General features: G+C 37.8%; 1 protein-coding gene across 1 annotated transcript; it reads left to right on the top strand.

Moving 5' to 3' along the window:
* Nucleotides 1-39,592: 39,592 nt before the first annotated feature.
* LOC309831803 (FUN14 domain-containing protein 2-like) lies at nt 39,593-40,162 on the top strand (the record flags this gene model as incomplete). Its single annotated transcript, XM_082669149.1, has 1 exon — nt 39,593-40,162. The coding sequence occupies one exon, from the start codon at nt 39,593-39,595 to the stop codon at nt 40,160-40,162; it is 570 nt and encodes a 189-aa protein (XP_082525275.1).
* Nucleotides 40,163-72,089: the final 31,927 nt, after the last annotated feature.

The raw sequence follows: 72,089 nt of genomic DNA, 5'->3' as shown, positions 1-72,089 counted from the left end.
AAACAAATAGAAAACAGTAACATATATGGCAGATATTAATCCAACTATATCAATTATCACTTTGAACATCAATGGTCTAAATGTACCAGTTAAAAGACAGAGATGGTTAGAGTGGATCACAAAACAAGACCCAAATATATGTTGTCTAAAAAGTCCATTTTAAGTATAAAGACACATATAAATTAAAAGGAAATGGACGAAGAAAGACATACCATGGGAACACTAATCAAAAATAATTTACTTTGTTATACAGCAGCAACTAACACAACAATGCAAAGCAATTATACTCCAACAAAGATGTTAAAAAAAATAATTAGGAATTGCTTCATTCATTTCAGACAAAGCAGGCTATACAGCAAGAAAAGTTTTCAGGGATAAAGAGGAGCATTAAATAATGATAAGGGGATCAATTCTCCAAGACTGTATAACAGTCCTTAACATGTATGCATCTAACAGCAATGTCAAGAGATGTGAGGCAAATACTGATAGAACTGCAAGGAGAAACAGATGAGTCCACTCTTACAGTTGGAAACTTGAACTCATCTGTATCAGAAATGGACAGATCCAGTAAGAACATAGTTGAACTCAATAACACCATTAATCAACTGTATATAATGGACATATATAGACTACTTCAACCAAGAACAGTAGAATACACATTCTTGTCAGATTCATCTGGAACATACACCAAGAAAGACCACATTCTGGACCATAAAACATACCTTAACAAGTTTAAAAGAATAGAAACCATATGATGTCTGCTCTCAAACTATAAGGAAATTAAACTAGAAATCAATAACAAAAAGAGAGCTGGAAAACCCAAAAATACTTGGAGAATAAACAACATATTTCTAAATAACACATGGGTCAAAGAAGATATCTCAAGAGAAATTTTTAAATGTTTTTAACTAAATGATAATGAAAACAAAACATCAAAATTTGGGAGGTACAGTGAAAGCACTGCATAGGGAGAAATTTATAGCATTGAATGAATACATTAGAAATGAAGAAAGCTCTAAAATCAATTATCGAAGCTTCCAACTTAGGAAACTAGAACAATGAAGAGCAAATTAAATCCAAAGTAAGCAGAATAAGAGAAATAGAGACTAGGGCAGAAATCAATGAAATTGAAAGCAGAAAATCAATAGAGAAAATCAAAGAAATCAAAAGCTGGTTCTTTGAAAAGATCGATAAAACTGGTAAGCCTCTAGCCAGACTGAGAAAAAAAAGAGAGAGGACACAAATTACTAATATCACAAATGAAAGAGGGTATATCACCACAGATCCCATGGTCATTAAAAGCATAACAAAGGAATACTACGAATAACTCCATGTCTACAAATTTTATAACCTAGATGAAATGGACCCTGTTGAAATTAAATAACCTAGATGAAATGGACCCTGATGAAATGCTGGTAAGAACAATTCTGTGAAAGACACAATCTGCTAAAACTCACACAAGAATGAAACAATCTGAATAGGATTACATCTATTAACATAATTTAATCAATAGTTAATAACTTTCCAAAACAGAAACCACCAGGCTCAGATGGTTTCACTGGTGAATTCTACCAAACATTTAAGGTAAAAATTATACCAATTCTCTACAATTTCTTTCAGAAGATAGAAGCAAAGGGAATACTTCACAACTCATTCTACAAAGCTAGCATTACCCTAGTATTGAAATCAGACAAAGACATTATAAGAAAAGGAAACTACAGACCAATATGTCTGATGAAAACAGATGTAAAAATCCTCAACAAAGTATTAGCAAATCAAATTCAGTTATGTACAAAAAGAATTATACACCATGACCAGGTAGAATTTATCCCAGGTATGCAAGGCTGGGTCAACATTTGAAAATCAATTAATGTAATTCATCATATCAGCAGACTAAAGAAGAAAAATCACACAGTTATATGAATAGATGCAGAAAAAGCATCTGACAAAATCCAATACCCATCCAAAAAAAATTCTCATTAAACTAGGAATAGAGTGGAACTTCCTCAACTTGATAAAAAAAAATATCTGCCAAAACACTACAACTAGTATCACACTTAATGATGAGAAACTCAGGAATTCCCTGGTGGTCCAGTGGTTAGGACTCCATGCTTCCTCTTCAGGGGGCATGGGTTCGACCTTTGGTTGAGGAACTAAGATCCTGCATGATGTGTGGTGTAGCCAAAAAAAAAAAAGTGATGAGAAACTCAAAGCTTTCCCACTAAGATCAGAAGCAAGGCAAAGACATCCCTTCTCACCTCTGATTTTCAATATTGTACTAGAAGTCTTAGCTGATATAAAAAGACAAGAAAAGAAATTTATACAGATTGGGAAGGAAGAAATAAAACTCCTTTTTTCCACAGATGACATGATCATCTATGTAGAAAATCCAAAAGAATTGACAAAAAAAAAAAACCTTCTTGAACTAACAAACAACTATAGCAAGACTGCGAGATACAAGGTATAACATAGAAAAGGGAATTCCTTTCCTACATACCAGCCATGAACAAGTGGAATTTGAAATTTAAGACACAATACCATTTATATTAGCACCCCCAAAATAAATTATTTAAGTATAAATCTAACATTTACAAGATCCATATGAGAAAAACTACAAAACTCTGATGAAAGAACTAAATAAATGAGAGATACCTGCTGTTAATGGATGAGATAACTCAATATTGTCAATATGTCAGTTTGTCCCACTTTGGTCTATAGAGTCAATGCAATTTTCGATCAAAATTCTGGTAAGTCATTTTGTAGATATTGACAAACTGATTCTAAAGTTTATATGGCGAGGCTAAAGATCCAAAATAGCCAACATAATATTTAAAGAGAAGAACAAGGCTGGAGGACTAGCTCTAACCAACTTCAAAACTTACTACAAAGCTATAGTAATCAAAAGAGTATAGTACTGGCAAAAGAATAGACAGATAGGTCAATGGAACAGAATAGAGAACCCAGAAACAGAACCGCATATGCATAGTAACTGATCTTTGACAAAGGAGCAAAGGCAATATAACAAAGAAAAGATAGTCTTTTCAACACATGGTGCTGGAACACTGGACACCTACATGCAAAAAAAAAAAAAGAAGAATTCTGACACAAACCTTACATCTTCCCCTAAAATTAACTCAAAATGGATCACAGACCTAACTGTAAAATACAAAACTATAAAACTCCCAGAAGATATAAAAGGAGAAATTTAGATGACCTTGCGTTTGGTAATGACTTTTTAGATACAACACCAAAGGCACAATACATGAAGGAAAGAGCTAAGAAGTAGACTTCATTAAAATTAGAAATTTCTGTTCTGTAAAAGAAAGTCACTGTCAAGAGAAAAAAAAAAAATGACAAATCACGGACTGGAAAAAAAACCTTTTGTAAAAAACATATCTGATAAAGGACTATTATCAAAAATACACAAAGAATACTTAAAACTCAACAGTAAGAAAACAAACAAGACAATTAAAAAATGAGCCAAAGACCTGAACAAACACCACACGAAAAAAGATACATGGATGACTGATAAGCATGTGAAAAGATGCTCCATCTCATATGTCATCAGGGAAATGCAAATTACAACGAGATTCCATCACACACCTATTAGAATGGCCAACACTGAGCACACCAAATGCTGGTGAGGAGGTAGAGCAATTAGAACTCTCATTCATTGTAGGAATACAGAATGGCACAGACACTTGGAGCACAATTTACCCAAAGGAGTTGAAAACTTATGTATATAAAAAAGCCTGCACATGTATGCTTATACAGGTAGTAGTTTTATTCATAATTGGCAAAACTTGTAGGTAACTAAGATGTCCTTTGGTAGGTGTATGGATAAATAAAGTGTGATACATCTAGACAATGGAATATCATTCAGCACTAAAAGGAAATGAGATATCAAGCCATGGAGAGAATTTAAATGCATATTATTAAGTGAAAGAAGCCAACCTTAAAAGGCTACATACTGTATGATCCCAACTGTATTACACTCTTTGAAAAAGCAAACCATGGAGACAGTTAAAAGATCAGTGGTTGCCAGGGGTTAGGGGAGAGGGCAGGATGAATAGGCAAATACAGAAGATTTTTAGAACAGTGAAATTATTCTGTATGATTGTATAATGGTGCGTACATGTTATTATAAATTTGTCTAAACATACAGAATATACACCACCAAGAATGAACCTTGGGACTTCCCTGGTGGTCCAATGGTTAAGAATCCACCTTCCAATGCAGGGGACGTGGGTTCAATCCCTGGTCGGGGAACTAAGATCCCACATGCCCCAGGGCAACTAAGCCTGCATGCTCTAGAACCCATGCACACCACAACTAGAGAGCCCGTGTGCTGCAACTACAGAGCCCTCACACTGCAACTACTGAGCCCACGTGCTCTAGAGCCCACGTGTCACAACTAGAGAAAAGCCTGTGTGCCGCAACAAAAGATCCTGCATGCCGCAACAAAGATCCCGCATGCCACAACTAAGACCCAATGCAGCCAAATTAATAAATAAATAAAAACAGTGAACCTTAAACTGTGGACTTTGGGTGATAACACTGTGTGAACCAATAGTGGCAGGAACCTTCCTCTCAATTTTGCTGTGAACCTCAAACTGCTCTAAAAAGTAAAGTCTATTCTTAAAAATTGCCACATATTGGCTACTATATTGAAGAGTACATTTCTAGAGCTTTTTAGCATGACAGGGTAGAAAGCAGGTCGGAGATGAAGGAGTCAGAACATTTTAGGCAGTCAAAGATGACTGCCCTCCAATCTTCCTCTTTATTCAAGTTTATGTGTTGGCCGTTTTAGTTTTAGAGCTCCAGGGCTCCAGAGCACTCAGCGCTCAGGAAACTTGTTTTTATTCCCACTCATCATCCTATAAGAGCTCTACCTAGTACATCTTTATTAAATATATATGTTTAAAATCCCAACCCAGTTAACAAAGCTGTGGTATACCCTTATTTTAAACTAAGGTACTCTGAAACTAAAAGAAGTCCAAAATGAATGGAGAAAGTAAATAGTTAAACAATTTCATAGAAAGATTATTTATTTTACAAACTGATGGGTTACTCACATGAGTTATTAGAAAAATAATTCGACTGGTAGCAGTGGAAAATCATTTTTTAATGATGGAAATGGAAAAAACAATACAGATTTTTTAATGAGAGTTTATTTGATTTTCCTTTTGCATAAATGGATTTTATGTACTGAAAAAGTAGCTAATTTTGATAGAGATGACGGGAATTGGTTTTACTACTGATGGCTATTGGAGCCAGCTTTCTCATTCCAATTTCTTTTCTGAAACTTCCAATTGAAAATGACATCAATATTTATGATGAACTGGGAAAAAGAACCAAGGCACAAGGTACATAAAACTGATTAATGTAAACGGGCAAGGAAACCCCTAAAATCAAATCTAATGATCCATCAAACAGTCACTCTTCTTAACACTGTGAATGCTGTCAATTTAACAACTTAAATCAAGTAAGGTACCAGAGGATAGCAAATACGTTGCTCTCAAGAATTAAAGTATAAAAGCTTATTAAAATCAAAAAGCCAACTCTTAGAACAAAACTGGCATCATTCTCCAATTACCTGAATACCTTACAGAGGATTGTGTGCCTGTGTGTCATATTTAAATTAGCTTTCCTTATAAAATTGCTGCATATCACAGTTCAAAATACAGCTGAGAAATCACCCTGTTTGACGTACAGATGATAACCTAATTCCGACTATTTTTATCTACTTTGTAATTCAAGTGATGCATGCTGTGTATTATTTCCCTAAGTGTCGAAATTATATTTAGAATTAAAATTGGTTTTATGTGGTTCAAGTTATTGCACCCGAAAGCAATGAGTCATGCACCAGAAGTACACAGATTTGGGAGGCAAATACGGAACCATTCACTGCTCAGCAAGAGCTTGCTCAGCCCCTTAGCTCTAAGAATAAGCTTTAGAAATGCTGGATAGTTAATGTGGGTTGTAACAACAAGGTCATCTCTGTTCTTTTTCAAAGGTGCCGTGAGCTCTTTGTCTTCTACCTTTAGGTCATGGGACAGAATCAGGCTTGAAGAAAGTTTCAAACAGCCTGGTATTATGTCCTATACTACACGTCACATGTGAGGGTTAACGGTACTGACCCAACACCCAGGCAGTTTTAAGTTATTTTTCCTTCCGGGGAGGTGGCTGTGCAATGTTTTTTGCCCACATTTTCTCTCTGTTACCTCATAACCATGATGTAGAGTTCATTTCGTAAAACAGAGACAGAGGCAGAGAGAAACAGACAGAGAGTGAGACTCTTTGGCTCAAGCAGACTTTTAACCCATGACCCAGGTCTCACTATCACTTAGTTCTAACTAACTGGACTAACCAAACAGACATCAAACAGCCTGCAGTGATACATGGACCTTCCACTATCACGGTTACATTTACGGAATGAAAGGGGAGAATTCAAGTACCTACTCTGTTATACATTGTGCTCGTTTCCTTTTATAGTCTCCCATTTAATCCTCACAAAAGTCTTTTGAGGATGGCACTTCACAAATGTGAAAATAGAAGCCTGAGCAGCTAAGCATTTTTTCCAAGATCACATAACTATTAGGAAAAGAGGCCACGACTGGAATACAGGTCAGTGATAAAGCCCTACTCCCCTGCTCTCTCATCCACAGCTTATGGTGTATGTCCTGACCTCTCCCACTTGTTTTGCTCTCTGCATCACTTGGGAAAGAAGAAAAATATTTACCAACAGTGAGATTTCTGTTGTTCTTTTTTGGACACAACCTCCTGTGAAAATTATACCAAGAGCTTTGAAAACCAAAAGGGTTCCAAAAATCACATGTTATTTGAGGAATTCCAAAAACAAAACAAAACCAAAAAACCTAATTTCTTACCCTAGTTCCAAAATGTCTTTACACCCAGATATGCCACAACCCTAGATAAGATGTCCCAATGTTTTCTCTCTTAGCACTTAAAAATACAAAGCTGTATGAGAGCCAGAGAAGCCAAGCAGAAATCCATAAGAGGTTAAAAAGCTAATCAGAGATTTGTGTAACAGTATCATGCTAGAGAATCAAAAATTAAAGAGTAGTGCAAGCCAAGGAAAAGAAGAGACCTTGGAAATTTTCAGTTGAGACTGACAAAGAAATAGATCCAGTAGTGAGGGCAAATCAGAAATAGACCTGGAATCATCTCAATTGTTGACTGAATCAAAATAATCTTCCATTCTTCTAACTACCTGGCAAAAGTAAAGCCAATTCTCTCTGGAAGAAAATAATATAGACACAGAGTGTCTGGCATTCAATCCAAAATTACCAGGCATACCAGAAGACAGGTCCAAACAGCCAAAATCTAAAATAAAAACATAGATAATAGAAACAATCACACTGCAAGTAAACATAAAATTGGAGTTAATCAGACACTGATTTTAAAATAGTTGTGATTACTGTATTTAAGAAAATATATAAGGTGGGGAATGCACTAACGAACTGGAATCCATAAAAGTGAATCATACTGAAATTTTAGAAGTAAACAACAAAATAACTGAAAATAATATTCCATGTAATATTAGATACAACAGAAATGAAAAATAGTATACCAAAAGATAAACCAGTAAAATATATCTGGTATGAAAAAGGATGGAAAATACAAAAAAGAGTAAATGGAACATGATGAAATGGTCTAACATATCTATAATTGGAACCCCAGAGGAGACTACAGAGAGAATGGAGCAAAAACACCATTTAAAGAAATAGTTGCCGCAATTACATAATAAGTGTATCACTAAGTCACAGATTCATGAAGCCCCAAGTGGGACATAGGCAGAGAAAACTGGTAACTAGGAACATAATATTTGAACTACTAAACACTGAGAACAAAGAATATCATAAAAGCAGCCAGAGAAAAAGGCACATTACTTCAAAGGAGCAATAAAAAAACCTGACAGTTGACTTTTCAACAGAAACTAAATGAATTAGAGGAAAAAAAGAATTTGCAACTTTAAAATGTTGAAAGAAGATAACTGTCAACTTAGAATTCTATACCAGCAAAAATGAAGGCCATATTTTTAGACCAAAAAGAAAAAAAACTAAGAAAATTCATCTCCAGGAGACCCACGTGGAAAGAACATTTTCTTGGCCAAAGAAAAATAATCTCAGAGGTAGGAAAATGCAGGCAGAAATAAAGACCAATGAGAAAAGTAAATAAGCATGTAGAATAAATAAATATTGGTTGTATAAAACAATATTAATGCTTTGTGGAGTTTAAAATATATAGTTACATTCTTGAAAAAACTAACACATAGGTAGGAGGAAGTAAATAGCATGAAAATAATTTAAAGACCTCATATTTTCTGTGAAGTGGCAAAAGTACTAAATTATAGTACGTAAGCTATAATAAATAAAGCAAGCATGGTGTACTCTCCAAAACCACTAAAATAATTGTTTACAAAGCACAAAATATGTATAACTAACTAATAGACAGGAAAGTGTAATTATAAAAAAATTTTTTAATTAATACAAAAGAAGACGAGAAAAGTTGAAAAACAAGAACAAACACGAATGGGGCAAATGAATATGAAACAGTAAGATGGTCAATTTAAACCCAATTATATCAAATTAATGAAGTATAAATAAAATAAAAACTCCAATTAAAATACAAAGATTTTTGGGCTTCCCTGGTGGCGCAGTGGTTGAGAGTCCATCTGCCGGTGCAGGGGACGCGGGTTCATGCCCCGATCCAGGAGGATCCCACATGCCGCGGAGCGGCTGGGCCCGTGAGTCATGGCCGCTGAGCCTGCGCATCCGGAGCCTGTGCTCTGCGACGGGAGAGGCCACAGCAGTGAGAGACCCGAATACCGCAAGAAAAAAAATACAAAGATTTTCAAAATAGACTTTCCTTAAAAACCCAAATTTACGCTATTTACAAGAGACACTTTTAAATGTAAGGAGTATAAATATTGACTACAAAGAGAGGAAAAAAGATCTACCATTAACACATTGACCAAAATAAAATTAACGTAACTTTACTGTTACCAGGCAAAGTATGCTTTAAGGCAAGAATTGTTAGAGATAGAGAAACATGTCATGAAAATAAAAGATTAAATCCACCAAAAAGGTATAGCAATTCTAAAAATATATGCACAGAGTCAAAATATACAAAATAAATGATAATAGTATAAAGAGAAAAAAATAGAAAAATTCACCAAAATATTTGGACAATTAGTATGTATCATTCCCAAGAAGGCCAAAAAAAAAAAAAACAGAGATATAGAGGATCTGAAAAACAAACTTGGCCTAATTGACCTATATAGGACGTCATACCCAGCAACTCTAGAATACACATTTTTTTTCAAATCCACATGAAACATTTGCCAAAGTGACCATATGCTGGAAAATTTTTTTAAATTCTCCAAATGTCTCAAAAGATATAAATTATACAGAGTATGTTTACTGACAAGAGTAAATTGAAGCTAGAAATCAATACAAAAAAGAATTAAAACATTCCCAGAAGTGTGGAAATTCACCAATACTTCTGTAAAATAATTTAAAATAATGAAAAAATGTAAAAGGAAATTAGAAAGTACTTTGGATATGATAATTATCAAGAAAGCAACATATCAAAACGTGTCTAATGCAGCTAAAGCAGTGCTTAGAGGGAGATTTCTAATAACAAATGTGTATATTGGAAAAGAAAAAAGGCAAAAATATCAATGATCCATGTGCCCACTTGAAGAACTAAGAAAAGAACAGGAAATTAATTCTGAAAAAAGTACAAGCAAATAAATAATAAAGATAATACAAATTAATAGAAAACAAATGTGCAATAGAGAAAAATCAATAAAACAAAAAGTTGCTTTTTTGAAAAGTTAAACCTTAACAAGATGGAACAAGAAAGAAAAAGAGATGATGCAAATTACCAAATTACAGGAGAGGAAAACATCACTACATACCTTAAAGACATTAAAAACAGTAAGAAGGATATTATAAACAATCTAATGCCAATACATTTGAATAATCAGGTAAAATGAAAAGAAAACCCTTTAGAAAACACAATTTACCAAATCTAACCCAGAAAAGAGAGAGAAATATCTGAATTAAATAAAATAAATTTAAAATAAATTTATTTAAATAAATCCATAATAAAAAAAAACTTTCCTGCAAAGAAAAGTCAAGGTGCATGTATTCTCCCTACTGAATTATTTCAACATTTAAAAAAAAAAAAAACTACCAGTATTAAACAAACTCATGAAGGGCACAGAACAAGGGAGAACATTTCCCAACTTGTTTTATCAGGCTGGCATGACCTTGACATCAACACCTGGCAAAGACACTTAAAGAAAGGAAAATTATAGGCCAATTTCCCTCATGAATGTGGGTATAAAGGTCTTGAACAAAATATCAGCAAAACAAATCCAGCTATATATAAAAATAATTATAAATTAGGGGTCTTTTTTATTCCAGAATGCAATTTTTTAACCTTCAAAAATTAATGTTTAAAAAGATTATATGAAAATCAATGAAAAAAGAAAAAAAATTAATGTTTTTCACATATTAACAGACTAAAGGAGGAAAAAAATATGATCATCTCAATTGATACAATTCAACTGACAAAATTCAACATGTCCATGGCAAAAATGTATACCAAATCAGGAACAGAAGGAAAATCTCTTAACCGGACAAAACACAGCTCCAAAACTTCTACTGTAAAATCATACTTAGCTAAATATTGAAAGCTTTATTTTTTTTCCATTCAGGTACAAAAATAAAAATGCTTGCTACCAACTTCTGTAAATTATGTTACTGTGGTTCTTAACCAAAATAATAAGGTGAGAAAAAGAAAATATATATAAAGAGGGAAAAGGAAGGAATAAAACTATTGCTATTCATGATGATACGATTGTGTTTAGAAAACCAAAAAAAATCTATTGTAAACTATTAGAATTGCTATGTGAATTTAGCAAGGTTACTGGATGTTAAAAACATACATAAATATCATATGTATACAAATAACATATACAAAAATAATAATAAAATAAAATTTTAAATTGATACTACTTAAAATAGCATTAAAAATATCAAATACTTAGAAATTAATCTATTGAAATATGTGAACGTCTTTACATTACAAATAACAAAACATTACTGAGGGGTAGTAAGAAGTCTTAAATAAATATACCATGCTTGGGATATACCATGTTTGGGATACCATTCAATATTGTAACAATGTCAATTTTCTACAAGTTAAGTTATACATTTAAGAAAAATTCAACCAAAATCCCCGTAGGATTATTTTGTGTGTGGAAATCAATTCTAAAATTTATATAAAAAAAAAACTCTAAGCTACTAGATATCAAGACTTATTCTAAACCTCTTGTAATTAAGACAAAAAACAGGATCATATCAGGACAAAGATAGATATTAGACCCATTGATCAAAATAAAGATTCTAAAACTAGACTTGCTGAATTAAAGTGTGGAGAACAGATAATCTTTTTCAAAAATTGATGCAGGGGCTTTCCTGGTGGTGCAGTGGTTAAGAATCTGCCTGCCAATGCAGGGGACACGGGTTCGAGCCCTGGTCTGGGAAGATCCCACATGCCACGCAGCAACTAAGCCCGTGCGCCACAACTACTGAGCCTGCACTCTAGAACCCACAAGCCACAACTACTGAGCCCACATGCCACAACAACTGAAGCCCATGCGCCTAGAGTCCACGCTCTGCAACAAGAGAAGCCACCACAATGAGAAGCCCACACCTCAATGAAGAGCAGCCCCCACTCACCGCAACTAGAGAAAGTTCGCACGCAGCAACGAAGACACACCGCAGCCAAAAATAAATAAATAAATAAATAAAATTGATGCAGGGTTAAGTGTCTATCCATATGGGACAAGAGTAATAACTGCTATGACTGTCTATAAACAAAAATCAATTCCAGAGGATTATATACCTAAATTTCACCTTTTCGGGCAAAACAGTGTCTTTTAGAAGAAAACAAAAGAATATCTTGATAATCTTAGGCTAGACAAAGATTTCTTATACATGACACAAATAGCATTAACTATAAAGAAAAAGACTGAAAAATAGGATTGTAGTAAAATTAAGAACTTCTATTCATCAAAAGTGATCACTTGATTAATAAAAAGGTAAGCCACAGAGAGGGGAAAGACATTTGTAACTAGAGATTCTTGTCCAGATATATACATACATACTCAGATATATGTACATACAGAGAACATGTGTGTGTTTTTTCCTTCAGAATATCAAGGAAAAAACAGAAAACTGTCTTACTCTATAACTTAGAAATTCCTCTCCTATATGTATATCCAATAAATGCATACATACGTGTGTCAAAAATAAGTACAAGAGGGCTTCCCTGGTGGCGCAGTGGTTGAGAGTCGATGCAGGGGACACATCGTGCCCCGGTCCGGGAAGATCCTACATGCCGCGGAGCAGCTAGGCCCATGAGCGATGGCTGCTGAGCCTGTGCGTCCGGAGCCTGTGCTCCACAACGGGAGAGGCCACAACAGTGAGAGGCCCGCGTACCGCAAAAAAATTAAAAAATAAGTACAAGAATGTTGATAACTGCATTATTCATAGTATTAAAAAACTAGGAACAACCCAAATATCAAAAAAGTGGAATGTATAAATAATAAAATACTATACAACAATTAAAATAAATGAAATACTGTTGTATGAACCAACATGGATGAATCTCAGGAATGTTAATATTGAACAACAAAAAAAGGCAAGCACGAAAGAGTGTATAGTATATGACTCCATGTATATAAGAAACAAGCAAAAAAAATATGCATTGGTAGACATCAAAAGAAAAGATACCCTTGATGAAGTATGACTGGTAGGAGGACACGAGAACCTTCTGAAATGCAGAAGTTTCTTTTCTTGATCTACGTGGTATTAGTATAAGTATGTTCGCCGTAAAAATTCACTGAGTTGCTCATTTATGATTTGTGTATTTTGCTCAATACATATTATACTTCACTAAAAAGTATACTTTTATAAAATCACTTATATATCAGCACATATGTGCATACCTATATACACAAATAAAGCTTATGAGGCTATCTTGCAATAATTTAACTGTTTATCCCCATTAATATTTGGTTGATTAATGGTTGAGTATTGACAATGAAGTCAACAGCTCTTGTAAGAATAGTAATATCTTTTATATGGAGAGGGCTTTTCTGTTCAATCCCATTACATCTCATTATCAAAGAACTTTATTTCATTTTTGACCCTTATACCAAATCTCTTATTGTATTCTCCGCATCAGAGATGAATAACAATAAACAGAAGTATGGAGAGTTTAAGTAAATTGCCCAAGATCTCACAGTCATGAAATGATGGAACTGGATTCAAGTAGCAATGAAAAATCAGTCAACTTTTATGAAGCAAGCCCCTTGTCTTGTACAAAGAATTTCTTGCTGAAAAGTGTCTCTAGATCAATACTCCATAATACCCAGTAACTGAGGGTTATAGTTGTTGACCTTTAGATAAGTTAAAAGCAACAATTATTTACAGGGTTTATATTAAGTACTAAGGCTTGTCTGAAGTCCCAAAAGCTCAAAACTAAATAAGACACCATCTTTATCCTCAAATAGCTTACAGATCCAGAAGAGAATATATACAAAAATCAAAGTTCAAATCAGTGTGGCAGTTTTAAAACACGACCTCCAATTTTTTGGACACTTCTCCCATTGAGAGGTGGGGTCTCTGCCCCTACACCTTAAATCTGGGTGGACTTGCAACTGCCTGGGAAAGTGAAGCTGGGTCATAAAAGGCCATGCATCTTCTGCCTAGTTCTCTTGGAATGCTTGCTGTCTTGGAAGTCTCCCTCTCAGAACCCAGCTGCTATGTTGTGATAAGGCCAAGCCACACATAATGTGCTCTTATTGACAGTCTCAAACTGAACCTTTGAGTCATCTGGGCCTGGGAGCCAGGCATGTGAGTGAGAAAACCCCAGTGCAAGAGATCCTACACCCTATCTATTCCAGCCCTCAGCCACTCAAGTCACCCCTAGACATCTGCGTCTTCCTTGCTGAGATCCCAGAGATTGTGAGCAGACTAAGTTATTCCTTCCGTGCCTTATACAAATTCTTGACCTTCAGAATCCATGTGCATAAAAAAAACAGTTGTTTTTTATGATTCTAAGTTGTTTATGCCACCAAAGGTAGGTAATTATTCAACAACAGATAACTGGAAGAGAGTTTCCTCTGAGTTTGATCCTTATGCACCTGTATCAAAATTGCCTGCAGTGCCTGTAGAAATGGAAGATTTCTGGATCTCTCCTCTTTACTTTTGTATCAGGAATTTGATTCCCTTTTGGGTTCCAGGAAATTGAACATTATCTAACACCTCGGCAATTCTTCCATTCAATAAGTGTGAGCACCACCGCCCTAAACCAATTTTGTGATCAGCCACAATAAGAGCCGCACAGACATGGACTGATCTGCAAGACTGTCAGTGATTCTCAAACATCACTGCAGATAAAAAGAAAAGATACCTGATTCACACATTAAATATTAAATCTGTAGAGTCTCTACAGACTTGTAAACAACTTTTACCATAATTAGTATTCAGGACGCATAAAAGATGTATGCACAAGGAGACAAAGAAGAGAGTCATTCTGCCTTCCTGTGGGGTCAGAAAATCTTCAGAGAGCATGTGACATTATACTGAGTCCTAAAAGATGTGTTTCTATTTTTCCTTTAATAGAGTGAAGCCAGAAAATCTCTAGGTGGAGGAAGCAGATTCAGTGGAAGCAAATGTCTGATGAAACTACAAAAGTGACATTATGGTGGACCTTCTTGGCCAGGGAATTTGTACTTTTGCCTGAGAGCAATAAAAAACCTCTGAAGGGTTTTTAATTGGAGGAAACTATGATCAAATTTGCATTTTTCAAAAGCTTTGTGGTGATTGTATAAATGAAAGAATTAGGCAAAACAATTAGAATTCTCTTGTAAGAGCCCAGTCAAGAAAAAACTAAGAGACTAGGAGTGGAGGTAGAGAGGAGATTGTTAAATGGTACAGGTCAAAGAGGAAATTCCATAACCCTTGGTCTCAGATGGAATGAGGAAGGCCAGACTAGGGTCTATGATGATTTCTAGGTTTGTCTTTTTTTTTTTTAAGAGAGGATATACCACTCTCCTTCTAGGGACCATAAGCCCATAAGTAAAGGAAGCAGTTTAACTCAGGCCTCTTCCAAAAATATGAAGATGTGGGAACTTAATACCAGAGGAAGTTGTAATTTCAACAATCTACCTGTAGATACATTTTTTGGAATATTTTCAACATAAATGAAAGTGAGGTGTGGGTTTTCAGAAATCCTTTACCACTAAGTCTAAGGGAGCTCATTTATTCCACAGAAAGAAGGTGAAATTTGAAAAAAAGAAGTAAATCTTCTAACTTTGGATGACTCCATTTAAACATTCATCCAGCTGCTGCACTGCATTCTTGTTGTGCAACGTGGGTTGCTACTGGAACTGTTATTAAAACCGCACAACAACAAGGAAGAGATGATGAAATACATATCGTCCTTGATTGGGCTGTCCACTCAGATAGCTAAAGACAGAATACGTGTGATAATAAATCTTAAATCTTTGAAAATAATTGCTTCTGACATCTCCAACTAGGCAGCAGACTGCCCGGACAATGCTGTTCAGTCACAAATTCTAAGCCTAATGAAGTCAGAAGAACACAGTGTAGATACAAATTAAAATCTACTTACCAATAACAGTATTTTTTTGTATACTTCCTTGTTTTATGTGAAGAAGAAAATATCTGTTAGGAATAATCACGCTTTTATCTTTTAAGTCAACACAAGAAATGGCTAGCCAGTAGTTCTAATCTGTTACTGAAACCTTTGGCTCCAATACAAATATTTTAAAAATTCTTTTAATGATTATTGTTAAGTAGGTGAAATACAGGTGTGAGAGAAAAAAGACCTGCTTAAAATAATGGTTAACAATTTATCTTGATTTTTTTTGACCTTTGTTTGCAGCACATCAACATTTTTGACAGTGCAATTTTCCTATCAACCACATTGCAACTAATATTGTGCATCTAAGAGAAGCTGAAACTCTAGAATGGGGATTTTGTATAAATGAATTGCAATGAAGTATTATGTAAATAACTACAGATTGTGAACAGTCCCATCAATTCACCTTCCATTGATCATGTGTTTTGTTTCTGATGTGAACTGTTTGTGAGTAACCTTGTTAGTTTAGAAAAGAAAAAACAGAAAACCTCCTACACTACTATGACTCAACCCAAAACCTTGCTCACATTCTTTTATATCACTTCTGAGTAAAATAGAAGTCAAAATGCATCTTCTGTGACATAGAACCTTCAAGAAAGAAACAAGGCATTATTAAACATATTATAGCAATAAGTCATCTATCATTCAAAGACCAATTATACTTTGGCAGCTTTAACTTAGACTTCTGTGGCTCAAATAAGTCTCTCTGGTTTTGAGGAATCATATGAAAATTCATACAAACAATTCTACTTTTTTTAGCGTAAGGGAGTTCTTTTATAACTATTTTCCAAAATGTGGATGCAATACTATACGTGCAGTACATTTTTGAAATATAAATGTGATTACTGTATTGCAAGTGAGAAAGACAGGAAGATATGAGAAGGAAAAAAACGGAACTGAGGCCAGAAGGCTTGGGTCTGAATCAGGGCTTTAGTACCTCCTTAGTTACTCTGAGAAAGTCAATGACACTCTGTATCAGTTGTCTCATCCTTACAATAAGACCATACAGCTGACCCTTGAAAGACTTGGGGTTTAGAGGCCTCAACCTTCTTCGGAGTCAAAAATCCTAGTATAACTAGGATTTTTAGTCTGCCCTCCATCATATCCTTGGTTTCTCTGTATCCACAGTTCCTCCATATTCAAGGTTCTGCATGCACGGATTCTACCAACCAAGGATCATGCAGTACTGATGCCAAAAATCTTGGCTCTCTGTGCACCGATGCCAAACTGAAATATGGAGACAGCATCTTGGAGGAAGAGAAAGAATAGCCTCATTCTTGGCCAGGCAAAGAGGGAACACAGTAGGCTAGCGCCTCAAGAACTGTGCCCCTCTTCCAGAGGATAGTGAGAAGTATTATAGATATGGTTCAAAGACAGTGTGATCAGCTCATGGACATTTTTCTGATTGGTTGATGGTGAGGTAAGTGGGGGTCAGCATCATCAACCTTCTGGTTCCAACTGGTCTGGAGTCTACGTGCTTGTGGGCAGCATACCATCATTGATCGTTAACTTCTCCCACCTGGAGGGGGGTTTTAGCATTTGCAAAACAGCTCAAAGATGTTGTGTGTATCCATTGATGTAGAACCAGGACCTTGCCCCAAGCCATAGTTTTTCTTGACTTTGTTTCTCCCTTGTCTTATATCCCTTCCCTTCCCTAATTAACAACCATTTGAATCTGCACGTTGGAACTCAGGGAAGGTCATGAAGGCTATTTCCTGTAATCAAAGAAATGGGAGACACAGAAAGGCTCTGTGCCCAGGAGCCCCACAGGGCCCTGCTCAGTATCAGTATTATAGCATTTACTACTGAAAAAAATCCACCTACATAAGTGGACTCACACAGTTCAAACCCATGTTGTTCAAGGGTCAACTGTAATGCCTACCTAAATACTATGTATGAAACATAAATGAAATAATGACCTGAATGCATCTGGTACTGAATTGGCTCTTTAAAAATACTAGTATCAATGTAACAGCCTGAATGGGATCCTGGAACAAAAAGCAGAAATTAGGTAAAATCTAAGGATATTTGATTAAAGTATGGACTTTAGTTAGTAATAATGTACCAGTATTGGTTCATTAATTATGACAAATGTACATACTAATGTAAGATGTTATTAATGGGGAAACTGGGTGCAGGGTTTATTTTTCTGTAAATCTAAGTGTACTCTAAAATTAAAAGTTTATTTAAAAAGTAACAAACGGGCTTCCCTGGTGGCGCAGTGGTTGAGAGTCCGCCTGCCGATGCAGGGGACATGGGTTCGTGCCCCGGTCCATGAAGATCCCACATGCCGCGGAGCGGCTGGGCCTGTGAGCCATGGCCACTGAGCCAGAGGCCACAACAGTGGGAGGCCCGCATACCAGAAAAAAAAAAAGTAACAAACAAACAACCTAGTATGCACGCCCTTTCCTCTCCTTTTCAACGTTAACCCCTTAAAGGCTTGATTTTCTTCACTGGCAGTGTTATATATGTACACTTAGTTCAATTTTACAGAATAAAATATGTCACACATTGCCCTTCCCTTCAAGACTGAGGGCCTCTGCCATTTCTCCTAATGTAGTAAGAAACTTAAGGTACTTGAAAAAATAACCAGTCATAACCATCTATCTAATTAAGGAGGCTTCTTTTGTTCCTTCAAACAGACCAAAATTGAACCTAGAATCTCCTACAGTCTTTCCTATTGAGTTAGTGATGACAGAAAGAAACACCTGCTTTGTGGCGACCACACTGCTACTGTAGATCATGTGCCCTGGGGTTACCATCTCCTCAAACCTCTTCCTTGCTTCCTCTCCACACCATAAATATTGTTACCAAAATGTGGATTGTGTAGACGCATGGCTCCATTTCAGGCAGGACTTTATTGATAACTATGGAATTACAAAGACAGAGGCAGCCTAGAAGTGCACAGTGTCCCTCAGGCAAGTTATTAAGATATACAAAGTGATCCTCTTAACTAGGAAGGCACAAAGGATGCCGGTTAAAGAACTCTGCTTGCGTGCATTTGACTACTTTTCTTTTTATAGTGACTACTGTCAAAAGTTCTTATGATATATACAATCTAATTTTTAAGATGACCTACCAGATGCAGAGACTTAAAAAAAAGACTTCTAGTATTATTTTACATTCTATGACATTCCCATCAAAACTAAAGAGAAGGGAGGCCTTCAAATAAGAGTAGCCACTGTAACTGGGCTGACAGCTGGATGATTCTAAAGAAAGCAGGAGTTAACAAGTATTCACTGACTACCTGCTATGTCTTCGGCATTCTTCTTGCATGAGAAATGTAAAGCAAGATGAGCTAGGATTTCTACTTGCAATAATTCTGTATGACATTGCTTACATGTGGAATCTAAAAAATACAACAATAGTGAATATAACAAAAAAGAAGCAGACTCACAGATATAGAGAACAAACTTGTGGTTACCAGTGGGGAGAGAGAAGGGGGGAGGGGCAACAAAGGAGTAGGGGATTAAGAGGTACCAATTATTATGTAAAAAATAAGCTGCAAGGATATACTGTAGGGACCTTCAAGATGACGGAGGAGTAAGACGTGGAGATCACCTTCTTCCCCACAAATACATCAAAAATACAACTACATGTAGAACAATTCCTACAGAACACCTACTGAATGCTGGCAGAAGACCTCAGACTTCCCCAAAGGCAAGGAACTCCCCACGTGCCTGGGTAGGGCAAAAGAAAAAAGAAAAAACAGAGACAAAAGAATAGGGGTGGGACCTGCACCTCTGGGAAGGAGCTGTAAAGGAGGAAAAGTTTCCACACACTAGGAAGCCCCTTCACTGGCGGTGATTGGGGGTGGGCGGGGGGGGAAGCTTCGGAGCCATGAAGGAGAGCACAGCACAGGGGTGCAGAGGGCAAAACAGAGAGATTCCTGCACAGAGGACTGGTACCAACCAGCACTCACCAGCCTGAGAGGCTTGTCTGCTCACCTGCCAGGACGGGTGGCGGCTGGGAGCTGAGGCTTGGGCTTTAGAGGTCAGACCCCAGGGAGAGGACTGCGGTTGACTGTGTGAAGACAGCCTGAGGGGGCTAGTGCACCACAGCTAGCTGAGAGGGAGTCCGGGGAAAAGTCTGGAACTGCCGAAGAGGCAAGAGACCATTGTTTCAGGGTGCCCAAGGAGAGGGGACTCCTTCCCCATGTGCCCACAGAAGGCAGAGCACCGCCTAAGAGCACAGAAGGCAGAGCTCCAGAGTCAGGTGTGAGCTGTAGCTATCAGCTCAGACCCCAGAGACGGGCATGAAACGCTAACACTCATGCTGCAGCCACCAAGAAGCCTGTGTGCAAGCACAGGTCACTATCCACACCTCCCCTCCCGGGAGCCTGTGCAGCCCTCCACTGCCAGGGTCCCACGATCCAGGGACAACTTCCCCGGGAGAACACACAGTGCACCTCATGCTGTTGCAACAACACACTGGCCTCTGCCACCGCAGGCTCGCCCCGCATTCCAATTATGACTACCGTACCCCTCCCTCCCCTCAGCCTGAGTGAGCCAGAGAGCCCAAATCAACTGCTGCTTTAACCCCCTCCTGTCTGGGTGGGGAACAGATGCCTGAGGGCGACCTACGTGCAGAACTGGGGCCAATACCAAAGCTGAACCCCAGGAACTGTGCAAACAAAGAAGAGAAAGGGAAATCTCTCTCTGCAGCCTAAGGAGCACTGGATTAAATCCCTGCAAACTGGCTTGGTAAACCCTGCGTGTGTGGAATACCTGAATAGATGAGTGTTCCCAAAATTGAGGTGAACTTTGGGGGCAACAGTGGACTTGGGGTTTGCTCTCTGGAATGATTTGTTTCAGATTTTTACATTTATCTTAGTTCAGTTTTTAGTGCTTGTTATCATTGGTGCATTTGTTTATTGGTTTCATTGCTCTCTGCTTATTTTTTTCTTCCTTTCTTTCTTTTTTTCTCCCTTTTCTTCTGAGCCATGTGGCCGACAGGGTCTTGGTGCTTCGGCCTGGTGTCAGGCCTGAGCCTCCACGGTGGGAGAGCTGAGTTCAGGACATTGGACCAACAGAGACCTCCCGGCCCCAGGTAATATCAATCAGCAAGAGCTCTCCCAGAGATCTCCGTCTCAACGCCAAGACCCAGCTCCACCCAACGACCAGCAAGCTCCAGTGCTGGACGCCCCATGCTAAACAAGCAAGACAGGAACACAACCCTACCCATTAGCTGAGAGGCTGCCTAAAATCATACTAAGTTAACAGACACCCCAAAACACACCACTGGACACGTACCTGCCAACCAGAAAGAAAAGATCCAGCCCCACCCAGCAGAACACAGGCACCAGTCCCCTCCACCAGGAAGCTACACAATCCACTGAATCAACCTTACCCATGGGGGGCAGACACCAGAAACAACAGGAACTATGAACCTGCAGGCTGCGAAAAGGAGACCCCAAACACAGTAAGTTAAACAAAATGAGAAGACAGAGAAATATGCAGCAGATGAAGGAGCAAGGTAAAAATCCACCAGACCAAACAAATGAAGAGGAAATAGGCAGTCTACCTGAAAAAGAATTCAGAGTAATGATAGTACAGGTGATCCAAAATCTTAGAAATAGAATGGAGAAAATACAAGAAACATTTAACAAGGACCTAGAAGAACTAAAGAGCAAACAAACAATGATGAACAACACAATAAATGAAATTTAAAATTCTCTAGAAGGAATCAATAGCAGAATAACTGAGACAGAAGACCGGATAAGTGACCTGGAAGAGAAAATAGTGGAAATAACTACTGCAGAGCAGGATAAAGAAAAAAGAATGAAAAGAATTGAGGACAGTCTCAGAGACCTCTGGGACAACATTCAACGCACCTACTGAATGCTGGCAGAAGACCTCAGACTTCCCCAAAGGCAAGGAACTCCCCACGTGCCTGGGTAGGGCAAAAGAAAAAAGAAAAAACAGAGACAAAAGAATAGGGGTGGGACCTGCACCTCTGGGAAGGAGCTGTAAAGGAGGAAAAGAGATTCAAATTATAGGAGTCCCAGAGGAAGAAGAGAAAAAGAAAATGTCTGAGAAAATATCTGATGAGATTATAGTTGAAAACTTACCTAACATGGGAAAGGAAACAGTCAATCAAGTCCAGGAAGTGCAGAGAGTCCCATACAGGATAAATCCAAGGATTAAAATGCCAAGACATATATTAAGCAAACTATCAAAATTTAAATACAAACAAAAAATATTAAAAGCAGCGAGGGAAAAACAACAATTAGCATACAAGGGAATCCCCATAAGGTTAACAGCTGATCTTTCAGCAGAAACTCTGCAAGCCAGAAGGGAATGGCAGGGCATATTTAAAGTGATGAAAGGGAAAAACCTACAACCAAGATTATTCTACACAGCAAGGATCTCATTCAGATTCAACGGAGAAATTAAAACTTTTACAGAAAAGCAAAAGTTAAGAGAATTCAGCACCACCAAACCAGCTCTACAACAAATGCTACAGGAACTTCTCTAGGCAGGAAACATAAGAGACAGAAAAGACCTACAATAACAAACCCAAAACAATTAAGAAAATGGTAACAGGAACACACATATCGATAATTACCTTAAATGTAAATGGCTTAAATGCTCCAACCAAAAGGCACAGACTGGCTGAATGAAAACAAAAACAAGACTGGCATATATGCTGTCTACAAGAGACCCACTTAAGATCTAGGGACACAAACAGACTGAAAGTGAGAGGATGGAAAAAGATATTCCATGCAAATGGAAATCAAAAGAAAGCTGGAGTAGCAATTCTTATATCAGACAAAATAGACTTTAAAATAAAGACTATTACAAGAGACAAAGAAGGACACGACAAAATGATCAAGGGATCAATCCAAGAAGAAGATATAACAATCGTAAATATTTATGCACCCAACATAGGAGCACCTCAATTCATAAGGCAAATGCTAACAGCCATAAAAGGGGAAATTGACAGTAACACAATAATAGTAGGGAACTTTAACACCCCACTTTCACCAATGGACAGATCATCCAAAATGAAAATAAATAAGGAAACACAACCTTTAAATGACACATTACACAAGATGGACTTAATTGATATTTATAGGACATTCCATCCAAAAACAACAGAATACACTTTCTTCTCAAGTGCTCATGGAACATTCTCCAGGACTGATCACATCTTGGGTCACAAATCAAGCCTTGATAAATTTACAAAAATTGAAATTGTATCAAGTATCTTTTCCAACCACAATGCTATAAGACTAGATATCAATTCCAGGAAAAAACACTGTAAAAAATACAGACACATGGAGGCTAAACAATATGCTACTAAATAACCAAGAGATCACTGAAGAAATCGAAGAGGAAATCAAAAAATACCTAGAAACAAATGACAACGAAAACACGATGACCCAAAACATATGGGATGCAGCAAAAGCAGTTCTAAGAGGGAAGTTTATAGCGATAAAATCCTATCTTAAGAAACAAGAAACATCTCAAATAAACAACTAACCTTACACATAAAGCAATTACAGAAACAAACAAACAAAAAAAACCCAAAGGAGAGAAATCATAACGATCAGATCAGAAATAACTGAAAAAGAAATGAAGGAAACAAGAGCAAAGATCAATAAAACTAAAAGCTGGTTCTTTGAGAAGATAAACAAAATTGATAAACCATTAGCCAGAATCGTCAAGAAAAAAAGGGAGAAGACTCAAATCAACAGAATTAGAAAAGTAACAACTGATACTGCAGAAATACAAAGGATCATGAGAGATTACCACAAGCAACCATATGCAAATGAAATGGACAACCTGGAAGAAATGGCCAAATTCTTAGAGAAGCACAACCTTCTGTGACTGAACAAGGAAGAAACCGAAAATATAAACAGACCAATCACAAGCATTGAAATTGAAACTGTGATTAAAAATCTTCCAACAAACAAAAGCCCAGGACCAGATGGCTTCACAGGCGAATTCTATCAAACATTTAGAGAAGAGCTAACACCTATCCTCAAACTCTTCCAAAATTTAGCAGAGGGAGGAACACTCCCAAACTCATTCTACGAGGCCGCCATCACCCTGATACCAAAACCAGACAAAGATGTCACAAAAAAAGAAAACTACAGGCCAATATCACTGATGAACACAGATGCAAAAATCCTCAACCAAATAGTAGCCAACAAATCCAGCAGCACATTAAAAGGATCATACACCATGATCAAGTGGGGGTTATCCCAGGAATGCAAGGATTCTTCAATATATGCAAATCAATCAATGTGATACACCATATTAACAAATTGAAGGAGAAAAACCATATGATCACATCAATAGATGCATAAAAAGCTTTCGGCAAAATTCAACACCCACTTTTGATAAAAACTCTCCAGAAAGTAGGAATAGAGGGAAACTACCTCAACATAGTAAAGGCCATACATGACAAACACACAGCCAACATAGTTCTCAATGGTGAAAAACTGAAACCATTTCCATTAAGATCAGGAACAAGACAAAGTTGCCCACTCTCACCACTATTATTCAACATAGCCTTGGAAATTTTAGCCACGGCAATCAGAGAAGAAAAAGAAATAAAAGGAATCCAAATCGGAAAAGAAGAAGTAAAACTGTCACTGTTTGCAGATGACAGGATACTATACATAGAGAATCCTAAAGATGCTACCAGAAAACTACTAGAGCTAATCAATTAATTTGGTAAAGTAGCAGGATACAAAATTAATGCACAGAAATCTCTTGCATTCTTATACACTAATGATGAAAAATCTGAAAGAAATTAAGGAGACACTCTGACTGCAACAAAAAGAATAAAATACCTCGGAATAAACCTACCTAAGGAGACAAAAGGCCTGTATGCAGAAAACTATAAGACACTGAACAAAGAAATTAAAAAGACGATACAAACAGATGGAGAGATATACTATGTTCTTGGATTGGCAGAATCAATATTGTGAAAATGACTATACTACCCAAAGCAATCTACAGATTCAATGAAATCCCTATCAAACTACCAATGGCATTTTTCACAGAACTAGAACAAAAAAATTTCACAATTCGTATGGAAACACAAATACCCCGAATAGCCAAAGCAATCTTGAGAAAGAGAAACAGAGCTGGAGGAATCAGGCTCCCTGACTTCAGACTATACTATAAAGTTACAGTAATCAAGACAGTATGGTACTGGCACAAAAACAGAAATATAGATCAACAGAACAGGATAGAAAGCCCAGAGATAAGACCATGCACATATGGTCACCTTATCTTTGATAAAGGAGGCAAGAATATACAATTGAGAAAAGACAGCCTCTTCAATAAGTGGTGCTGGGATAACTGGAGAGCTACACGTAAAAGAATGAAATTAGACACTTTCTAACACCATACACAATAATAAACTCAAAATGGATTAAAGACCTAAATGTAACACCAGACTCTATAAAATTCTTAGAGGAAAACCTAGGCAGAACACTGTGACATAAGTCACAGCAAGATCCTTTGTGACCCACCTCCTAGAGAAACGGAAATAAAAATAAACAAATGGGACCTAATGAAACTTAAAAGCTTTTGCACAGCAAAGGAAACCATAAACAAGATGAAAAGAGAACCCTCAGAATGGGAGAAGATATTTGCTAATGAAGCAACTGACAAAAGATTAATCACCAAAATATACAAGCAGCTCATGCAGCTCAATATCAAAAAAACAAACCACCCAAATTCAAAAATGGGCAGAAGACCTAAAAAGACATTTCTCCAAAGAAGGTATACAGATTGCCAACAAACACATGAAAGGATTCTCAACATCACTAATCATTAGAGAAATGCAAATCAAAACTACAATGAGGTATCACCTCACACCAGTCAGAATGGCCATCATCAAATCTGATGAACCTAGGGGCAGGACAGGAATAAAATTGCAGATGTAGAGAATGGACTTGAGGACACGGGGAGGGGGAAAGGTAAGCTAGGATGAAGTGAGAGAGTGGCATTGACACATATACACTACCAAATGTAAAACAGATAGCTAGTGGGAAGCAGCCGCATCGCACAGGGAGACCAGCTCGGTGCTGTGTGACCACCTAGAGGGGTGGGACAGGGAGGGTGGGAGGGAGGGAGACGCAAGAGGGAAGAGATATGGGAACATATGTATATGTATAACTGATTCACTTTGTTATAAAGCAGAAACTAACACACTATTGTAAAGCAATTATACTCCAATAAAGATGTAAAAAAAATAAAATAAAATACCCTTTAGCCACCACCAAAAAAAAAAAAAAAAAACTTGCAGTCCTATTGGACAGATAGAACAAACAGGGTGAACAATATCATAGAATAGTTATTGACTTTTTCCTGCTTCTTAGTGCACTAAGAGCATGGCATACATTATCTCTTTTAACATAATATGCGACTGTCTAGAAAGGTAAGTAACATTATTCTACCCCTCTTACACATTAGAAAACTGAGGCTCAGACAGATAATTACTTCAGGTTCACACAGCTAGTGAGTGACAGGCCTGGATTCAAACCCAGGACTTTGACACCAAAGTTCGTTGTCCCCTTAATGGGTTGCAATACAGCAACCCATTTTTAACATTCAAATTCAAGCATTTCTTTACAAACAAATTGTAATAGCTTTCCTGAGACCAAAATAAGAAATAGGCATTTTCTGTGGCATATCTCACTAGCAATGACAGAATATACTCCAAAAGGAAAGTATCGGCCAAGCACAGCCTTGTCAGCCAACACTTTGAACTGCCCTTGAAAGCGACTTGGTCATGAACGTCAGTTCTCCTTCAGCATACGCAGTGTAACAGTCTTCCAGCAACTGATCCAGTGAGCTGGTTACAAGAGTCCAGCAAACTTGAAACTGCCCTGGCATTCAAGCTCCTCAACCATTCTGCACATTCCTGACGCGTTACCATGATAAAGTGTGCACTGATGCACGGATAACGTCAAAGCCGGCAAGGGGGAAACATGACTTTTAGAACAACATTTCAAGGTCGAATGTTACCCGAATGTGCAGGACTACGTTCAACTCTTGGATTATAAAAACGCAGATCCAGTTTCTCAAGGTCTCTGGGATAAAGTTCAAATTAGGTTGTTGAAGAGAGGGCTCTTATCAGTTTTATGAGCAGCTTTCTCCAGAAGTTAGCCAGCTCGCTTGGTAACACTGGACAAGAGGAATTTTCCAGCAATAGACCCAGGGATGAAACAAGTGACAAGTAAAGAGCTGTATTCTGCTCTAATGCAGATTTAACATTTATCCGAGGAAGCTCTTCTCTGAGGAGGTTAGAGTATACGACTGCCTCTTCAAGACTCACTCCAAACCCACTGGGGAGTGCCCTGAAGTGCCAGCAATCCTTATTCTCCCTGACTCTTGATATACAGTAAAGACAGCACTAGTAGGTCCTCCCTAAAGGAACTTTGCCCAGAGTAAGGGGTGTGGCCAAGTCGTATTTATGAAGAATTTATACCTGCTCTTTAACAACTGAACTTCCACTGGACCAGAGCCAATATGAATATAGCGTGGCTGGTGAGCTGTTACTCATCTGGCATTTCCCTACCCGGAATCTTTACTCTTACAGTGAGGCGTTAATACACTGAGATACTGAGTTTTGTTTACCCCTGCTTTTTGCTTGCTTCCCCTTGTTCCAAAAAGGGAACCAGGCCTTCTGTGCTACTGGCCTCAGAGGAGATTTTTGTTTCAGAAGTTGCCTGAAAGCATCCCAGCCCCCTGCCTGACTTTCACACTCAGAAAACCTGAATTCCTTAAAGAGATTAAGCTAAGGGTTGTGGAAGGGGCAGAAAAGAGGTGAGTGCTTTTGGTGGGAAAGGTGTGGAAGCAGCATTGGAAGCTGGACATTGCTCTGGGGAGGGAATAGAGTGGAAGGTCCCATTGGTAGTGAGGGTACGTGCCTCACTTTGACAGTACTTTGAAAGGTATCAAAACTTTCCACCAGAAATGGCTGCCTGGTGGATCTGGAAGACTGGATCCTAGGAAGTAGGGCTCCCAGCTCAGGCAAACACCATCATAGCCAGCTTGGCATTAGGACGGACAACAAGGAGCCCAGGAACAGCCGTGAGGCTCTCTCCCAATTTTTTAGGCATCATTTTAGCCTTCTGATGACTCTAAAGTCTCAAGATGACTGAGACAGAATCTCCTGCCAAACTGGAGAGAGATTTAATTTGATTTAGAGATAGGTCACTATTCTTTCCCAGGTGAGTTTCTTCCAATGGTAACAATGCTATTCTGGCTCTACTCTGGGCCCCTTCCCTTCCTGACCCCCTCTCCACCCCTCCACCTCCCTACCCTCCACACACAGTTATGCATAGATACACCTATATCATTTTTTTTTTTTTTTTTTTTTTGTGGTACGCGGGCCTCTCACTGTTGTGGCCTCTCCCATTGCGGAGCAACAGGCTCCAGATGCGCAGGCCCAGCGGCCATGGCTCACGGGCCCAGCCGCTCCGCGGCATGTGGGATCCTCCCGGACCGGGGCACGAACCCACGTCCCCTGCATCGGCAGGCGGACTCTCAACCACTGCGCCACCAGGGAAGCCCACCTATACCATTTTTGCTTGTGGATGATAGATTTTTAATTTCCATTAAAAGGGAATAGAAATCCATAACCTCTCGATATGAAAACTATAAAGATTTGTCTTCACTTAAATATGCAACTAGAAATGGCAAATAATTTGCCAATTCATTACCTTTTGAAGAATATCCTGGAAAATCTGAGCTAAAATGAAGTGAAACTTTGGCCAAAAGGAACATTTGAATTTGCTTTATTGAGCTATTAAGCTAATATATTCTCTTCTTTAAAGTTTCTTCTGTGGTTATGTTTGATTCAAAGCAATCTTCCAATTGTTTTACCATTAGCTTGAAGCAAAGGCAAATGAAAAGCATGACAAGGCATAAAATTGGCCTTAGCAATATCTAAGCTTGGTTCAGCCGTGACCATTATCCTCAATGCTCTTACAGTCTGAGCAAAACAGCCATAAAATTGGGTTATTGTTTTTAATTTTACAACCCATGATTTATTTTGTTTAACTTCAGTGACAGCCTGCCATCCCAGTAAGTGGCTTTAGTTAGGAAATGCAAGCAGGAAATCAAGGCCCAGGAGTCATTAGTTGTAGCATGTAGTCATCTCATTTGTCTTCCTGTATAACTACCAGAGTGTGATCCATGTGATTCCTATTACATAAACGAACGCTGGAAATTCTGAAATAAGAATAGCTCATAGAATGAAACAGATTTTACATGGTCAGTGTCAACTTCTCTGGCATTCAGACGCTAAACCCTGAACAGCTAGAGCCTATGTTCCATATTTTAAATTCAAGGCCTCTCCAAGCAGAATTTTCAAATAAGGAGATAACACAGCTTACTGGTTACAAATATATACGTTTTATAGTCAGGAAGACCTGACCTTTAATAGCTGTGTGACCTTGGGTCACTCTATTTAACCCTTAGAACCTCAATTTCCACATCTAAAATATGGGAATAATAATAATATCTGCATCATAGCATTGTTTGAGGAATAATTTATATAATACCTAAAGTATTTAGCAAAGCACCCTCAGTAAATGTTTGTCATTGTTACTATTCATCTTTTGGTGATAATGATGATGATAGAACAAATCCTTAATCCTTTGGTAAATATCAAATTAACCAGTTCTTTAACAGAAAGGACATTCCGTTTCCACATTACAAAGGTGGAGTTCTCGGCATCGTAAAACACTGTAATCCAAACTTTTCTGGCATATTATCCTGAATTTGTCTTAAGAAAATGAAGAAGAAATGAACAGATATCATTTATTCATCTTTATACCCCATATTTCTTATCTAATAGTGTCTAACAAACAACCCCAATACCTAGTGGCTTAAAACAATACTCATTTAATCATCTTTTGTAAGCTTCTCTGGGTCAGGAGTTCAGGAGTGGCTCAGGTAGGTAGCTATGGATCAAGGTTCTCATGAGGTTACAATCACACGTCACTTGGGCTGCAGCAACCCGAAGGAAATGGAGGAACCATTTTCAATGTAGCTCACTCACATGGTTGGCAAGTTGTGTTGCCAAGTCAAGTCCTCTCCATGGGGGTCTCACCACGGGGCTGCTTGAGTGCCCTTACATATCAGAGCTGCAACGCCTCTTATGATCTAACCTCAGAAGATACACACCATCATTTCTACCATAATTTATTGACCACACAGACCAACAATGATTCAGTTTACAGGGGGTGCTATAGACTGAATGTGTCCCTCCAAAATTCATGTATTGAAACTTAACCCCCAATGTGCTGGTACTTGGAGGTAGGACTTTGGAGAGGTGACTCGATCATGAGGTAGAGCCTTTATGAATGAAATTAGTGTCCTTACAAAAGCAGTCCCCAGAGAATTCCCTTTCCCCTTCCACCATGTGAAGACAAAGTAAAAAGACATCTGTCTATGAAACAGAAGTAGGCCTTTGCCAGACACCAAATCTGCCAGCACCCTGATCCTGGACTTCCCAGCCTCCAGAACTATGAGAAATAAATGTCTGCTATTTATAAGCCACCAGGCTACAGTATTCTGGTATAGAAGAAAGAGAGGACTACAGAAGGGTATGAATACCAGGAGATGAGGGTCATCACGGGCCCCCGGAGGAAAGACACCACAGCCCACTCTCTGACTCTCAGTGATTCACACACACCCACATACACACGGCATTCGCCCACTCCAAGGTCACTGAAATGTTCATCCTCTTATAGCATCATCTCAGGCTCGTGGCCCAGGATCTCCTTATGCAGATGGAATCAGGTATAGATGAGGATCCTCAGGCAGAGTTCTTCAAATAAAGCTCCTCGAGTGGGATTCCTCTTGATCTCAAGACCTATGAACTAAAGAGATGCACCATCTGCCCCAAACACATCAAACATAAAATGGTGGGACAAGTACAGGATAGCCACTCTAGACACTCATTTATTATAAAAGTGTTAGAGCAGGGGGCACATGGGAGTCAGTGATCCACAGCAGCTCTGATATACAGCTGGGCCCATGCGCCAACTCCTTGATTAAGCATCAATCCTACTTCTGCCTAAGAAGGTTTTTCCTTGGTTGTTCCCTCTCTCGGGGCTCTCAGTTTTTGTTTTTCATTTTTTTAATAGCATCACCATACTTTAAGATACTAAATTCTGTATTAGTTATTTGTTGCTGCATAATAAATCACTGCAAAACTTAGTGGCTTAAAATGACAATAAGCATTTATTATCTCTCACGGTTTCCTTAGATCACGAATTCCAGAGCAGCTTGATTGGGCGTTTCTAACTCAGAGGTACTCATAACGTTGTGGTCTGAAGCTGGCTGGGGTTACAGGCACCTGAAAGCCTGACCAGGACTAGAAGATCTATTTCTAAGGTGGCTCAATCACATGGCTGTCACGTTAATTCTTCTCCATGTGGACCTCTCCACAGGACTGCTTGGGTGTCCTTGCAATACGGTGGCTGGCTTTCTCCAGCCTGAGTGATCTGAGAGAAAGCACGGTGGAAGCTGCAGTGTATTATATAAGTCTGTCTTGATAATCACAGATATCATTTCCACCATACGTAATTTGTCACACAGGCCAGCCCTCATCCACATGAAACGGATTATAGAAAGGTATGAATACTGACGACCACTGGAAGCTGGCTACCACACATCCTTCCCCAAAAAAGAAAATTTAGTCTTTTCCCTAAACTGAGTTATAACTATACATTTATATTTTATTTAAAATAAACAGGCCTATTAACAAATAAAGTTTCTACATACAACCCCTAGGAATATCATATCTGGAAAGGAACTTTTTGCCCATAACCATATTGAAGCAATTTGAAGAAAGAAAGGCTGCAAGGTCATATGTCACAGCTTAGGCTAGCCACTCAGCCAGGAGTCACAAGGCTGGCATCAACTCCATCAACTCAGGAATTCATCAGAGTCTGGGATCTGACCATTAGTCCTTAAGGCACAGAAATTAAATTTGCCATCCCGTTAAGAAATAATTAAGAATAATTTAAGGGGTTGCTATAGATCAGCAGTCCCCAACATTTTTGGCACCAGGGACCAGTTCTGTGGAAGCCAATTTTTCCACGGACTGGGGGGGCGGGGGATGGTGGGATGGCTCACTCGGTAATGCGAGCGGTGGGGAGCCATGGGGAGCGGCAGACAAAGCTTCACTTGCTCGCCCGCCACTCACCTCCTGCTGTGCCGCCCGGTTCCTAACAGGCCTCAGACTGGTAGCTGTCCAAGGCCCAGGGGTTGGGGACTCCTGCTATAGATTGTTTGTGTTCCCCCAAATTCGCATGTTGAAACCTAATTCCCAGTATGCTGGTGTTTGGAAGTGGGGCCCTTGGGAGATGATTGGTTCATGAGGGTAAAGCCCTTATAAGTGGGATTACTGCCTTGTAAAAGAGACCCCAGAAAGCTCACTTGCCCCTTCCACCACGTGAAGACATAGACATCTGTCCACGAAGCAGAAAGTGGGCCCTCACAGACACCAAATCCGTCAGCACCTTGATCATGGACTTCCCAGCCTCTAGAACCATGAGAAATAAATTTCTGTTGTTATAAGCTACCCAGTCTCTGGTATTTTGTTATATCAGCCCAAACAGACTAAGACAAGGGTGGATTTACATTAACCAAGCTCCCAAAGGCTAAGATGTAGAAAACCACAATGCCAGTTTGTTTATTTCAAATGATACCCCAAACCATAACAGAATGTGTATGCTGACTATGGTCCACCCATACACATATTTACGTGAGACATAAAAGTATTACTAGAAGAAATGTTATTATTGATTGAGCATGGAATCACATATAGCAAGGGGATTTAGTTGGACTGTCCGTCATTGAGCCCTCAGAGGTATATGCTTTTATCTCCACTTCCAGGGACAGACCCACCACACTGGCAAGCAGCTCAATCCTAGGTCAGGTTGTCCTGTGCGTGGATGAAGACCACTGGTGCTGGCCTCTGTCCCTCAACATTTTCACGTTTCTATGGCTGACCAACTGCCATTACTTTCCTTCTTTACATCGATAAACTTTCATCATATAACAGACAATTCTGCAGCCATTCAGGCACTAGAAGATGGAGGGATTCACATTTTCTCCACCCCAGCCTACCTGAGAGGAACGACACATTATCACCAATAACTGTGGCTAAAGGATAGTGGTGAATCTAGGAGGGGGTGATTTAAAAGACAAGATGATTCTATCATGGTTGTGGTCGGGAGATAAGCCCACTACTGCCACCATTTTAATAATTAAAATTTAAGGCAAATGTACATATTTCTAATGTAATTTATGAAATGTGTTTAGAAGTCCAACTGTCAGAATTATTTCCCTATGTTCAAATTTTAACAGGGTACCTCATTTTTGCCTCTAAATCTTGCCTACCTGCAAGAACATGGGAATTTTGGGCTTGAATTTGGAAATTTATTTTCTTCCATCGAACTGGATAATGTAACGGTTGGGTATGCTAGCTTCAGTGGCAGAAATCAGCCAGCTGACTCCATCTCAGGAGCTTCTGATTATCCTTTTCACTGACTGACTTACACACAACCACTCAGGGGTCTTTGTGAATTTGCTCCCATAACTCACCTATTTTGTGGTCTTGAGGACTACTTCATTTTCTGCTGCCCTTTCTTCTAGAGGACGGATAGACCAGCCACTAACCTTCCTCCAGTTTCTAACCAGAGTATAGAGCCATCTAATTCTCTGTGTTTTCTGGAATTTCCATTTATCACACTTGGCATTTCTTTTTTACTTCTCAACTGAAAGTCAAGCATAAGCTTTCCCTGACCTTATACATTTATAAGAGTTCTGGTATCTTTCAAACATTCAATTTAATTGGTGTTAAAATTGTGAAATTGCAGTAAATTTACATTAACACTTTCTTCTCTTCCTCTCTCTTTTTAAAAAAAAATGTTAATGTGTGATCTTTAAAATAAATGTGCATATTACTCTTACCAGTTGGTCTCTCCACCTTTCTAAATACATTGATTATTCCCCCCTCAAGAATAATACTCTCTTATTTTGAATAACAATAAAAATAACAATTTACAATAATGTAACTTTGCTATGACAGTTATATAAGTTGACTCGATGTCCATTAACTGGAAACAAAATTTCGGACAACTAGGTGTTATTTCATTAGAAAATTCCCATCGTGGTTACTTATTTATATGTTTATTTTCGTTCTTCCTAGAGTTAGGCGTATTTCAAGATACAGCTACAGAAATACTAAATTCTCTTCCTTGTTACCAGTACACAGTAAGGTGTTTAACGCAGGGAATTGCTCAGAGAATACATCTGAATATTGTCACGTAGCATGACAAGATCATTCACCAGAGGATGTCAATACCATTTTAAGTCAATGTGTAGTGTTCACACTGAGTATCTGTCTAGCCATCATTCACACAATTGTGAAACTCTCCCAGGCACACATCAGCTGTGTGTTCGTGCCTCACCATTTCCCAAGCTGCTGAGATGGGCTCAGCACAATCTAATTCAGAAGCACCTCACCGGTATCACGACCAGCAAGGTCAATTCTAGTTGTTCAAAACCAGATTTGATATAGGACCTGCTGTACACTGGCTCAGTGGCAATTTCTCAAGGCCAGAAAAAGAACTCCACAGCGCCACCAGTTGTCAAGAATGGTAGCACCTTTTATTTCGAATGACTCGTACAAAAAGTCCAGAAAGCAATAAAATGTTAGCATTCAGCCAGCCCATTTCATAGATCTGTCGGCCCAGTCTTATGAGAAAGTCTTGTTTTTGGCAGTCTAAGGCTGAACTTTCATGACAGGCCTTGTCTAGAAATTGGATTTTACTTATTCTCGGTCTCATTCAGAAGTCCACTTTTCACAAATGAAGTCCAATGATGCTAGCACTCAGCCCCTTTTTGTTAATGCAAGATCTCCGCTCATGACCTTCCCTTCAACACCTCCACTAAATCTCTTTGGGATTTTTTATGGAATTTCCAGGGAGATCAGGAGCTCTTGAGCATTCAGGACAATTATACTGCCGTTTCCCTCAGAGACAACACTGCTAGCCCTGCTGACGGCGGCCCAGAGCCCTCAGGAGGCAAAGCTGGGTCCTAGGTGGTGTTGGAGGGAGAAGCTTTGAGTGTGTGTATGGGTGTGTGTGTGTGGTTTGGTATGAGTGGTGTGTGTGAAGTATATGGTGTATATGTGTGGTATGTACGTGTGATGCACGTGGTGCGTGTGGTGTGTGTGTGTGATGTGCAGTGTGTGTACACATGTGTGGTGTCAGGGAATGCGTGTGGCTCCCTGTTCTCAAGCCCCCTGGCTGCATCACGTCTGCCCCTTGAACCTCTGTGAAATGGATGAAATTGCCACCACCCCTTTCTCTACTCAGGCTCCAGACCAGTCCCTCAGGTCCAGCTGGGGAGGAATGCAATGACATTCCCCTAAACCTGTAACTTCTCATTCCCTTGTCTCCCTCTCCAGGGGCCCTGCACTTCTCCCCACAACCAAATCCCAGTATTCCTAAGCCCCCAAACATACCCACGGATACGAGGAGGGCTGGGGAAGGGGATAACCCAATACCAGAGAGATGCACCTGAGTCTCAGTTCCTAGGACTGTGTTACGTCAATCTACCCATTACTAAAGAAATTTAATTCTTCAGTAAACAATCTTGTGCTCTTACCATGTGCTCAACAATGAGCTAGAGCCTGAGGACATAATCATAAATAAGATGAGAGGTGTCTATGGGCACTGAACTCGGCTTAAAGAGAGATACACACAAGGAAGAGGCATTTACAATCCTGGGCTCTAGACACTTGGCAGGAGGGGCAGGGTCCTAATAGAGGACAAGGAGAGAGACATTAACCCTAACGGGGCCTTGCAGAGGCTTCCTGGGAAAGGGGACGTCCAGGTAGTAGAAATCTGACTGACCAACAGAGATGTAGGAGAGGGCTTCAGGTAGAAGGCCTGGAACACTGAAAAGTTAAGTGAATTTTAATAAGCCCAGAGAATAAACCAACAACTGGGCATTTAAAAAATGGGGATAAAAACCAAACTAGGAAAAAAAAAAAACCAAACTAGGTCAATTTTCCTCAAAACATGGTCCAAGGACTACCTGAAAAAGAGTCCCCCACTGTGCTTGTTTTTGAAAAAATGCTTTTAGTTGCTCTCCAGATTTATTCTCTTTGAATCAGGGGCATAGGAATGTGCATTTTAAACACATTTGCTAGGTGGTCCTTCCCAGAGTAAAGTTTGAGAACCAATGGACCAAATCAAGCGAGGCTGGGTGAGGCAATTTCTAGAGTTTGGATTCTTCCTGAAATAAATGTGAGGCCTTGTTACTCAATGCAGTGACATAATTAAGAAGTGTGTTTTTGATAGCTCACTAGAGAAGCAATTTAGAGAACGGACAAGTTGAGCAATAGAGAGATCTCTCTGCCCATTTTTAGCTGCGATCATTATGTTGAAGTTCAAGATCTCAGCATATTTAAATATATGGATTACCAATTATACACCCAACTAAAATCCTATCCAGTCACATTCTCCATTTCTGTCAGCCTGCTTTAGGGTGGTCAACTGTCCCATTTGCTCAGAACTGAGGGATTTCCCAGGATGTGGGACTCCAGTGATAAAAACAGAAAAGTCCAAGGCAAATTGGGACAAACGGGTCACCCTATAATGACAAAGAATAATCCCATAATAATCCACCAGGTCACTGAGAGTTCTCAATACAGTACTCTCCTTTTTAAAATTCTGAGATTAAAAGAACCTTTCTGAAAGAGAAAAAAAAGGGTATTAAAGAGAATGGAATTAAAACAATTGTTTGTAGTTAAAAAAAATAATCTCAAGCACACTGTTGCTTGAATGCAAATTTAAAACAGAAACAAAAATTCTGGCAGCACCTTTTAATCTGTAAGAACAGAGGCTCTTAAGCATGATGTTGCAATCAGTAGATGGGTATGTTGCAAGGAAATTGTTTTTTACTACTCATAATTAAAGGATTGAGTTTGTAAATGATTTACTCTTAAAAATACAGAAAATCAAGGTTAGCTCACTTGCATTCTGTTATACTTTCTTCAGCAGGAGAGAGAGTGGTGGAGTTATGGCGTACATGCCCAGAATAACAAACAGCCGAGTTGGCTCAGTGATTCACTTTGGACAGAGGAATATACATCCTCCACCATTTCTCTACAGAGGAAAAGAGATTGAGAAGCACCACTTGAGTGGTAACTTGATAAGTCAGTTCGACATATTCAAACTTTAAAAAGGAAAGAAAGAAGAAAAAATAGAGGAAAAGTTTATATACTTTTACTTTAAATGCCCAGCTGTTACACCAGGACAGTTTTTACCCAAATGTTGGTACTACAGTTGATTTTAGATGGTATAAGGATAAAACATTTAAAATTGTAACACATTAGTACTTACTTTGCTACTAAGTAATGAAAAAGTATATAATTAGTATATCAAACCTGTCATTTCATGCATATTGTTGCCTAAGATGAGGTTAAGCATAAAAACAAGTCAATTAAAAAGGTATAATAGGGCTTCCCTGGTGGCGCAGTGATTGAGAGTCCGCCTGCCGAGGCAGGGGACACGGGTTCGTGCCCCGGTCCGGGAAGATTCCACATGCCGCGGAGCGGCTGTGCCCGTGAGCCGTGGCTGCTGAGCCTGCGCGTCCGGAGCCTGTGCTCCGCAACGGGAGAGGCCACAGCAGTAAGAGGCCCGCGTACCACAAAAAAAAAAAAAAAAAAAAAAGGTATAATAAATAAGTGTATATGGGTGGTAGACAGCAAAAATTTGTGAAAGTGGTAGGGGGATGACTCAAGTGTGGGAAATGTTATACTTGTCTAAGTCAAAGCAGAGAAAAATGCTACATCTTTATTTTATAAAGATTAAGAGCAACAGAAACTTCACATTTCAAAACTAAGTTCCTCAATTTGTTGAACACTAGAAACTTCAGCTCATATATTTCTACCACTTGAAGTTGTCAGGTCTGAGTTAATTTCCACAACAACTGTCCAGTTTTAAAAAATCAAATAAAAGAAAGCAAAATAACAATAGAAATTTATAATTACAATTTCAGCATCAATCCAATTACAGGGAATCTAATTTTCCAGCAACTGTGTGTCATGATCAAAATATAATAGCTCATATTTTCAACCTGATTACCTAAGTGGATATCATCCACCTAAATAGGCCAGAAAATAAAACCTTTTGAGTCAAAGACAAAGAAAAACAGAAAATCATTAAAAAATAAAAGTGCTTTGTCTATTGTATATATAGCTCATCTCTCCCATAGATGTTAAGATACAAGAATTTGCTTGGACAATAAAACCCATGGCATTTGTTAACTATGATTTTAAATCATTCCTGATACTTCTCCAAGTATCTTAAAAGTTCTTCCAAAACTCTATTGCAAAACTCTATAATGCAAAAAATAAGCTTTAAAATGCCTGCTGTCAGATCATATTTTCTCTCCTTTACAATCTATTTATCATGAGACCACATTTTCAGTTGAACTCTCTGCTTTATAATTTGAATAAGTACAGTTCTCCTGGATTTAAGCAAAATATATCAGACTGGACTTTTATGCTCCAAAATGTATTTTCTTAAGTTAACAGGATTTTTCTTCCTGGAGAAGATACCATTTCTTAAAATAAAATAAAACAAAATAAAATAAAAACATAAGTCATTGAAATTCAACCTATTACAGGTTGGTTTTCTCAATGGCCCCTGTGCTATTGTTCAGTTACAGAAATGATGCTTTCAAGATCTATAGGAAGTCAGCAAACTATAGTTCTGAATCCCTTATTTATTAGTTTACTGCTAATAAAGTAAACTTCAATGTTCCTATGGGGTAAGAAAGCTCCTGATATCAGATAATCACAGAGAAGGATCTGAAAGTATCCTTGAGGATCAGGTTTTATATACATATCTTCATCATAAATAAGGTCTCTAAGAAATATTCTTATCCACTAACTACAATAGTCTCTCTTTTTCTAGAATAGTATGACATAATAGTAAAAGATGCCAAGTGTTGAAAGTGTTGGTTTGAATTCCAGCTCTCTTTTCCTCATCTGTAGAATAAGGATTATAATAGTACCTGCCTCATAAGGTTATTGTGAGGATTAAAGAGTAAACGCATACGAAGAACTTAGAAAAGTGTCTACCACGCAGTTTATTCAGTAAATTAGCTTTTATCATAAGCACTAGCCCATCACTCACTACCCTTGTACAAGCTGCCAAGGACCTGACTGCAATCACTATTCTCAGAGACCCATTTCCTTGGAAATACTCTGGGGAAATACTAACAGGAGGTTTTATTTAAGGCAGCCAATGTGCACCCAATGTATGATGATTAGACTAGACTATCCTGGAGTCTTTCTCAACTTTGAAATTAAATTAATACAGGGTGCTATTAAAGGAGAGTGAACGGGCTTTCCTTTAATTTCCTACACCTGACCATTCTTGGTCTCACATCCCCAGTATTGTGCTCCATAGCAGGGTAAAAGGATTACTTACCTTTTAAAAGTGGCAGGAGGGCTTCCCTCGTGGCGCAGTGGTTGAGAGTCCGCCTGCCTGTGCAGGGAACACGGGTTCGTGCCCCGGTCTGGGAAGATCCCACATGCCGCGGAGCGGCTGGGCCCGTGAGCCATGGCCGCTGAGCCTGCGCGTCCGGAGCCTGTGCTCCGCAACGGGAGAGGCCACAACAGTGAGAGGCCCACGTACCAGAAAAGTAAAATAAAATAAAAGTGTCAGGAGATACTCAGGAGGATCTCCAAAACCAGACTTAAGACTACACAAACCGAGACGGCGCCCACGTCTCCCGCCGCCGCCGTGGGAATGGAAACATCTTCCCCAAGTGCCGGAAGCCAGCTCGCGCCGACTGCAGCGCGCCACTCTGCATCCTACCGCGCGGAGGCCCGACGGGTGTCATCGCGAGACCAGCTCGCTGAAATGGCCGCAGCCAGTCAAGGAAACTTGGAGGTGAATTTTGAATCACTGGACCTTGCAGAACTTGCTAAAAAGCAGCCAGGGTGGTGCAAGCTGTTTGGGCAGGAATCTGGGCCTTCAGCTGAAAAGTATAGCGTGGCAACCCAGCTGTTAATTGGAGGGGTCACTGGATGGTGCACGGGTTTCTTATTCCGGAAGGTTGGAAGGTTGGCTGCCACAGCTCTGGGAGGTGGATTTTTCCTGCTTCAGCTTGCAAACCATACTGGCTACATCAAACTGGACGGGCAGCGGGTAGAGAAGGACATGAAGAAAGCCAAGGAACAGCTGAAGATCCGCAAGAGCAACCAGATACCTACGGAGGTCAAAAGCAAACTAGAGGAGGTGGTGTCGTTTGTGAAGAAGAATGTTCTAGTGACTGGTGGATTTTTCAGAGGCTTTCTGCTTGGTATGGCCTCCTAAAGAGGATGACTTCACTTCCTTATTCCTGGTTTTTCCAGCCAGCAGCCTCTTCACTCCATCATAGGATAGCAAGTCTCTCCTCTTGGTCCTCTTCTCCCATGCCTTCCTCCCTGCCGTGGCGTATCTGAATGGCTTCTGTAGGCATCTGTTGGTGGATAAACGCCCCACCATGACCTTGACGGCAACGGAGGAGACAGTAGACATTAACTCTTCTCCCACCACACTCCCCCCTTGACTAATCTCTAGGTCAGCAAGAATATTCCTTTCTCTTCTATGTAAGATACTTACCAGAACAGGGTACAAGATGGCTCACCATGGAGCATGAGTGGATCCTCAAAGGTTGTCCCAAACTTGATTAGGAAAAGAAATAACAAGCATGTAAGATACCTTACTATGTTCTGCATGGAAAGGAACTGAATACATTTGCCTTTAAGCATGAAAGATTTTGGTATCTTGGTGTCTACTTTCTTTTGTAGTAGATTTTAAGTTACAGAATGAGAACTACTTCTACTGGCTCTAATTATCCTGACAAAATGGTAGCATGTGCACTACACTTGAAATATCTGAATACAGAATGAACTCGTTCTAAAGATACATATGCTGAGCTGAAGGTATTGTGTTTGGTGGGAAGGTCTTTAGGGAAACCAACCAATAGATACATTTAGGATGGTCAGACTTAGTGAATCATTTAGAGGCATTCAGGTATTATCTAGGGATGTTTTCCACCATACAGGATAATGCATCTCATGATTGTTTCCAAAGGATTTATTTATGGTAAAATAAGTGACTTTAGGTGGAAGAGGGAAGAAGCTCTTGGATTTTTATTTAATAGAAAAGGTTTTAAGCTTCGAAATGTGAAATATTCTTTACCTCTTGTCAAAACATCAGGGGTAGCCGTAGCTCCTCTGTGCCAATTCTACTATTTCTTTATCCAGTTAGTTATGAAATATATAACATTTGAACCAGAGTTTTTAAATGGTGGCATTCCAAGCATTAAGAATTGACAACAGTAGCAACAGCACATGTGAAATAAATTATTTTCATCATCAAAGGTAACCTGCTGTCTCAGGATGACCCCAACTCTTTGAATTTTTCTTTAAAATAAAAGTTTATAGATATACACATGCTTAGAAACTTAACACATTTTTCTGTAATGGCCTTCTATTGTACCATCTAGAATATCCACTGCAGGAAGGCAAGGCTTGTATCTTCACCATTATATCCATGGAGCCAAGCACTTTATAGGTGTTCGGTATCTGTTGAATATATGAATAATGAGCTCACAGAAAAGTATCTGGAAAAGGGACTGATCCACAGGATTTGTGAGACTTTATGAGTTCTGAAAATTCAGAAAACGGAATTACTTCTTAAACTTGCAGGTGATCCCTTGCAAAATGTATGTTTTTAAGGCCTTCCTTTTAAAATGTTTGCCTTTTAACTTACCTTGTGAATGATGCATTGAATTTGGAAATTGTAGCTACTAGTGGATGTGTGGAATTTTTTAGAATTCATCCATTTGCATTTTTCTCCTTATTATGTTATGGTAGTATTTAAAGGCAACACTAAGTTGTTTTGCTTGTAATATGTATGAATTATATACAAATCATAATGGTAAAAAAAAAAAAAAAACGACTGTGCCCATTTCTCAGGAACAAGCAGACCCACATTAGCCAAAATGTGAAAACCAGAAGGACTAAAAGAATTGAAATACCAGAGAATTTATTAATATAATACCTGACATCAGTAAGCTGAAGGACGATGTGTAGGAAACTTAACAATCCTTGGTGAGTCATTATTCTTTAGTAAATGGGGATAAAAATATCTAATTTCAAAGATAACTCTGCAAGAGTGAATAAGCTACATCACTCCACATTTCTATCCTGAATTTAGAAGCCATATGGAGGTTTGTTATTTAAATAAAAACAGTATTTAAAAATAACATTTCAGGGCTTCCCTGGTGGCACAGTGGTTGAGAGTACGCCTGCCAATGCAGGGGACACGGGTTCGTGCCCTGGTCCGGGAAGATCCCACATGCCGCGGAGCGGCTGGGCGCGTGAGCCGTGGCCGCTGAGCCTGGGCGTCCGGAAGCCTGTGCTCCGCAACGGGAGCGGCCACAACAGTGAGAGGCCCGTGCACCGCAAAATAAATAAATTAGTTAATTAAATAAATAAAAAATAAAAAAATAATAAAAATAACATTTCAGATATTACTAGATCTTTATTAAAGTATCATCAGTACAAAGTACAGATGTGCTATGAAGTGAATTGTTTCCACAAGTATCTATTTCCTCTAATTTTTTTAAATCTCTAGTCAAATATTACCTTACTCCTCAGAATCTTCCAATTATAATAACAAGGATCTCCTAGAGTTTTCAACGTAGGGTCCAAGATGGGTCTACTCTATGCTGCGTTCTAAGGATAGCAGAAATATTTTATAGCAAGTTCTCATGGCTTTTTGCCCATTTATTGGAGTATAAGGAAAGAAAATACTCTTTTCACACTGGTGCCCTTTGAAATGAGGACCTTTGCTCCATAGAGCTTTCCTTAGTATGTGAAAAGTTAAAATAAAGAAAATAAAATGTTCTCATACTTTCTACATTGAAATAACAATAGAAATAAAAATAATTCTGTCCTGTTGGGGCATTTTCGAGTTTCCAGCCTTTGGTTCAGTTTAAAACATAATGTTGGTGCCAAGAGATTTCATGCTCCAGTGGAAGGGAGAGAATCAGAGCCCATCACTGGTTCTGGGTAATGTGGATAATCTTGGATGAGGTTTAAAGTATTCAATTGGATCTGGATTGGAATATAGGATTATGCAGCCAATATTTTGTTTAAAACCCATGTCTTTAAAATTAATTGTATAAATTCCCTTCTTATATTTCAGAAAAAAGTCCAGATCATGTAGCATAAGTGCTAGCTAGCTACAAACTGAAGTTCTCATCACGACATTGTGTTGCCTGCACTTCCCTCAGAAAATGAAGATGTTAAAGCTGCAATGATACTTGTAAATTACCCAGAGAAAACAGATAAAAACTGTGCTTTGTCCTCAAGTAGCTAAAAAGTTCAAAACAAAGACTCACTTTCACCTCAAGTAGTAGGGCTAATTAGAGCCTAAAATAGGTTTGGCTTCAATTCTCTAGATAATCTACTGTGTGTTTATTTAGTCTGAAATTAGAAGCTTAAAAATAAATCAACTTTCAAGTAAAAGCTAAATGACTTTGAAAACCAACTTCCTGAAGTGTTAGACTTTAAAATGACCTCTTTGAGTGGCCTATGTGTAAATATATTTAATAAACATTGGTCTTATTTACTTTAGATTTGCACCTCAAAACTTAAGAATATTAATAAATTCAAAAGAAGCTTCCTAACCTGCCTATCACAAATTCACATTCTTGACAAATTACACACACACATGCACACATACTGTATGCCCCCATCTTTCCGCTTACCTTAGTCTCAGGGAAGCACTCACAACCATCTTCACTGTGTAGGACTGCCAATCTCAATTTTGTCTGCACTTTACAATCACCTGGGGAACTAAAGCTCTGGCTATACTGAGCACCAATTAAATCAAAGTCTCTATAGTTCGGACCCAGGCATCAGGTTTGTAAAACTCCCCAGGTGAATCCAATATACAGCCAACATTGAGAACCACTCTTGCAGGAGTTAGCTTTTCTACAGAATGCCTGAAAACCACCAAAAGCACCCAATTTTTTTTCTCATCATTCTCACTCTCAGTTTTTCCCCTTTGGTTGGTTTATCCTCTCATATGCTTAACTGAATTCCATCACTCTGAGTGTAAAAAAGTCAGGAAAGAAAATAGTCCTACATCATTTCATTTTTTTAATTCACTTATTCAATCAATAAATATTTTCTGTATATCTTCTACATAAGTCCAGGCTTTACAAGAACTTATTAAAGCAGCAAGCTTTCCCTGAGGCACCTCACAGCATAATAGGGAAGATGGTCAGGAGCAAAGTACATTCCAGTGTTGGTTGATGAGCGCTGAAGCTGAGGTACAGCGGGTACATAAAGAACTGTTTTCCTTGTAGGCATCAGGGACCGCATTACAAAAAGACTGCATTTGAGTTGGTCAGGAAGGTGGAGCAGGTGGCCTAAGTAAACAGAGGGGGTAGTGGAGTGGCATTCCAGGCAGAGAGAAAATCTGCATAAAGGCACAGAAGCATGAACAAGTCCAGTGAGTCAGGAGCCTTAACTAGTTTGGTGTGGCTGGAGGGCAGTGGTGTGTGTGTGTGTGTGTGTGTGTGAGTAGGGGTGGAAATTGTGGTATCTAAGGTTGGAGGAGAAGGCAGGAGAAAGTGCCCCATGCATCAAAGATGAATTGAGCCTGGAATTAGCCCATGACGTTAGTATGTAAATTTATTATATGTTTTAAAAATTCCGTTGGCCTTTAGGAAACGGGATTACTGTTGAATATCTATCATCTTGATGAATATCCTGGAATACATTTTATTATTAAACCACGTGTTTGTGTACATGTGTGTATGAAATTAGAGCACTAGTGTGGAAAACAAAGACAGAGCATACTTGACAATAAGAAATCAAGTAATTATTTTGATTTTAAATTTGCAGTTGAATTAGAAGGTAGAAAGTGAGAACGAAAATCAAGTCCTTTTAGACTTTGGATATTGGGTGACCTGACTGTGATTATTGTCTTCAATCACAAATCACACACGGAGAAGACACAGCAGCACATTTGTAACATCTTCCTTAACATAAAGGATATGTGTGTATGGGTGGCTAAACTAGTAAAGTTCTCTGTACTTGGATTTAGACTACCCTTATCATTTCCTCTTGTGTAAATCCCATCCCGCTCCAATGCCTGGTCCTCCAGCACCTTCCTGAATCCCTACCCCTTCACATGTCCCATATACAACCTCTCCCTGGACTCTACAAGCATCCATTTATCTGTATCTCTCTCTGCCTCTTATAAATGACAAATCCATGTGTTTGATTCTTCCTTTAGAACAGGATCTGTGCCTACTTTTTAAAAATAGACATTTATTAAGTGCCTAGTACCATTCACATACATGATCTCATTTAACCCTTCCAGCAGCCAGTACTGTAACTTAGAAGCTATTTTCCAAACACTCAGGTGAGGAAATCAAAGTTCAAAAAGTTAAATGGCTTTCCCCAGATTATACAAGTAACAAGTATGTGAAGCATCTGAGTCAAATTTGGAAACAGGCTCTCCTATCCCATCTACTATGCACCCATTATTCTTACTGAAAGAAAGAGTCCAGCATCATGTTTTGTAGAGAATAGGTACACAATACACATGTGTTTAATAAATAGCTTCTATGTTGCTTTTCTTATATGAGTGTATTCTAAACATGCATAAGCACAGCCATACTCATATTCTATGTGGATGTAGACAGGTGCACAGACAATTCCCAATTACAAACTCGATATGTCCCAAATATTGGATAGTTAAGTGAGTTGTGAGAGATGCAAAACACTTTTTCTACAGAAACAATTTCATACAAAGACGGTAAGGCATCACATGGACCCGCTACATGCCTTCTGAACACACAAAGCATCAGAACGCAAGTAGCCACCATATACACAATGTCTCATTTGAAAATATATTCTTAGTTTCATTTTCTCCTGAGCCAGGAACTGGGACTTCTCATCATCCAATCTCCCCAGCTTGGGAGGATGTGAGGATGAGAACCTTTCCAGATGTGTAGATGCTCCAGATGTATTACAGACCATGAATGCATGCTGAAAAAACCCCATAAATACATGCCACAAAATGCATATGACACACAGACATCTGTCATGTGAGCTCCAAGAGCACAGAGATTCTTGTTTTGTTCACTGATGGATCCCAAACCCTTAGAACAGTACCTAACACATAACAGGCACTTAATAAATATTTTTAAATTAAAAAAATGAATATAGACCTTGTCAGCAGCTTCCTCCCTTTTCATACCACCGAAAATTAGCTATGGTAATTTCCAAATGAAGTCTTAAAACAATGAAAGGTCATTCTTCTGGTTCACACTAGAATTAGAGCCCAAAAGTGTTCAGATCAACTCATGACCACACATAATCTTGGAATTCACAATTTCACAGTGAATGGATAAGAGACAAAAAGCTAAACAAGATCCATTAATGTGGCTGTGAGAATGGAAAACTGGACCCAGAAGACAAATTTTTAAATGAGATTATTTGGTCTAGTTGAGAGCTGACCACATGTGTTGAAACTATAAGTTGTCTTTGCACAGAGGTGGCTGACTGTCTGAGTTTTGTCTCTAGTGGAGAGAGGACACAAAGTTCTAGAGAGAAATTGCCAGATGAGAATACAAAAGATTAAGTTGGATAGAAAGATATGTTTTGGTATAGAAAACACGGTCTTACAGAGATTTAAGTTACCAAGATAAATTCCAGAATTTTAAGAACAGCAGAAATGCTCCTTTTTGAATTGTTCAGATACTACATAAGGTAGAGGCAGGGGCAGGAGGAGGCGATCTCTTAGGCCTTTCACTAACCCATGAAACTAGGAATGAGGCCAAATTTTAATGAAACCTCATACAGCTTTGTTCTTGTTTCCCTGTGAAAACTGTATATTTGTGGTATCTTATCAATATAGAGATCTGAAATTATTTCTCCAGGGAACAAATAACATTTCACTAAGTTCCTGGGGCAACAGGAAGTGAATACACATAAAAACAATTACCAGATTGAAAAGCCATTCCCCTAACCTCTTGTAAATCTTAAGTACTACTTATAATGAGAATGTTCTTACAATTCTCTAAAATGATGTATTATTTACCTACTGGGGAAAAAATTAACTGGACATGAAAATAGACTTCCAATTAAAGAACTCTCACTTATTCTTTTGGTATCTCATCATTTGTTACTCTATAGTTGTAAAGATAATAGTATAAAATACAACAATGTCATCAAAATAGACTCCTAGCATGCTTCTGTACCCAGAGCAGTCTGTAGTGGGGTTTGCGACTTTGGGTAAATCACAGTAAAGAAAAATACCTTCTCTCCCATGCTTTCGGATTAAAATAAATTCAAGAAAACTGGCATAATAAAAAGAGCACTGGATTTGGAATCAGAAGTCTAGGGTTCAGGTTGAGGTTCCATAACACAAAAGCAGTATGATTTGGGGTAAGTTACAACCTCTCTAAACTTTACTTTCTTTATCTGCAAAATAAAGGTAATAGTAACTATAATAAAACTATAATAAAAAAGTTATTGCAGTCACTTTCAAATAGATGTGTGAATGCACATAGCAGAGAGGGTACTCAATGTTGTTTGAGTGTTGCTACAAATTAGTCATTTTCTTACTTCACTATAAAAACTACAACCTCCTGCAATAACAAAAGCAGAGAAAAGCAATAGCAACCTGCAGTGATTTCGTGGAAGTTCATTAGTGATGGGGTTGCAGAAGGTGTCAGTCTAGCAGCCAAAATATATGCACAAGTTCATGGATCCCAAGATCCATGTCTATACCCAGTGCCTTCCTGAGCCACCACCTGTCCATCCGATCCAAGGCAGTCTGAGGTCCAGGAAGCACCAACTGGTTGATTCCATCCCTAGAAACAGGTCTGAACAACCAAGGTGGGGGACAACCAAGGGGGATGCCACTCTTCAGCCTTCTCGTATAACTCGTCAATCTTCAAATACATGACCCAAGCCCCATTCCTAGTACTATGAGATTCTGGTGTTTTCTTTAGAATTTCTAAGGCATGAGATGAGGGATGCATTCATGTTTTCCATCGCAGCTCTCTCAGAATTTCTTCTCCCAACTCACCTCCCTGTACTCGGCTCCCCGTCTCCCTTCTTGAAGCTGTGCTTTCCCCTCTAGTCTGATTCTCACTAGAACGGACATGGTCTCTTCTCTCTTACTGCCCTTTAAGAAGCTCTAACACGAAAGTATTTTGCATAACAGACTTGACCAAAAGTTTGGGGATAGTAAGAATAATGACAACCCAGAGCTTAAAACATCTGCATATTGCATACTGAATTTCAGATGTGATTTTCCTCAAAATGTATTTGTCTCTCCTCAATCCACAGAAATTTCTCACTGACTAAAAAAGCTGGGTCCTAGTCTATGGACGGTTTACTTCTTAGACCTTTTTCTCCTTTCATCTTTTCCGGAGCCAACAGCATAGAAGCTCTAAATTCCTGCCATTTTAGAGCAGTTGATATTCTGTTTCATGCTTTCCCATCTAGACTGACACAAGGGCCTTTGGCCTACTTTTCATAGTCAGTGGAGCCATTAAGGTATTTTCTTAGGAAAAAAAAAAAATCTCCCTGAGGGGAATTCTCCTGGAACAAACAACTTAAACAAAAGCAAGGCTTAAAAAAAAATGTTTCTTCTTACTTCATACGATTTAGGGTAATAATGTCCTATTATCAGATTTAGGTAGAAGGGACACACTTATCAGGCATGTCTCACAAGGGGAAACATCACTGGCAGGAAGGAGGAGTAGCAAGGTCAGAGGTAAATGTTTTCTTTAGCTTTTGTTTTTCACAGAAGAGATGTTCTCCAAGGTTTTCCATCACCTCAATATACTACAAAACTTCAGATTATAAAGAGCTCATAACCTAAACCCAATCTAGGCAGAAAAGAGTGCTATAGATCCCAGAAAATGGAAGGGGCCACCAAGTGTCCCCTAGATAGTAAGTCCATCTAGACCCAGAATCCAATGGCTCAAAACTCCACATGTCTAGAAGCCAATGTGGAGAACAAGAAGGAAGTGATCAATAAGGAAAGGTGTGGGGAACTCATTTTATTTCCTACCCTATCAGGAGTCCTGATACAGGAAAAGGAAAGGTTCCACTCCAGTGTAGGAGTTGCCAGGAAACTTGCCTTCATGGAATATTCCTAAATCTTGACAGATATTTGCAGAGAAAATCTGATCAGTCCCTCAACCCTAAAAATCTGGCCCCTTGTTTTTACATCCACCATCAACATCCTAGTCCAAGTTTTTATGACCTTTCTCCTGGAGTTCTGCAATCATCTTCTATCTAATCTACCTGAATCCAAACCGGCCTCCCTCCCATCTGTTTTCCCAACTGTAGCCTGTGTGATCGTTCCAAACCTTAACTATGATCATTTCAGCCCGCATCCCTACCCCCATGCTACAAACAATTGCTTTAAAACTTCAGAGACTTAGCATACCTATCAGGATAAAGACAAATCACTATAACATGGGGTACAAGTCCATGGATGGTCTAGCTTCACCTACCTCTCAAGCCTTGTGCCACCACGCTCCCCTCTGGTCTTTTCAGGCTACAGAGGCCCTTCTTCAGTTCCTCTGATTCATGGCACTGCAGCCAGCGACAGGTTTCCCTGCTGAGCACACTCTTCCCTCCCTCTTTCCCTCATTAAATCCTACTCTTCCTTCAGATATCAGTTCAAGTAGCACTTTCTCAGGGAAGCCTTCTCTATTCTCCTTGAAGGATCGAATGCTGCTAACATCACAGTTGCAATTCTTCATTCATTTGGGTTTATTGATAAATATCTGACCCTCCCACAAGACTGTAAAACTTCATGAAGAAGAGATTACGTCTAAATTTTTTTACCAATGGATTCCTTTGTTGAATGAATGAATGAATGAATGAACATCAGCTCATTAATCAAGAGACATTTTTTCTATACCTGAGAAATGAAGAAACTTGTCAATGTGATCACTTTTCAAATAGCCATGTTTTAAAGCTCTATTATGAATGAGGAGTATTGTTAGAACAAAGATTTGCTATGATTAGGTTTATTACTATTATTACCATCATAACTGGTTTATTGTCAATATCATTGCCTTCATAACTCAGCATTTTATAACTATTACTACATTCATTAATTAGTTTTTTATACTTCCATTATTTATAAAATGGGTTATTTTTGTAAAAGCTAAATCCCATTGAAAAGAGAATGTATTAAGACTCCAGAAGTACCAGACTGTGGCTAGAGGGTCATTTTAGAACTAAGGGTTGCCTATGGATCTACGTTATTACTATTTCCAGGAGGTACATGCCATTTGGAAAATTAAGGCCTTGAGAAAGATCAAAGAAACATTTATAGCCACTTAAGGAGTAACCTTCTCTAATGATAAACTCATCACATTAGACTTAGATGGGACCTTAGAGGTCATTTAGCTACATTCATTATTTCATACATGATAAAGCCAAGCCTGGACTTCCATAAGGTCATAGAGCCAAGGCAAGCCCTGCATCTATTTTTATTCAGCTCCTTTAAAACTACTGTATATTAAATCAGCTCCAAACCTATTAAAACCAAGGGTCCTAACAATTCGTATCCGATTGTCACAGAGCCAGCTGGGATGTGAATAGCTTTCCAGGTTGCCAGACTAGAATTTCATATAAATGGACACTCATCTTTGTTATTTAACTCCAGTCTAAATTTAGAAACTAGTTCTGCTGTGTAGTTCTGTGCATGAAGAAAAAGATACCTCAAGATCATCTATATGTCATTTTCTCAAAAAAGCCTTTCATCTTTATTAAGAATGGTCTGCCAGTATGAGAAGGGTAAGTTCTAGTGTGACCCCCAAGGTCAGCTGCACAAATCCCCCCCCCAAGGTCAGTTCTTGTATCTGCTGCTTTTGTCCATATCCAGATGTAGAACTCAATACCTATTTGATTTCACCCAGAAGAATGCATTTGATCTAATGTTAATTAGCAACACAGGGACTGAGTCTCTGGCAGTCCAGTGGTTAAGACTCCTCACTTCCACTGCAGTGGCACGGGCTCCATCCCTGGTCAGGGAACTAAAATCCCACATGCCCCTGCAGCAGAAAAAGAAAAAAAAAAAAAACGAGCAATGCGGCCTTTATTGGAGATACTAGGGGAGGAAGAAGGTGGCATTAATCCTCACTTATCTCAGCAAACAACTTAAAAACCTGATCAGAAATTTCTACTCCCTATAAGTACCTCCTCAGTCAAGTTGCACTAGGGGGTTTTGATTCTTTCTTTTCCCATTTGCAGTGCACAGCCTCGTTTCTTTTCTCCTCCCCTCCAAATTTTCTCTTTCCTCAGGAATGTCTTACAACTTTCCCACTCATCCATTCCCACCCTATTCTTTTCAGAGCAATGTATCTGTGTCCTAGCTATGATCTTTAAACCTCCATGCCCAACTCATCAACGAGTTCCATAAAACAAAGGGACTTCTGGTTAACAAGGCCCACTTTCTTAGAAGATCGTTTATGTCTTTTGTTACTTGTGTGTGTGTGAGTGTGTGTGTGTGTGTGTGTGTGTGTGTATACACATATATTCTTTTTCTAAATATAACTAACTCTCCCCTGGAGGAACTGAATTCTGGCAATTGAAATTTTCCCCATCCTATTGTAGAAGTAAAAAACTCCCCTATAGTGATTCGAACTAATTCTTTTCAAGGCATGCTGCTGTCATAAAGGAGTTTTCTATGGTACTTTTGATTTTAATGAAAAATTTTCAAATTTAAGAATTCCTTACAGGGGAATGAAGAATAACAACAACAAAATCCCTCTGATTTTTTTCCCCAAGCTTCCAAATTCCTAGGAAATTCCTCTTGGAAAACATTTTATCAAGACTCATAATTGAAATATGAAAAAGCAACTGCTTCTCAGAAACCTCAGTCTTAGGAAATGATCATAAGAATTGAAAGTATAGGCACATATTATCTGGAATATAGAAGTAGATTCACTTCTCATTTTTTAAACATGCTTTTCCCTTAATAAAATGATAATGAAATGACTAGCCAATGATCTAATACCCCTCTTTGTCAACAGCACAGATACCAGCTGCCTTTGTCACATAACTAGGTGGCCAAACTGTCACTAGTGATACCACCAACAGGCCATCCAGAAAGTTCCCAATGAAACTCCAAGGGAAAAAAATATCTTACAAGCAAATGGTATGTGGGCAAACTTTGCAGTCCAAGAATCTGCTCTCATAAATGCTATTTGGACTAGAATAAGGAATAAAGTACTAGATAATAGCTACAAAATGTTAGAGAAATCGTTGTTGTTTTAAGTCTTCCTCTGCAGAATTTTTAAATTAGGAAAATTTTTGTTAAAAACAAAAATACCTTGGGGAACTCCTTTCACAAGATGTAAACATTGGCATCAGTATTACTATTTTCAAAAGTAGAACAGAGGCCTTAAGAAGCTGGCAAAACTGAGAAAAAAATGAGTTAGGTAAAGAAAATTCGCAAGTCTTATTTTATGTCACTTTTTTTCAAAATGTTCTCAAATACTAATTATAAGTGGAAGTGAATAAGTTAATAATCTCTGATGGTAAGAATAAAACATTCATACAGTAACTTCTTGTAGAATAGAATTTTATATTGGAATATTGGTATATGTGGCCAATTTTTTTAAATTTTAAGATTTTTGAGATTTCAAAATATAAGCTCTTGTGTGTGTTTCTCAGATAATATTTTTATTATGCTATTCAAGACATAAATGGATCTGTTTTTCTCACTTTTCTTTATCAAAAAACATTTGTTTCAGTAGTCTCTTCCAGTGTATTAAGACTTCACAGTACCAAAATATCTGAATGGGCCAAATTCATTAATCAAGCAGAATAGCTCATTTGAAATGAGTCCTAAAGGCTTCAATGTTCTATCCTCTGTAGCAACAGTCATTCCTATTTAATTAGGTAAGCCAATGTTTTTGCAAAACGATTTATAATGCAATTTAATTTGGGGGTTTGGTAATCATCTAGGAATTCATTCATTATGACCTCCACACTGAGTTTACTTTGTAAAGCAGCATAAAACTAATCACTTAGAGCTATAAAATGTGAGACCTTTTTTTTTAACCCATAAGCCTTTTACATTATATGTGCCTTTCATGTGTTTACGTTGACTCTTTTTGTTTCATTGCCTTTCAAAACTACGGATGGGGTAAATAGGTGAATTACAACAGCAATGGCCAGGAATGACTGACAAGCCCTGAGTGGTTATGTGGGGGAAGATGGTGAAGAGGCTGGAAAACCTGGACCACAGGTGTCAGTGTGTCCCAGCATCACTAACTGTAATCTACCTGCTGACCGGTGCTGGGATTTTCCTCAGGAGATATGACCATCATGTGACTTGAACCAAACTATTTAAAGTATGTGTTGTTTTAAACCAGGGGAGGGAGCGGGAAACCAGTCCACCAAAATCATCTAATGCACTGGACTCATCTTGAGACAGATGTTTACGTAAACTCCCAGATCGAGACACTAACTCCTAGTGAATTAACCTATGAAACCACCTTGCGCCTTGTATTGTTTAGTCATTATTTTTACCTGATGAAATCAGAATATGGGTCCAGAGGCCACACAGGTTCATAGCCTGAGAAAATTCAAGTGTCCTCTTGTTTTCAAATGCTTCTCTGATTACTATTAGTGTCAGAAATTTGTGGAAAAGCATTGTTTTAAGTGGCAACTGACATGAACATTAAAAATCTCCTCAGGTCTCTGAACCAGTTAAGAGTCGGAACGAAAATCCATGAAGGTGGACTTTGAATTTAAATGCAAAATAACTTGATAATGCTATGAGACAGTTGATAAATACCACAAGTAGAGATTATAGTATACCACATACCATCCTGGATGAATGGACATGTCTTACTCCTTTGTTTCTTTATATCAAATTTAGTGGTATTTGAAAACAAACTTTTTCAGAAATAAAGGACTTAACTAAGAGGAATAAAGGCTGAGAGCCTGAAGTGTCCTACTTTACCCAATACTAGCGATTAATGAGAAGTTTGTTCAAAGAAGAGAGTCTTACACTGCCTCTGCTAACACAATGACATACACCCCAGATGATCAGTTTATGACCTGAAGCTCTGGATGTCACTCTTAATGTTTTGCAAGTCACCTTTAAAAAAACTGCCTGTTTTGCATACCAATAACAGATATTCCCCTAGTGTACTTGGAAGGAAACTAAATGCCATCAAGGAAAGATGGCTTAAATTTTTTGTTTTACTTCCAACCACTGTCTGTTTGGTTAGGCTTTAGCAAACATAATCTAGGATGCTGAACTTGCCCAATGGTACCACAGCATTGTATGTTCCCAAGCATCTTATCAGGTTCATCAGCATTAATTACTCATATCTACAGTCATACACATAGAGCTGCAAACTTTGTATTTCTTTTTTTTTATTAACATCTTTATTGGAGTATAATTGCTTTACAACGGTGTGTTAGTTTCTGCTTTATAACAAAGTGAATCAGTTATACATATACATATGTTCCCATATCTCTTCCCTCTTGCGTCTCCCTCCCTCCCACCCTCCCTATCCCACCCCTCTAGGTGGTCACAAAGCACCGAGCTAATCTCCCTGTGCTATGCAGCTGCTTCCCACTAGCTATCTATTTTACATTTGGTAGTGTATATATCAAACTTTGTATTTCTACCTGTACACACTGGAATGTGTGTGTTTGTGTTTACAGAAATGGCTCCTACACCCAAATTCGCCTTATGAATCAGCCTTGTCTACTTAGAATAGAGTCAAGAGCCCAAATAGTTGCCCCTAGACTACAAGTTACATAAGCTCAGGGATTTGGTCTTATTATCTACTGCTGTATTTCTAGAACCCAGAATAGAGTCTGACATGTGGTAGGAAATTGCTAAATGGTTGTTAAATAAATGAATGTTACATGGCCTATGCACAAAAGGTCATGCAGTCTGCTCAGAGGAGAGTGCCCTAGGCTCAAATCTAGAGACTGTGTGTCGTATGCAAGATTCTACTGAGCTTAGTTTTCTGGTTTCCCAGGCCACCAAAAATTAAAAAGCAGCAAATTACAAGGGCATGGGGGAGTACCACTAGAAGCATTCTCAACATAATGAAAAATGAAAGCTGGCTTCCAATATTCAGAGAAAGGGATAGAAAAACTATGAAACTTAGCTACTAGTCCTCAAAACAAACAAACAAAAAAACCCCAAAAAAGGTATGCTTATTTAACTTTTGAGCACTTCAATGTTCCAGCATGCATAAGATTTATATGTATATACAAACACAGTGTATGTTTTTGGTATGATTCTGAATATTATATAGATGGAATCATATTGCCTGAAGTCTTCCAAGACTGGCTTTTTAGTATTCAAAATTATTTTTGAGATTCATCTATGTGTCCAGTTTGTCCATTTTCACTATATATGAGTAGACCACAAATTTTCTATTCTAATACAGATATATATTTAACTATTTCCAATTCTTTGTTTTTATTTTTATTATTTTTATTTTTATTTATTTATTTTTTTTTGCGGTACGCGGGCCTCTCTGCTGTGACCTCTCCCGTTGCGGAGCACAGGCTCCAGACGCGCAGGCTCAGCGGCCACGTCTCACGGGCCCAGCCGCTCCGCGGCATGTGGGATCTTCCCGGACCGGGGCACGAACCCGCGTCCCCTGCATCGGCAGGCGGACTCTCAACCACTGCGCCACCAGGGAACCCCCAATTCTTTCCTTTTACAACCAGTTTGGATGAGCATTCCTCATAGATGCAAGCACAAGAGGTTCTCTAAAGTTTACACGTAGAAGTGGAATAGCTGGATTGTAGGGAGTGTACATTTTCAGCTTCCTAAGTACTACCAAATTGATTTTCTAAATGCTGGTACTACTTTACACTTGCACTAGCAGTTGAGAGTTCCCATAACTCCACATTCTTGTCAACATTTTGCATTTATTGTATCTCCCCTTTCTCCCACTCCAATACTGCCCCTTCCCCTCCCCAATGGCCACCACTAGTTTGTTCTCTGTACCTGTGAGTCTGCTTCTTTTCTGTTATATTCACTAGTTTGTTGCATTTTTCAGATTCCAAGTATAAGTGATATCATACAGTATTTGTCTTTCTCTGTCTGATTTATTTCACTTAGCATAATGCCCTCCAAGTCTATCCATGTTGCTGCAAATGGCAAAATTTTGTTCTTTTTTATGGCTGACTAGTATTCCCTTGTGTGTGTGTGTGTGTGTGTGTGTGTGTGTGTGTGTGTATACACTTCTTCCTTATCTGTTCACCTGTTGATGGACCCATAGATTGCTTCCATATCTTGGCAATTGTAAATAATGCTGTTAGGAACATTGGGTGGGGTACATGAATCTTTTCAAATTAGTGGTTTTGTTTTTTTCAGATATATATCCAGGAGTGGAATTGCTGGGTCATGTGGTAGTTCTAGTTTTAGTTTTTTGAGAAACCTCCATACTATTTTCCACAATGGTTGCACCAACTTACATTCCTACCAACAGTGTACAAGGGTTCCCTTTTCTCCACATCCTCGCCAACATTTGTTATTTGTGTTCTCTTTGATGATAGCCATTCTGACAGGTATGAGGTGATATCTCAGTGTGGTTTTGATTTGCACTTCCCAGATGATTAGCAATGTTGAGCATCTTTTCATATGCCTGTTGGTCATCTGCATTTCCTCTTTGGAAAAGTGTCTATTCAGTTCTTCTGCTCATTTTTCAATCAAGTTGTTTGTTTTTTTTGATGTTGAGTTGTAAGAGCTGTTTATATATGTTAGATATTAATCCCTATTGGTCACTCCACCTGAAAATTTTCTCCTATTCAATAGGTTGCCTTCTCGTTTTGTTGATGGTTTCCTTTGCCGTGCAAATCTCTTAAGTTTAATTAGGTTCCACTTGTTTATTTTTGCTTGTATTTCCTTTGCTTTAGGAGATGGATTAAAAAAATATTGCTACAATTTATGTCAAAGAGTGTTCTGTCTATGTTTTCCTCTAGGAGATTTCTAGTATCCAGTGTTACATTTAGGTCTTTAATTCATTTTGAGTTTATTTTTGTGTATGGTGTTAGAGAATGTTCTAATTTCATTCTTTTACCTGTGGCTGTCCAGTTTTCCCAGCACCACTTATTGAAGAGACTGCCTTTTCTCCACTGTATATTCTTGCCTCTTTTGTCTTAGATTAACTTATCATAAGTGCATGAGTTTATTTCTCAGCTCTCTATTCTGTTCCATTGATCTATGTATCTGTTTTTGTGCCCATATCAGACTGTTTTTGTGCCCATATCAGCCCATATAGTCTGAAGTCAGGGAGCCTGACTCCTCCAGCTCTGTTCTTTTCTCTTTATATATGTTTCTTTATAATATGTTTCAAAATCAGGAAGCATGAGGCCTCCAGCTTTGTTTTTCCTTCTCAATATTGTTTTGGCTATCTGGGGTCCTTTGAAATTCCATATGAATTTTAGGATGTCTTTTGTATATCTCTCAAAAAAATGCCATTGGGATTTTGATAGGGATTACACTGAAAATGTGTCACTTTAGGTAGTATGAGCATTTTAACAATATTAAGTGTTCCAACCCATGAACATGGGATGTTTTTCCATTTATTTGTCTTCTTTAATTTCTTTCAGCAACGTTTTGTAATTTTCAATGCATAAGTCTTTCCCTTTCTTAGTTAAGCTTATTCCTAAATATTTTATTCTTTTTTAATGCTATTATCGATGGGATTGTTTTCATTTTCTTTTGGGGTTGTTAATTGTTAGTGTACAGAAACACAACTGATTTTAATGTGTTGGTTTTTATCCTGCAACTTTGCTGAATTCATTTATTAGTTCTAACACTTTTTTGTGTGGGGTGAGTATTGGGGGTTTTCTACATATACAATTATGTTGTCTGCAAACAGATCATTTTAATTCTTCCGTTCCAATTTGGATGCCTTCTAATTTCTTTCTCTTGCCTGATTGCTCTGGCTCAGACTCCAGTACTGTGCTAACTAGAAGTGATAGACTGGGCATCTTTACCTTGTCCCTGATCTTAAAGGGAGCACTTTCAGTTTTTTACCATTGAGTATGATGTTAGTTGTGGGCTTTTCACATGTGGCCTTTGTTGTATCGAGGTCATTCTCTTCTATTCTTAGTTTGTTAAGTTTTGGGGGTTTTTTTTTGTTTTTTAAATCATGAAATGGTGTTGGATTTTGTCAGATGCCTTTTCTGCATCGAATGAGATGATCATGTGGTTTGCGTCCTTCATTCTGCTAATGTGGTGTTATTACACTGATTGAGTTTTGTATGTTGAAGCATCTTTGTATTCTCGGAATAAATCCTGCTTGGTCATGATGTACCATCTGTTGAATTTGATTTACTAGTATTCTGTTGAGGATTTTTACATCAATTTTCATCAGGGATATTTGTCGGTAGTTTTCTTGTAATATCTTCTCTGATTTTGGTATCAGGATAATACTGGTCTCATAGAATGAATCTGGAAGTGTTTCCTCCTCTTCAATTGTTTGCAAGGTTCAAAAAGGATTGTTGTTAGCTCTTCTTTAAATGTTAAGTAGACTTCTTCAGTGAAGCCATTTGGTATTGGGCTTTCCTTTGCTAGGAGATCTTTTTTTATTACTTATTTTATTACTTATTTAATCTCCTTATAGGTCTGATCAGACATTGTATTGCTTCATGATTCAGTCTTGATAGGTTGTATGTCTATAAAAATTTATCCATTTCTTATAGTTATCCTATTTGTTGGCATACCTCCATAGGTTTTAAAATTAATATTCTCCTGCTTCTGGCAATATATGAAACTATTTATATCATGGCCTTCTCATCAGCAGTTTTGAAAATATTTTTTATAATTAATTAAACTTTAATAAGTGAAAAAATTATCATTTGTGGCACTACTTTGAGTAAATGTGAACATTTTTTTCCTCTGTATTTGCTTCAAACCTCCTAAATGTAATCCATCATTTTGAACAGAAGTGAGAAAAGGTGGTAATGGTTGTGTGACATATCAGGTGATAACTTTTGAACAGTGCTTTGAAAACATTTTCTGTAGATATCAGATATTTCCTAAAGTATCACTACCAAGTGTACTTTCCCCAGAATGCTTTTCCAAGTCAGAAATGAAGCAGAAAAACAAGTTGCCTTTTGATAGGAAAAAAAAAATGAATGATAGCATGAGTATGACAGATAACAAAAACCAAATTGTATTTGCTTTTAAATTATAGACAGATATAAATGAAAGCGCATTAAACTCAGTGTCTCTAATTGTGTTACACTTTGTTAAGAGTTAAGAACCTTAATTAGGTAATGATACCAGAAAAGGAGTCACTGTGGGCCATGCACAAGGTAGATAATCCACAGATGATCTTTCAAAGTCTAGGTTTATGCACATAATAGACATGCATATGCATACATAGAAAGAGAAGAAAAAACATAAAAGGCACACTTTAAAATGCAGATATTTTATAAATTAAAAATATAGCTTCAGACCTAGGGGAAATTTCTAGCTACAATGGCATGAAGAAGTCAGAGAATTCTCTTTTCATAAAGAAAGTGTAAACTGGACAAAATAACCATAATCAACCACATCAGAGGTCTGGAAATTGTCCCAAAGCAGACAACAATCTGAGAAGAATTTATTCTTGAAAAACCGGTAGAACTTTGGGTAAACGCAACTGGGGTCTACTTCATTCTTGTCCGGGGATATTCTCACTTATGTCCTCCTTGCTCATTTGGTGACCAAAGCAAGACTGGGTAGAAAATCAGCAGCACTGCTGCCAGAGGGAGAACACTTGTTTGGGAATGGGGCAAAACTCATGACTTTGACAAACACGATAAAGAATAAATGAGAAAAACCCACAGCTCTACTATCTTGAGGTTGTGGTCCTGTTTGGGGCAAGAAGTGAACAAACAGAAATTGTATGGGGAGATTCTAGAAAAGAGAGCTCTATTTAGAGGCTAGATAAGCTCTCTACACAACCATGGTTGACTGAGGAACTACTGGCATACACAGGGGAAACCTGAGGGAAGCCAGTTAGAAGCTAAAACCAAGAATGACTTGAGAACCGGCTGAATGTTTAACATACTCCCCAAACCACATGCACATTGATTTTCAGAGGTGAATATCTTATGGGCTGGCAGTGTTTGAGTACAACCTCTAGCCAAATCATTGGCTGACCCCTAGGTTATACAGAAACAAGAGTGACCTCTATTAAGCCAGGCTAAAAAATCAAAATAAGAATAAAAAACTAAGCCAGTGACTGCCTACGGGGGGAAATATTTTGCATTTTAAGCTCAGACAAGGTACAAAAAGAAAAAAAGCAGAAAAATAAATCAGAACCCAGAGTTGCTACCATACATTATCAATTACAATATATAAGCTGTCCAGTTTTCAGCCAAAACTTATAAGACAGTCAAAAAAAATGTAACCCATGCACAGAGGGAAAAAATATAGTCAATAGAGCCTAACTCTGAGTGGGCACAGATGTTGAGTTTAATTCATATGCACAATGTATCACAATAATGACCCAACGAATAGGGAACCTTAGTAGAGAAAAATGCACTAGAAAAGAAAAATGGAAATTTGAGAATTGAAAATATAATAATCAAAATGAAAGAATGCCTAGGATATTAGGGCTCAACAGTAGATTCAAGATGGCAGAAGAAAGAATCAATGAACTTGAAGACAGAGTAAGAGATACTATTCAATCTAAAGAATAGATGGAAAAAAAAAAAAACACTGGAGAAAAATGAATAGAGCCTCAGATACTGGATGATAATGCCAAGCATCACAGTATTCATGTAATGGAATTCTTAGATGCATAGGAGAGAAAGGAAAAGGCAGAAATCCCTATCAAAATTACAGCTGGTTTATTGAAGCAATTGACAAGCTGATCATAAAAATTATAGGGAAATGCAAAGAAGATAGAATAATCAAATCAATTTTTAAAAAGAACAAATTTGGAGAACTTATACTAAATTATTTTAAAACTTTCAATAAAGCTACAGTAATCAAGACAGTGTAGTATCAGCCTAAGGATAGACATATCAATCAATGCAACTGAATACACAATCCAGAAATAAACCCTTACATTTTTAGTCAGTTGATTGCAACAAAGATACCAAGACAATTCAGTGGGTAGGGGGCAGTGTTTTCAACAAATGGTGTTGGAACACTTAGATGTCCACACATTCAAAAATGAACTTAGACTCTTTAGTCACCCCATACATAAAACTAACTCAAAATGTAAGAGCTAAAACAATAAATCTCCTAGAATAAAACAAAGAAGATAATCTTTGCGATCTTTTATTAAGCAAAGATATCTTAGATATGATACCAAAGCATGATCCATAAAAGAAAAATGTAATAAATAGTGACATTAACAATAAAAACGTTTTCAAAACACACCATTAAGAAAATGAAAAAACAAGCCACACAGACTGGGAGAAACTATTTGTAAATCATACAGTTTATAAAAGATTTGTACACAGAACACACAGAGAACTCTTCCAACTCAATAATACAAAGAGAAAAAAAAAAATCCAAAAAAAATTTTGAAAAAAGATTTGAATAGATATTTTAACAAAGAAGACATTTAAATGGCTAATTAGCTCATGAAAAGACGCTTGATATCATTAGTCATTAGGTAAATGCAAATTAAAACCACAATGGATTACACTACACGTTTACTAGAATGGCTATAATCCAACAGACTGATAATACCAAGCAATGAAGAGATGTGAAAAAAAACACAAAAAACCAGGATCCCACATATATTGCGGATGGAAATGTAAAAAGGCACAGACACTTCAGAAAATAGATATGTAGTTTCTTAAATAGCTGAACACAGTTATCATATGATCTGCCCATTCTACTCCTAGATATCTCTCCAAGAGTTTTGAAAACATATGTCCATACAAATGCTTGCCTGTGAATGCTCATGGCAGTGCTATTGATAATAGCCCCAAACTGGAAACAATCCAAATGTTCATCATCCAGTGAATGGATAAACAAAATGTGGGATATCTAGATGATGGAATACTATTCAGCAATAAAAACGAATAAACACTGATACAACTGATACATCTACAATATGAATAAACCTAAAAACCATTATGCTAATTGAAAGGAGTCACAAAGAAGGCCATCTATTATTGTAAGATTCTTTTTACATGAACTTTCCCAAAAAGGCAAAACCATAGACACAGAAAGCAGATAGTGGTTGCCCAGGGCTAAATTTTGGAGTGATGATTAACTACTAAAGCGCCCAAGGGAACTTTTCATTTGTGATGATAGAAGTGTTTTGAAAGTGGATCGTTGCTGCACAATTGTGTGGTTGCACAATTTATAAGGTAGAAGGTATCCAATTATACCTCAGGAACACTACACGTGTATACATGTGTGTGTCCATGCATGTATTCATATTTTACTGTCGGCTTTTCTGCTATCACGTTATCTTAAAGTCACAGAAATTCTCTCTCAGCTCCTCCAGTTTTCAATGTTTCCCACAGCGCTACACTTCAAGTCCCTTAAAAGAATCAAGACATTATCCCTCTATCTCTTTATTTCTTTACTGGCTGATCCACTTCATCCACTTTAAAGTTGACGCATGTCTCTTTGCAGAAGAAAAAGGAGATTCCTCTACTAGCTGAGTGCCAATCTGAGTGTTAATATTTTCCATGTATTTCTGATATTTGTAGACAGGTATCATGTTATCTCGGATTTGATACATTTCTTTAGAAGCATCACCTGATAGAATTTACAAACAATAACATCTTAGTACCAGAGATTATATTGAAACCCAAGTATGGCTGACTACATACCTCTTGCGCTTAACTACTATCCTATACATTTCATTCTGCTTCCTTCTTCCTGTACTTTGCCATAGTCCCACTTGTATTCTTCCACCTCACAAGGCAGATGAGAGGAAACTTTTACCCAGAAACCCACAAGTACATAGCCTCAGGAACTGCAAGTAGTAGAAAATACCTCTGAACTCTTATCTTTTTTTTAACACAACTAAATTTAAGTATCAAATATTGCTTTGCTCAAGGGCAAATTTCATTCTGAGTGAATGAATTAATGATTCAAGGTACTTCCAAAACACAAATTGATCACAACTTCAGTGACATTTAAGAAAGACTAAGACAGTATTTCCCTAATTTACACATTTATAATATTGTGTTATTTACAAAGCAATTTTATGTAATTTAATTTTTCATAAAAGTACTTGAAGTGGGTATCATTAGCCCTATTTTACAGATGGCAGAAATACCAAGTTTATCATATCGTCCAAGATGCAAGGAAGTAGATGCTAGATTTGCCCTAACTCCAAATTCACTCTTCTTAAAATTAAACCACTAGACTGATGCAATGTTTCTCACTAAAAAAAAAAAAAAAAAAGTGTAAATCATAATGGTTCTCTTCTCTACTGGAAGTATGAAGAGGGCTGACAGCAGAGAGGCTGTTTATGCTGGAACATTTGGTGAAATCAGTGTTTGTGATCCCACATGCACACCAGCACAATCAACAGAGACCCAGGAGTATCTGGTCACTCCAAGTAGATTGTGTTCACCAAATGTTATCATCTTGATGGATCTGTGAACATTTCTTTCCTAACATGCAGATATAGCACTGTTTTTAGCCCAAGAATTCTTTTGGGAATGCAATTTATCTGCAAACCAATGAATTTTAAAGGTGAAATTTAGCATGCACTGTACCTTCTTATTAAAAAACAAATACAAGTTAACTTTTCCAACTGTAAAATTAGCAAATTTTAATTTGCTAAGTAATTAGCAAATTTAATCATCACAATCTGCTATGGGGCTAACTGCACTAATATTCTAGTCTTCTTTGGAGACACTGCCAGTCAGTCAATAAATATGTGAACATTTGATAAGTGTGTTTAATTTTATATCTATTCTCCAGTTGTTTGACCAATTTGTGCTTCACGAGGACCTGTAAAATCCATTATTTGATTTCATCCTTTCAATAGGAATGGCCAGGCCGGAATGAAATCAGAGAGGTAGATTGTTTTCTTGGATTAGGAAACTCTGGGTCAGAAGTTAGATATTTGCTTAAATGCTTATATTTCTCATAAGAGGCATGGATTAGTAAATATGACAGTTATATGACATATTATATATGACAGTTATATGACAGTTATAATTATGACAGTTATAATTAAGGAATGCTGTATTTACTTAAGCTAGCAAATGATTATTATATAAAATAAAAATCAAAGCAAGACATTGAATAATGAAGCTGAAAACCAGTTTTCTTTGCTCTGGATGTTATTTTAATTACTTGTTTTATTTATTTATTATTAGCTCAAGAGATTGATATTTGTCAAATATCTTACTATGCATTTTACATACATTATTTCACATGAATTAATCCTTCCTATTAAAGATTATAAAGGTAAAGTTATGTTTATCCCCATTTTAAATATGTTACCTAAAATTTAGGGGTGGTGGCTTGTCCAAAATCACATGACCGGTAAAATAGTAAAGTGGAGATTGGAATTCAAGTGTTTCAGATTTGGAAGAATTTACTTCTAGCCAATCAGGTACAAGATAGCAAACACCAGAATTTAAAACACCACACATACCTATGTGCACATGTATATATGCATGTCTCATCCACAAACATGTGTGCACACGTATGCGCAAATATCTAAACAATTTATAAATGTCAGTCATTATGTATGTGAAATGCCTTTTCTTCTTGATGTTTTATTCCCCAAACAGGCATAGCTGTTTTAGAATTAAAATGGTTTTGCTCTCTGAGAGCCATGATACAAGAGACTGCAAAGGCTCTGAAGGAGTTATTTCATTCCATAGAGACCATATTACGCATGTTATGAATGTTTAAGATAGTCTGTCATGTCAACTCACATCTACTTCAATGACAGATTATTTTTCTTGCAGCACTAGTGGTATGAATATATCAGCTACCAAAAGTGGGGACATTTTTCTTGGAGTTCAGACACAGACAAAAAAATTATGATGGGACCACAAAACAGAATTCAAGGAGCATTAAAACTCTAACTTAAATCCACAAGAGCAAAGAAATGCAGCATTTCGCCAAATGATTCAGGAAGTATCAGAGTCCATAATTCGCCCTAGATAATGTCAGCTACATACAGCACACACAAACTCACATTTACTGAGTACGCCATGTGCCAGATACTATGGTAAATGCTATGCATGAATTATCTAATTTACTCTTCACCATAACCCTATGAAATAGAAATGATTATTATATCCCTTTTCAATATGAGAAAACTGAAGCTAAGAAAGGTCAAGTTAACTTGTTCAAAGACACTCAGCTAGAAAGAGACAGAGATGGGATTACAACACTGGCTTCAGAAGCTGAGTTCAAAACCTCTACATATATCGCACACATGTAATATATTTGTACTGGAATGAAAAAACAAAAACAAATTTTAGCACCAGGGAAACTCAAATTTGCAAAGAGCAAACGTCAGAATGTCCAGAAGTCAATTCGTTTGACAAAATATTCAAAGGATGATACCCATTCATGAGATATATTCAGGCTTCTAAAAAATCTTTTCTAGCCTCTCAATGCACTAGACTATAACTTCAAATAACATTTGCCTATTTTTGCATGAGGCTCTTGCTGAAATCAAAACAGCAAGGGGAAAATGTTTGAAGAGGGTAAAGGAAGGGCACTTTCCAATATACTTTTACCATTTTTTTAATAGAAAGCCATATTTGACCTACTTTTGTCCGAGATTTGTTTTGGCAAATAGGTCTCATCACTTGTGCCAAGTTTAAGCAACCCATGCACCTTGAAATGAATCCTGAGATTGTGCCCAGAGAGCAGTGATTGATCAACATTGTCTGTTATGGCAGGGGTGTGGCAGTGTGCATGACCTGTATTTGACAACCTTCCCTGCCTAAGACAAATATATCCACCCCTCTTAAAATACGCTCCAAAGTAGTCTGTCTAAAACAGGCAAGGTGGAAAGAAGAAAGGAAGGAGGGAGGAAGGGCGGGAGGAAGGAAGAAATTTTTAGTACAATTATTTCGATAATTGATTAACAGGTAAAGGAGTAGATTTTAACCTGAAATGTACAGAATGACTAACTATATGGATAAAATTGATTTAATAATTATTGAACTTTCCACACATTTTGTTTTTGTATCTACCTGTCTCCTTCCTGTTCTATATAAGCAGCATATTGGTCCTTGCCAACAGAACTTTGCTCAAGCTATTTTTCCCTGTCAGTATTTCCTTCCCTCCTACTTTTCCTCCACTGAGCTGTAGTCTCCCCAGTCACATCCTGCCTCCTTGGTGAATCCTGGTTCAGGTGCCCTTGGGGAATATCTTAGAGGCTCTCTCTCAAGTGGCCTCAGAGGGACTTCACCTCTGATGATTTTACCACAATCCCAAATGGGGCCTTATAGCTCTACAGATGAGAACTCCAAAGGTCATCTAGCTGGTTAGAGACAGAACAGGGTATTTACACTCAACTTTTCCACATTCCAATTAGACCAGATTATCACTTCCTGATCAGCCAAATATAATCCTTTACTAACAACTAGAATAAACTGGTCCTTAGTCTCTAAACAAATTCCCTTAATTTCTCTTTCTCATTATTCACCAGCTCTTTAACGTGAATAGATTGTCTTCCCAGTGAGACTCTACAGTTCTGTGGGCTGAATTCTCTGAGGAACAGTGTGAAGTTGGGGAAGGAAAACGAGTTTAGCCATCAGAAGAAGATCTAGCTTCTGGTTCCAGCTGTGCCACATTCTTGCCTCTGCCACATATTAGCCATGTAACCTTGATTAAGTCATTTCTCTGAGCCTGTTTCTACATCCATATAATGGGTGAATAATTACCTTGTCTGTGGCCCAGGGTTGTTATAAGGACCAGTAAGGTGTTACACTGGCAAAAGATTTATAATGTATTAAATAGTATGCACATTGAAGCCATCTCACATTTCCTGTATGCCTTCCTCAGCCTTAGTTTCATTGACAGGGCAGATCACAGCATCCTGGACTTTTGTCATTTAGCTTCCTAAAGACTCTTTCCACACGTTAGCCGTGACCAGCCTGGGCTTTCCCTCTGGGCCCAGTCCCAGGGTCTTCAACCAGCAAAACTCTTCACAATATAAATATAACCTCTGGTACCATATCTGTGAGGGATTTGTTTTATTTCCTAGACTTTGTCAATGTTCACATTCATAAAGAAAAAGGATTGTTTTAATACTTAATACCATGTGGCATACGATGAAACGGCATCACTGCCATTTACGAGTTTATTCTGAAGAAAATGCAGTTTTCTACCTGCCAACATCTGAAAGCTATAAATAGTGAGAAAAATAGAGAAGCCTTAAAAGTCTATTGAAACATATTGGATTTGGAGAGTTTCTTGGATGGCCAGAGTGGAAAAATATTTTGCTAAAAAATAGGGAGTGTTGCTCCTATTGGCATACAGGCAGACAGTTTAGTTAGTATTTACCCAGCCTGTGGCGAGGGAACACTTGGCTGTTTATTTCAGTGGAGGGGATGCTGGGAGATGCTGTTTGTCTAGTCAGAAATGCCCTTTGAGACTGCAAGGCTACCTGTGACCAATTTTCAACTAAATTTGTCTTTGGACTTTGTGTAAGTAATCCAGCTTTAACCAAATTCATTTGGTCTTCTATATAACCATGTCACAGAATCCTTACCAAAAATTTCCCTGCTTTGGTCCACAGTGATGGCTTCGCATTATTCAGTCAAAGCTGAATTTGAGACTTAAATGTGAGTTCTGGGTAAGTAGACTGAATTTTATTTAATGTAGGAAAAAACGATCACTTATTAAATAAAATAGACTGATATTCAACTAGTCATTTTCAAACATCTCTGCCCTTGCTTCGTGGTAGAATAAATAACACATGCTATTGACTATCAATCGTTGTAGCTAGCTTTTTTTCTTTTTTTCTCCTACCGAATAAAAAGCTTGGTTTTTATTTTAATTTTTTCATCTTGACACAAACCCTTGTTGAAAAGATATTCTACGCACAAAGAAAAACAAAAATTCCAAACAGTACACAAAGGTATATAGTAAAAAGAAAGTCTCCCTTTATGACCCTCCTACCCCATCCAACCCAGATACCCTATGAAAAGCTGCTGTATAAAAATAAAAATTTCTGTGCATAGAGAATGAATATTTTCCCCACTAGTGTTTTTTAGTGTAATGTACATGCTTTTTTTAGAAAAGACTTCAGGTACTAAGAATTGGATTAATTAAAATTCTTAATAACACATTGTTATTATCTGTTTATAGCCCTCTTTCATTTCTTTATCCACTTGTTTTGTGTTTTTATTTGTTTATTCATCTATTTACATATTTACTTATTAATATTACAATAATATTGACAATAATTCACATCTTCTTTTTTTTGAACCAAATACTCATATACCTACCACCCAGTTTAAGAAACAGAATATTAGCAATAAATCAGATTCCCCATGTGCCCTTCCCCAATTCTGTTCACCTCCCTCCATCTCCCAAGTAACCATGACAAAACATTGTATTTATTATTCCCTTTTTATAAAACTAGTTTTTGCAACATTTGTATTTTTCCCTAATTGTTGAATTTTTTCATTTTTGAAACTTATATAAATGGAATAATTTCTCCTGGTACTTACTTTTAACATAGAAAAAGTAACATTGATGACATTCACCCATGTTGATGTATACAGATGTAGTTCATTAATTTTCACTTCCATACAATATCTCATTATATGACAATTCCACAATTTAGTTATCTATTTTTCTCTTGACGGACTTTTGGGTCATTGCTAGTTTCTTGGCTAGTACAAACACTGACTTCTTCTTTCTTTTGTTTTTTAATTTTTGAATATTATTTTATTTATTTTTTATACAGCAGGTTCTTATTAGTTATCCATATTATACATATTAGTGTATACATGTCAATTCCAATCTCCCATTTCATCACACACTCCCCCCACCACTTTCCCTTCTTGGTGTCCATACCTTTGTTCTCTACATCTGTGTCTCTATTTCTGCCATGTAAACAGGTTCATCTGTACTATTTTTCTAGGTTCCACATATATGCATTAATATACGATACTTATTTTTCTCTTTCTGACTTACTTAACTCTGTATGACAGTCTCTAGATCCATCCACGTATCTACAAATGACCCAATTTCGTTCCTTTTTATGGCTGAGTAATATTCCATTGCATATATGTACCACATCTTCTTTATCCATTCACCTGTCGATGGGCATTTAGGTTGCTTCCATGACCTGACTATTGTAAATAGTGCTGCAATGAACATTAGGATGCATGTGTCTTTTTGAATTATGGTTTTCTCTGGGTATATGCCCAGTAGTGGGATTGCTGGGTCATATGGTAATTCTATTTTTAGTTCTTTAAGGAACCTCCATACTGTTCGTCATAGTGGCTATATCAATTTACATTCCCACCAACAGTGCAAGAGGGTTCTCTTCCCTCCACACCCTCTCCAGCATTTGTTGTTTGTAGATTTTCTGATGATGCCCATTCTAACTGGTGTGAGGTGATACCTCATTGTAGTTTTGATTTGCATTTCTCTAATAATTAGTGATGTTGAGCAGATTTTCATGTGCTTCTTGGCCATCTGTATATCTTCTTTGGAGAAATGTCTATTTAGGTCTTCTGCCCATTTTTGGATTGGGTTGTTTGTTTTTTTAATATTGAGCGGCATAAGCTGTTTATGTATTTTGGAGTTTAATCCTTTGTCCATTGATTTGTTTGCAAATATTTTCTCCCATTCTGAAGGTTGTCTTTTCATCTTGTTTGTAGTTTCCTTTGTTTTGTAAAAGCTTTTAAGGTTCATTAGGTCCCATTTGTTTATTTTTATTTTTTATTTCCATTACTCTAGGAGGTGGATCAAAAAAGATCTTGCTGTGATTTATGTCAAAGAGTACTCTTCCTATGTTTTCCTCTAAGAGTTTTATAGTGTCCGGTCTTACATTTAGGTCTCTAACCCATTTTGAGTTTATTTTTGTGTATGGTGTTAGGGAGTGTTCTAATTTCATTTTTTACATGTAGTTGTCCAATTTTCCCATCACCACTTATTGAAGAAACTGTCTTTTCTCCATTGTATATCCTTGCCTCCTTTGTCATAGATTAGTTGACCATAGGTGCATGGGTTTATCTCTGGGCTTTCTATCTTGTTCCATTGATCTATATTTCTGTTTTTGTGCCAGTACCATATTGTCTTGATTACTGTAGCTTTGTAGTATAGTCTGAAGTCAGGGAGTCTGATTTCTCCAGCTCCGTTTTTTTCCCTCAAGACTGCTTTGGCTATTTGGGGTCTTTTGTGTCTCCATACAAATTTTAAGATTTTTTGTTCTAGTTCTGTAAAAAATGCCACTGGTAATTTGATAGGGATTGCACTGAATCTGTAGATTGCTTTGGGTAGTATAGTCATTTCCACAATATTGATTCTTCCAATCCAAGAACATGGTATATCTCTCCATCTGTTTGTGTCATCTTTCTTTCATCAGTGTCTTATAGTTTTCTGAGTACAGGTCTTTTACTTCCTTAGGTAGGTTTATTCCTAGATATTTTATTCTTTTTGTTGCAATGGTGAATGGGATTGTTTCCTTAATTTCTCTTTCTGATCTTTCATTCTTAGTGTATAGGAATGCAAGAGATTTTTGTGCATTAATTTTGTATCTTGCAACTTTACCAAATTCACTGATTAGCTCTAGTAGTTTTCTGGTGGCATCTCTAGGATTCTCTATGTATAGTATCATGTTAACTGCAAACAGTGACAGTTTTACTTCTTCTTTTCCAATCTGTATTCCTTTTATTTCTTTTTCTTCTCTGATTGCCATGCTAGGACTTCCAAAACTATGTTGAATAATAGTGGAGGGAGTGGACATGTTTGTCTTGTTCCTGATCTTAGAGGAAATGTTTTCAGTTTTTCACCATTGAGAATGACGTTTCCTGTGGGTTTGTCGTATATGGCCTTTATTATGTTGAGGTAGGTTCCCTCTATGCCCACCTTCTGGAGAGTTTTTATCATAAATCGGTGTTGAATTATGTCAAAAGCTTTTTCTGCATCTCTTGGGATGATCATATGGTTTTCATTCTTCAATTTGTTGTATGGTGTATCACATTGATTGAAGAATCCTTGCATCCCTGGGATAAGTCCCACTTGATCATGGTGTATGATCCTTTTAATGTGTTGTTGGATTCTGTTTGCTAGTATTTTGTTGAGGATTTTTGCATCTATATTTACCAGTGATATTGATCTGTAATTTTCTATTTTTGTAGTATCTTTGTCTGGTTTTGGTATCAGGATGATGGTGGCCTCATAGAATGACTTTGGGAGTGTTCCTTTCTTGCAGTTTTTGGAAGAGTTTGAGAAGGATGGGTGTTAGCTCTTCTCTAAATGTTTGATAGAATTCACCTGTGAAGCCATCTGATCCTGCACTTTTGTTTGTTGCAAGATGTTTAATCACAGTTTCAATTTCATTACTTGTGATTGGTGTGTTCATATTTTCTATTTTTTCCTAGTTCAGTCTTGGAAGCTTATACCTTTCTAAAAATTTGTCCATTTCTTCCAGGTTGCCCATTTTATTGGCACAGAGTTTCTTGTAGTAGTCTCTTAGGATGCTTTGTATTTCTGCAGTGTCCGTTGTAACGTCTCCTTTTTCATTTCTAATTGTATTGATTTGAGCCCCCTCCCTGTTTTTCTTGATGAGTTTGGCTAAAGGTTTATCAATTTTGTTTATCTTCTCAAAGAACCAGGTTTTAGTTTTATTGATCTTTGCTATTGTTTTCTTTGTTTCTATTTCATTTATTTCTGCTCTGATCTTTATGATTTCTTTCCTTCTACTAACTTTGGGTTTTGTTTGTTCTTCTTTCTCTAGTTCATTTAGGTATAAGGTTAGATTGTTTATTTGAGATTTTTCATGTTTTTCGAGGTAGGCTTGTATTGCTATAAACTTCCATCTTAGAACTGCTTTTGCTGCATCCCATAGGTTTTGGATCGTCGTGTTTTCATTGCAATTTTTCTCTAGGTAATTTTTTATTTCCTCTTTGATTTCTTCAGTGATCTCTTGATTATTTAGTAATGTACTGTTTAGCCTCCATGTGTTTGTGTTTTTTAATGTTTTTTCCCTGTAACTGATTTCTAATCTCATAGCGTTGTGGTCGGAAAAGATGATTGATATGATTTCAATCGTCTTAAA

Source organism: Grampus griseus (assembly GCF_964374135.1).
Source record: "Grampus griseus genome assembly, chromosome: 13".
NCBI lineage: Eukaryota > Metazoa > Chordata > Mammalia > Artiodactyla > Delphinidae > Grampus > Grampus griseus.
This window is presented reverse-complemented; position numbering and strand designations above follow the sequence as displayed.